We start from the raw sequence: 69757 nt of genomic DNA, 5'->3' as shown, positions 1-69757 counted from the left end.
AAAGGGGCTATTAGTTTCATTTCCTGCTTGTTTTTGCTATGACTAGACAGAAGATACCTCCCAGTAAACCACTTCAGGATTGTTAAGAGAACAGGGACCAGGCTATTAACTGGGAAGACCTACCTGCCTTGGCTCTATGTTAAGAGACTTCTCATGCCTAAGTTTAAGGACTAGAAGGACCCTAAAAAATTGGGATTTGCAAAGGTATTTAGCTACTTGACTTCCATTTGTTATTACCTAAATACCTTTTTGAATCCCACCCTTTGTCACTCTCTAGAAGGAGAAGTGGGGCGGGGAGTCAGTTTCAGGGAAATGGCTACCAAAGACACTTTACAGAGGGACTCTGAAGAAGTTGGTCTTATTTAGCTACCAATACAGGAATAGTAAGCTTGAGGTAGGTAATCAATTTAAAAACCCATCTTCAGATTGTATGGTCACTGTGTATGTACCACTGGTCACAGCTCCCATACCACAGAACTGCAGGAACTGAGTTTAAACTGGGTTTGCTGAACTAATCCTGGTTAGTAAACAGGGATCTGTAACACAGGTCCTGGTCTAGAAGTGGAGAATCACACAACTATAGCGAGAGAGAGGAGAAATTTTGAGGCTTGTCACCTGTTGGGGTGCACTGAGACCCAGAGAGAGACAGGGGTACATCTAACCCTGAAACTGTGACAAGTGTATATATTTCAATAAATAGATACAAACATGGAGATATTTTTTGAAGGCCTGCCTGAGGTTTTGTTTTGCTGTGGAGTTTATATATCATGACTATTAAACCCTCCCTTTGTTAGCTGTAGACTTCATAAAAATAGCCAATAGTCAATAGATTTGTTCAGTATCACTTTCTCTCTATTTTATTTACTTGAGACTTTCAATCTGTAGTCATGCCAAAAAGAATATATACAGCTTCTGTAGGGAAAAAAACAAACATTAAATCAATGGTTATACCTCAACCCCTAATTTGTTAAAATAAATCTTAAGAAAATAGCACACCACTTAATTAATTCTGATTCTTTTTTTCTCATTAAACTACTTTGGACTTTAAAAAACCATGAAGTAACAGCTTTAAAGATATGCAGGGGATGCACCTCCGGGGATGCATTCTTGGCTTCCTTTGTACAAGTATGGAATCCCTCAGAGCCTAGTTTTCTGTTCTAGTTTTTAAATGCTGCTCTGGTAACACATTTTTGTGCTGGACAAAATGGATACATTTTCCTGCATTTGAGTTCAATAAACTTGTGGAGTATGTTTGGGGCAGTAAGTTGTTTCATTGGAATTATTTCCCTATGTTTTCCCAAGGGACCATCAACCTAGTCAGCTCATGGTACTGTTTACACGCACAAGCTGCCTTATTCCCTTTTGTGCACTTGGTCTGAACTCTGTAGTACGATGTGGATATAACATTTATACTTTCTTAGTAATCTTCAGTGTGTTTTTAATTCTGGGATGATATATGCTCCTTCAACTAGTAAAATCAACCATGAAAAAATTCAATATGAATTTTATACAAACCACTAATATAAACAATGTTGGGGGCATTGTTTCAGGCCAGCAGTACTGCCCAGTGGCAATACTCCAGACTGCTGGCGAGAGTCTGTGGCCACTTTGCCTAGCTGCTAGAGCCAGTGATAATGTCATCCAATGGCAAGAGTTTTGGCTGCCGGGCTTAGCGGCTAGAGCCAATGGTGGTGTTGCCCAAGGGCGAAAGCCGATGTTTGGGGGTAGGGGAATGCGAGCACATCCTACTGCACCAGGTTCCAATCCAGGATCCTTCAAAACAATGGTCCAGTTATATGGCCTAAGGGTGGATGCCCTTATGCCTGCTCCCTGGGTCACTTCCTACCCATTTCTGTTCCTCCATCTGTGCCACAGGTCTGGGGGTTCCCCTCACTGTCTTTTCAGGTCATGCTCCAAAGCATCTTCCCTTATCTGCAGCAACTCATCACCCTTGGCCTCTACTGTTGAAAGGCTTGCAGAAACTTGACTGTGAGGCCTGGGCCTGGCTGCTTGGAGCCACAGTGGCTTCTCTGCTGGAGGCTGCAGCACCCAACTGCTCTTCTGTTCAGTCAGCCTAGACTCAGCTGCTCCCTTTTGAATCTTCCCTCCTTTGGGATCAGGCCCAGCGGGGGCAAAGGGGTGTGACTTCCTCTGGCCAGAGCAACGCCTTAACCCTCATCTCACCAGTATGAGGTTTGTGTCTCCTCATTACAGACAGACAGGCTCCCATTTAAAAAAAACACCCTCTTCCTTAGCCTGTAACACATCCTGTGGCACAGAGCATGGTACAGAAGTGAAGCAAAGAGCGGAAGAATCAATTTGGCTTCTTTTGGTCATTTAAACAAAAAAAGTGTCCCTTAAGCCTCTGCTGAAGAACAGAGATATTTGCCTCATCAAATAGGCAAAAGAGATTCACATCTAAGGGCACCACAACTGAAGCATGAACATCTGCAGCTCTGAAGGTTTGTTACTAGTCATTTTGGCCTGGTCTCTAAAGCACCTGACGATCAAGGAGATACCTGGTACCAAACTGGCATTGTTTTCCATTTAATAGACAGTGGCTGCAATATGAAGCTCTGCCATACAACTACTCCCCATAGCTATGTAGGGACTGCTTTGCAGCCCAAAATCCCCACAGTACTGAGTACTACAATCAATTCCCCTCTGCTTGGTTAGCGCCAGGACCAGGTCCTATATGTCTGACTAGCTCAGAAGTTTGTACCTCCCTCATTCTATTTGGAAACTACCAAATTTTATTGCCTTTCATCTGAATTCACCTTGTCAGGCCATGCAATACTGTGATGCATATTCATAGCTGCATCTGCAATAAAGTCTCTGTGGATTATCATCTTATTTTATCTCAATATCAAACACACAGGCTGCACATCAATGAACATGTAGTTTTCTAGATTTTGTATGTCATTTTTTATTGAAGTGCTGTTGCGAAATATAAACAAAAAAAATAATTCTGCAATGTTGGAAGACTATAGTAGGGGTTCTGAGTAGAAATACTATCCAGCATTAAATTAGTTGTATAACTATTCTTTCCTATCTCATGCCTTTTTGCCATAAAGGATGACACTACTTTAAAATTTGGTTCACTTCAAATCCTATTATATTTCCATTATAAATACACTGATAGTGACCAACTCTCTACTGGCCCCAGTTACACCTGTGCAACCCCACTGCCTTCAATGAGATTCCATAGATGTAAGTAAGGGAGTAAGATTGTGCATCACTCGGCATTCATTTGTACACTGACTGTGCATTATTCAGCACTATTCAAGAACTGGCACAGTGAAAGAACCAAATTACTATCTATTATCTTCAATTACAATAGTTCTTCTAGGGTAGGCCTCAATGTCCACAAATATGTAACGGTACTCATATCTTCTGCTTTCAGGATTCTGTAATAAGGAAAAACATGCAAGGGTTATTTTTTCCCCCTTTAGTAGTTTAAGCATCAGGTGATGCTGGTTATCTGTAACTAATTGAGACAATTTTACCTCTTTCACTTCCACATGGACTGTCCCTTGCTTTCCACGTTCTGAGCCCTCGATGTAGAACTTCAAGCGCATGTATTTCAATCCATCTTTTACATACTCAATGTGACTAGAAAAAGTAACAAGAAAACATGTTACACATTCTGTGTATTGCAGTTTGAGAAACCATGTACATTGCAGGCATGATTATGTGAAGTGAAACAGCTGTACTCACAGCAATTTTGTCTCAATATGTGATCTTACCTACATGTCAATGCCAAATTGTAATTGTATGGACAGAAGGTCTTAACGCTCACTTGTTAGATATAAGATAAAGGTTCCAGACTGCACTTTTTTAAAAACTATGTGGCTGCCTTGATATTTTAATGAATTGTATTTGAGTTAACACTCTCATCTAGAAAAGTTGCTTAGCTATGTTGGGAAGGAATGTAGTATGTAGTCCAGTGCTTTCAAGAGACACTGGCATGATCATTTAAGCAGAAAAGTTGTTTAACATAGGACCATTTTAGATATCTGAGCAACTACTGTTTCGGTCCCATTTTCAGATCAATTCTGTGGATTCTAGCCATACAGATGTGCACTCAATATCAGTCGTCCGTTGGGAGTTAAAATCAAGAGCAAGAATGCAGAGGTTGATACGTTACTCTACTATTAAATACTAGAAAACAAAAATTAATGCTTATGCATAATGGTGGTTGACTCCAGTTTTATTCAGCTTCAGGAAGTCGGTACATAGGGAAGAAGAAAAACAAACAACAACACAAAAGCCAGTGGTTTTATTGGCTCTGAAGTTTAACTTTGATAGACTTGGTGGCCGATTAAAGATTACTTGCTTGTAGATGTCAAATCTTAAAAGTTTCATTTTGCTGAACTCTTACTACTCAACAGCCAACCAGGAGTGTGGAATAAGCCAGGACTTTTTTGTCAGGCATGGTGGCACTATATAGCTAGTTCCTCCTGCTTGGAGCTATTTCTCTTGAGGTCACTAATTAGATCCCATTGGGAGATGCTAATTTCCTTTATGCTAATGAAGGACTTCCCCATTCTGGTAACTTTGGGTTCAGAAAGGCCAGAGATCCAAAACTATACCCAGTGAGCAGGCCCATAGGTATTCTGAGACTCATGAGATCATGGGTCAGGCCACAGACTTTATTGCAACCTTCCTCAAAAGTCTTGACTCAAAAATAACTTAAAAAAAATGCACAGCTAGCAAAAAGTTGGAACTGAAATCTTAGGAACCAAGATTACCTCTTCAGTCAGCTATGGCCTGAGAAGGACAGTTCCTGTTTTTACAGACAGATGCTTAAAACTTCCCTTTTACATTTTAGTATTCAGCAGCTCAACTGTGAACAGCATTTCTGACACACAATCTGGTAAAAAAAAAATTAATCTTTAAGTGGGAGAAGAATTCTTTTCCTTTAAAAAGAACAAAAACACCCTTCAATTTTGGGGTTCAGTTTTTCTACACAGGCCCATCAATCTGCCTCACACTAAATCCGTTTTGGTAAACTGAAGCCCAAAGGCCCGCATGAAGATTGAGATCTAAGCGCATTGGGCACCGTACTAAGCCATAAGAAGTCCATGCCCCCAAAGTGCTTATAATTTAATTTAAGAAGAGCTAGTGCAAGTGAATATGACAAATAAGAGAGAAGTGGGAATGTAATACATTCTCACACTTTCAGAGGACTACATCCATTTCAAAGGTGTTGTCGGAGATCAAAATGATTACTGTATAGTATGTGCGTAGTGTCAAATGTGAAGAACTATATGACTGAAAAGTGGTCAGTGTTGGACATAAACAGACATTCTGCTGTATCATATTAAAGCTTTTACACAGCATGTTAATTTTAGTATTCTACCACTAAGGTGTTTCTTTAGTTTTCTGCTAGTCTTACAAGAGAAGGAATTAGACCAATTGGAACAGAGGACCTTCGTGCATCTTTACAGTTAGGAGAAGGAAAATAAACCAGTCATTGACTGACTTAAAAAAAGAAGAAAAAAAGACCCTTTTCCAGCCTTCTCTCTTCCTTTAAAAATAAAATGCTTTTCTAGGTGGCAGTTCAGGACAGGGTCTAGCTACTCTTTAAACACAACGGACCGCACCATAATACTTTACAATTTATACAAATAATTCTGTGAGTTAAATGATCAGCACAACTATAAACAGAAGATGAAAAATATTGCGACTGTGTTTGTAACCCTAATAACTCAAATTCTGAGCCTTCAGAAAGATGAACTTGGAAAAAATCTTCCACCTAAAATTGTTCTCAAATGTTCTTTAACCCTAGAAAACACTTGCTATGTGCCATGTAAGTAGCCCTACAAAAAAGGTTGCTCAGTTCTTTTTATAAATGACAGAGCTCAAATATATCCTATGCAGCTAATTTAGTCTAGATGTAAATCTTGACCCAAAGCGTCTTTGCAGAAATAGGTGTTTGTACAGAACAAATGCAAACAGTACCTGACAAGCTGTCGTCTTCCTCGTCGCGTTGGCTCACCATAACCTTTAATGGGTTCACCAAAAACACCTATTACCTAAGAAAAAGAACAGAGATGAGGTATAGCATGTCTAAAGGGTCACATTCAAACACATACTCCAGTGTCATCCCACCTCTTCATCTGAAATCATTTTTGTTTCACCAAATGCTTCTCGTATACGATTGATTGTGACAACCCAAGAATTTAGGAAACAAACTAGAAGACAGCAGCAGATTCATATCAAATAGTATTTCTATATTTCAATGGATTTCTTTATCAACTAATTTCAGAGTAGCAGCCGTGTCAGTCTGTATTTGCAAAAGGAAAATACACCTTAGAGACTAACCAATTTATTTGAGCATAAGCTTTCGTGAGCTACAGCTCACTTCATCGGATGCATTCAGTGGAAAATACAGTGGGGAGATTTATATACATAGAGAACATGAAACAATAATTCAATTATCCTTAAAATCCTATAAAGATCTGCATTATGGGCATCTATCTTAGCTGACAGAATTCTAACTTTTACTTGTACTGTATGTATACTATTTACTTTAGTCTTCCCAGGTTTACACTATACAAAGAAAGAAAGAGCAAAAATGCACTCCCATCTCATCAGAGACATTGTCTCAGAGTATTTCAAAGTTTCAGTTTTAAATCTAATAATCTAAATAGCAATGATTCCTTTTATTAAAAACTACAAACAAAAGGTTTTGTCATTTCTATAAATCCGGTTCCAAAGCACAGCAAGAAATCAGCCAGGTGTTTAAACCTAGTTTAGTCAGATCAGAGAGGAAGCATGATTTTGTGGTATGCCACCGGAATGAGGTTATCATTTTTATAAGCCTAGTTCCAAAGTATATATCTCTATTTTTATCTTTCTAATATTTTTGCTATTTCTAGATGAATCCCACCGACACCCTAGTAATCTTGTCTGGAAGGCTATTACACACATTTATGGCTTTGTCTGAATATGTGATTTTTAAGGTCTAGCTTTGAGTTGATTTTTATTTATATCTAGCTATCCTACACAACTTCATAGTCTTATTACTGTTAACTTCATCCTTCCCTCCCTTCTATTTATTAAAATCCCTTTGTTTCAAATTACACTAAGTTTTTTGGGTGAGGGGGAAATGTCTTCCTGAATATCTATACAGCAACTAACTCAATGGTGTTCTGATCTTAATGTGACTCTTGTGCAGTACCACAGTATAAGAGTATATCATTTGGTGAAGAAAGCAGTCAGAAACTACATGATGTACTTTTGTGGGCCCCAATTCCCCACTATACTGAATTATGTGTGTGACTGAGTCAACTGGAATTTTCTTTGGAGCTTAATGGTTCAAATCTTCCATTCAAAGAGCATGGAAAACAGCAATTAATAAGAAATCCTTTTGTTCAACTGTGAAACTGTAATTTAGGTTTGAACAACAACCTCTGGGTGAGATCTGCATTTCTCCAAGGCATCGCCATAGATCTTACTGGGACTGGAGGAAGAGAATAGTTCCTTAAAAATCACATAGAACAAACCACCTGAAATAGAGGGAAACAAAAGCAAATAAAATGAGAACTAAACTAATTTGATGAACAATAATGAATACAAAATATTTATAGGGCATATGGGCTTTTTATATAACCTGTAACACCAATCCCAACGAGCACCACTATTAAGTAGGTGAAATCCCTTCCAGCTTCTTTCACTGTAATAGAGAGAAAAAATATAGTAGTTACAATGTCAGTTAATAAGATTAGCATAATTGTATCATATAAATAATTTTCTTCTCTTCTCTGTGCCAGTCTAAGATTCAATTAGCATTTTGGTAAGTAAGTCTCATACTGATAAGGGGGAAAAAAGTCAGCTTTTAGTCCATTCCTTCTGTTATGCCTCAGCAGTAAAATAAAGAGACCATGAAAAGTTTGTCAGTTCCAGAAGAATTTTTTTTAAACCTTTCAATGAGTTTAAACCCAGAACAACCTGTGCTATTGCTCTCACGTTGACATACAAAGCCATTTTCTTTGAAGTTTTAGTAATACATTTTCAGCTGCAAAGTATTCAAGCTGCAATCTAACATTCATTTATAGCAATTTTTTTTAACAAAAGTATGGGGGAAAGAGTCAACACTACTGACAAAGAGACTGTGAATGAGGACTTATCAAGTATGTGAACTATAAATGGCAAAGACGCCACAAAACCATATCCTTTATTTAGTCAATTGTAATTTATTTATAATATTTCATCGTGTACAAGAGTAAGAAGTCTTATTATGAGACCTCATTACAACCTCTGCTATAAAAGCTTGCTTGAGAAGTGGGAAGAGATCACCAATTTGTGTGGATTATAAGGTGTGCTTTTTAGCAAAGTTCAAATTAGTGAGGAAACTTTAATAACCTCTTTTCCTTCCACTTTCCACAGCTGCCTTATCACCTGAGAAGGTTTTGTCCAGAGAAAAAAGTCCTTTCACTTTCTGAAGCTGTGTAACAATCACTTCTTGCTCGAAGGAATGAATGGGAGGAACTAGGGATCATATGATGGAACGGCCATCATTCATTACATAATTACAACCATAATAAATAATAATAATGTTAGAAATAGATAACTGAATTACTATAATTCCAAGAAAAGCCCTCTCATCCTACTCTACCTCTAAGCAAAGTATTTCATTTTTATTTCACTAGTAGTGGAACTAAACAGAAAAAACTGCTAGAGCCTTTAGGGAACTAAATTGGCTTGCTGTAATAAAAACTACATGTTGTAACTGCTTGACGGATGCTCAAATCATTCAAGATCTTAAGACATTACATTCTGATACTCACTTATGTCCATCAATGAAAATGGAATCTCTTTGGCCTCAGAGAAATAAGATCACATGGTTTAGCATTGTATTTATTCTATTGACGATTTAAGCAAAGAATTATGAATGCCCAAGGCAGTTCCTGGGGATTAATACCTAGTTGAGACACCTCAAACTTGGGATCTCCAAACATGGACCACATCAAAGCCTCTTATGGCCATCTTCCTTCCCATTTGGAACAACATGGACTGCCTCCCCTTCCATTGGTGATCAAATGACAACGTTGATGGCAACTACAGTATCTTAATTATGTACATGGAAATGCACTATTAGGAAAGCATTCACTATTTTTAAGATGTACCAGTTGTAAAGTAGGAGGTAGTACCTGTGATCAGCCAACTCTGCTGGCAACCAGCAAATGGACCACTGTTTGGAAACCGTCTCTTAGGTCACTAAACCCAGCCATTCTTAATCTTCAGGACATAGAATTTATGCGGGCACTTATAGACAACAAATTCCAATTCAGTGAGAAGAGTTTGAGCCACCTCTACATTCCATTCAGTTTTTTTCCATTTGAACTGATGGATGATGATGTTCAACCTTAGACCATCATTATGGCCATGTGGAAGAAATCCACAAAAGTGAGTTACAGTTTCCATATTAAATAGGAATTGATGAAACTGATATAAAAAATCAATATATAGATGTGGAAATTATTAGCTACAAAGCCCTTTTTCTTCCCACCCAAACTAAAAGAAAAAATATTTTGTTATGTCAATAAGAAAATTTCATGTGTGCATTGGAAGAAGAAAATGATTTTAGAAGAGTTAATTAACAGTCTATTTGAATTTGTATCAGCCTTCAACCTATGTGTTACTGCAATTTTTTTCCAGGGTCTCTGAACCAGGTATCTTCCCTGTTTTCCCATCTATGATCCATCTTGGGTGGCACTTTGTAGAAGCAGAATGTGGACACTCTGCTTGGAAAATGTACTTTTACTTCACCTCCTGGCTTCCTGTTCCATGGGGATGTGGGGACAGCAGGGCTGGGGTGGAACCAAAAGCTGACTGCAGGCAGGCAAAAGGCAAGGGAATGGGAATGTAGTGGTAAACTTATGCAAGCGGGGGGGGGGGGGGGGTCCAGCCATAACTGGGGAGATAGATGGAGAGGCACTGTGTGTTACTTAAGAGGATCCTACAAAATATATTAGGCTTACTCCAATTAGTCTAAATATAAGAGGCCAGCCACTTAGCTGTTTAGTATGCATTAGAAAGTGTGTGATGGAATGCAAAATACAAGCCGAAATTTGCACAAGTGGAGCAGTACTGTCCTGTCTGTCAAACATACACAGGAAAGTTTTCCAAAAAAACAAAATCCCTATTGCTAACAACATCATTAAAGTTGAACTTGAATTAGCAACTCATGGACTTTATTTTTTCTCTAATGTAGACATGTATTCAGAGTCCTCCCCCCACCCTCAAACACCTGATGCATCAGATTCTTCCCTCATATGCACAGATACCACTCCCAATAAAGTCAAGAAGAGCTGTAAGGGGGAATCCAAGGGAAATTTTACCCTGTGTGTGGGTAATATACACATACAAGTAAAAAGTTAACGCCCTATGAAGTAGTCATGCAAAACAATGCAGTGTGTACACCAGAGAATGAGTTGCAGCTGTGGGAACCACAGTTTTTAATTCCTCAATTCTGGTTGCCTAAAATCTCAATTGTAAGGGTGCAGCTAGTTCCTGCAGGAACAATCTCTAGAAACAATGCAGGCTGCGACTAACTAATACTGGACATAGGCCCACTTACCTTTCTGAGCAGCCGACACGGGTGCTCCTCCTTTTTGACTTCTTTGCACCGATACTTGTTTACTTTTATTCCCAGCTCTCAGGGACCCCTCCTGGGTCCAGATATTTTGTTTAGCACCTTGGAAAAACATACGAGGGCGCAACACAGATTCTCTGTGAGCAACTTCCTGCCCCCACCTAAAACACCGCGAAGTCCTTAGAAACACCTTCCCATGGGGTGCAAGCAACCACTTTCCTGGAGAGCCTTGTAACTTCTCGCTGCATTGAATAACTCGCATAAACGAAGCAGAAAACATGATGAGGCAAAACAAGTCTTAATATGTTACCAACAACTAAGATCTATGCAGATTAGTTGAACTAAGGCGTCCCTTGACTGCTGCATAGATCTAGCCTACTGTAGTCTGCACCTACGCCACACATGCATAGTGTGTGCACGGAAGGTGCAGCCCTTATGATGAAACAGAATTAGAGCAATCTCTCACTTTGAGTTTTACTTTTACCTTGTTGATTTACTTTAATTGAGAAACCTACATTACCCTTTGCTCGCTGACATTTGCAACTTCCTCGCCATTGCGTTTGCAAAGTTCTCTGGAAAAAAAAAATACCACGAGGCCCTGGGAATTGTAGTTCACAGAAATTCTCTTCACGTCCACGGTTAATAGTGGCTTCAAAGAAAAATGACTACAACTACCATAATGCAAAGCGCCACCCCCTGCTGTTGAAATCAAATTACATGTGACACAAAACTATTGTACTTTCAATCCGCTGGTTCGGGTACAAATAGCACATAACGAAGTGGTAGGGGAGGCTGGACTTTTTATTACCTCCTTTAACTATAAGGGCTTGTGAATGAAAAATAGCGTGTTTTGGTAGTGTTTCTTCTCTTTTGATTTTTTTTTAATATTTCCAATGATCTTCTCCTTAGAAAAACATTATGACCTTGCAATAATGCAAACTGTTCAGGTTTTTTTCAAATAAAGTGGTAAAAATACAAATTTATATATAAAGTCTGCTGCAGTTTCCACGGTATGCATCCGATGAAGTGAGCTGTAGCTCACGAAAGCTCATGCTCAAATAAATTGGTTAGTCTCTAAGGTGCCACAAGTACTCCTTTTCTTTTTACAAAGATTTAAGTACACCTTTAGTCTCATTGTCTTTGCAGGATCTAAGGTTGTCATTTCTTTATGGAAACTGGTGGATGCAAAATCTATTTTAAAAGGCCCCGATCCAGCAACTGGGTCAGCATAGATGTAACTCTGCCCCTATGATTCAAATTCTATTCATTATTTTTCCTCATTTGAATAATTCCTTTGTGGTCAGCATGTACATAAAACTCATACACAATCATGTACATATTTATTAATTAAACTCAGTCAGTAAATAACTGTAGAAAGCCACCACTCAAAAACAGCTGTAAAGATTTTACTCAAACTTTCTAGGAAAATTCACACTCAACAGGAATTTGTTTAAAGAAGTTCTGAGCAATGAAAAAGCAGGAGTCATAATGACAGCTGGAATTCAGTCACAACTTTAGTCTCTGCTGCCTCTAGCATGGACGCTATAATGATGATAATAAAAACAATAACAGAATTTTACTTTAAAACATCTTTAAGAATCTATGCTATCCTGTTCGATAAACAGAGTTGCAATCCTTTATGTCCAAACGGACATATTGAGATGGTGTGTCCAAATGGACTATTGAGATGGTGGCTCATTGTTTATAAATTCTTTGTAATATTAGATGTATTTTAATATTTTCTTTAGGCCCTATCTACATAAAACTTTCATTGGAGTTTATATCCAGTGCTTAATAACCAATAATACCTACCATCTTTATAGTGCTTTACATTTTCAAAGCACTTTACAGCCTTGCTGTTAAACTCAGTTGGAAGTCCCATGTAGATGGGACTTTTGGTGCAAAATTTGAATCCAAACTTCTCCAAAATTTGGGGGTTGTGACAAAGTCAGTCTTGACAGACATAAAAGAGCAGTCCTGTTGGATTCTGGGAAGTGGGCTAAAGGACCTCTCGCCCCCTCCCAGGATGAGGTGAAGCAGGTACCCTGCCACAGGGTGTTCAGATGCCGAGTTTTGGTTTACTCCAATATAGCGATGAGGGGACATCTCTAAATTTGGATTCTGGGCTTTCAGTGAATCTATCTCCAGTTAGGTGTAGTGATAAGAACTACATTTCACCTTACGTAATAATATATTGGCTTTATACGTATGTCTCCTTCTACTGGGTGAGTGCAATGACTATACTAACCTATTATCCCTCACACTTCTACTTCTGCCAAATAACCTCACACTGAATTTACTCCCTGCTGGTGGCTGTAGTAGGTAGTGCCTGTCTGAATATTACCACGGTTACCCTGAGATCCCTATGTATTTATGTATACAGCTCCATAAGTTCCCTTCTCTGTTACAAATGTAATGGTTTTCTTTGGTCCAGTCTGTATCATGTACCTAGCACACTTTAGGTTGCTGTATAAATAAGTTAAGAAGATCACCAAAACCAATAATAATATACTAATAAAAATACTTTGGTGGTCACAAAACCACAACCCCCAGCATGGTTATTATGGAGGTACCAATTGCAGCTTGGTAGCTTAGGAGTTTTGCACTTAAAGCTGACATTCAACCCTTTTGTAATGTATAAAAATTATACATTACTCTTTTACTCAATTACTCTTTGAAAATAGGTTGCATTTCTGAGAATTTACAAGTAAATCCATTAATTAGTTTAGGAATTCAAATTAATAAAAAGTTGGGTCTTTTAAAAATTAACTATATGTCAAACTGATTTTTTTTTGGTCCCAGATTAGCTCAATAACAATACACAGATGCTTCAAACTCCCCACATAGTTTAAATTCACAGAAATCTTATGCGTAGGCCTCTTTTGGTGGGTTTTAAAGGACTGATAATAATTTTTTCCCAATTAGTCTTCACAACTGCAAGTTTCTCCTTCAGCAGAGGCTGAACAATAAAGTTCTGCTACAGAGAATTCCACCCAGAGCTGCCCTCTTTCAAAATGACTGCCATCTCCCATTGTTCTCAATGAGCCTGAAGTCACCGGTTGTCCTCAGGTGGCCATTCTTAATAGCACTGGGCTCTATGCCTCCTAAAGGGTGTGGGGAAAACAATCTTTCCTGGTTTTACTCTCATCAGAACAAATGGCCAGTTTGAAAGAGGGCACTTCTTTGGGGGTTTCTCTGAAGGAGAAGTTTGATGCAGCAGCCTTTGCAGACAAGCTTTCAGTGATGAAAATGGCAAAAATGAGTCGACCCTTATTAATCCTATATTCTTCTTTCCAAAAATCTATCCATTGCACCGAATCTGCTCCAAAGGGATGACAGGAAAGAGGGGGAAACTGGTGTGTGTGTAGGACAATGTGGGGTGTCGTAGGGAGAGGGAGTTGGGCTGTGCGTGTGTACCCAGCCGAATACGGGGTGCAGATGGGAAACCGGTGGTTGTGCATGCTGTGGAAAGTAGAGGATAGGAGGGAGGAGGAGTTGAGGAAGCATGAGCAGGGGAGAATAGAGATGCCCGAGGCAGTGGGCATTTGGGGGAAGCAATGGTGGGAGCACTGAACTGGGTTCTGGAGAAGAGTTCAATAAGCTTGGGGAATGCGCTTATCCTTTTGTTGCCCTCCCTGGGGGTGACTGAATCCAGGGATGTTTTAGGGTGCAGTTGTGGGTGGAGGCCCTCTGCACTGGACTGCAACCCTTACGGAGTGTGGCGCTCATGACCACATACAACCCGAGACTGGGGCCTTCTCTGGGCTGAAATTTGGGGTGTGTGTGTGTGTGTGTGTATGGGGGGGCATCTGAACGCCTGTAACCAGGCTGTGCGTGGGTGGAAGAGCCTGGGCTGCAACCAGCAACCTCAGGCTAGGGAGAGGCCGCAGCGGCCCGGTCGGCTGCAGCCACCTCCTGCCCAGCTGCGACTCCGCCCGCGCGTGGCGGCGGCACCGGGAAGGCCAGGCAGAGGCAACACCACGCGGGCGGGCTTATTGCCGGGCCGCTCGGAACGCTGGGCCGGGGCGTTCGGGTTCCGGTGTCACCATGGCGACCGGCCGCGGCTGGATCCTGCAGCAGCACAGCCTGGGGCTGGCGTGGGCAGCGGCTGCTCCCCAGCGCCTGGCGCCGCCCGCCCGCCCCAGCCGGAGCTTCCTGTCCTCCGCGGCTCCTCCTCCGGGCCCGGACCGCGGCAGCTTCGCCCTCAGGTAACCCCCGGCTGAGCGGCACTCGGGTTCCCTCAGCACCGAAGTGGGCGCAGAGCCGAGTCAGGCGAGTCCCTCTACCTCCAGACGCCGCGTCTAATTGTGCTGCGGTGCCCATGCAGTCAGGCCTGCTCTCGATCTTCCCCCCTGGCCGAGGTTGCTCATGGGAGCGTTGACTCGGAACCCTAACGATGGCGTCCCCACTATTGCACTCGTGCCCGAAGTGCAAGGGGAAGGAGAGCTGCAAAGTCTGCTGCGAGTGGCAGCTTGTAGATCTACTTCACCTATGGGCAGAGCTTGGGAAAGTGTGGCCACTTCTTATTTCTCCCCAGACGGGTCCGTGCCACCCACTGTGGAGTGTGACCTGATCCCAGCCCCTGTTCCCAGGGTTTGTCCGCTGCACTCACTTGCTGCCTAGTTTGGACCCATTACTGCAACTGCATAGAAAAGTTTTAGGGAAGTAAGTGCATGGGAGGGACTCCCATAGGATGGTCAAAAGGAGAACAATGCCCTTCTTATTTCTCCTCCCAGTCATTGTGACACTGACTGTACTGCTTCAGAATCCTAGTAGGTCATGCATTGGTCTTGCTGCCCATGTTGTGCCTTGGGCCATTTTGAAACCAAAGCTTCATCAGGGGCTAGGACACCACAGGTCAATGAGCGATAGGCAGCAGTGGTTAATCAATCTTTAGTGAAAAAGCTTTTTAGAAAGGAATAAAGGAGGAAGCTAGAGCTGGTATTTTTGGGTCTGGTAGTCTAAGGTTTGTAAAACTAGTGAAGCAGAATTGCTGGATCTTGTGGTTTCATCATGAATCTCTCAATATATGCTGTTTTCTTAAACTCATAGCTCCTGGAGTCATGCAATTATGTGAAAAATTCTAGTTTCCAGACATAACTGGTCTGTAGAAAAGCTTGAAAACATGAACTTTAAAGACTCAAAAACAGAAGCAAATAAATCTCTTCCATAGTCCCCATCCAAAAGTAATTTTAAAAAATTTGATGATTTGGAAAGGCCTGACTTGTGATTTTTTGATCCCTGGGGGCTAGCAATACAAGTGAAGAAAGTGTACTGGCTGCGGCTGCTTACTGTTGAGAATTATTGTCTTTTTTCATGTTAGTCAAAACTATCTTGGTTGGTACCGGTATCTGCAATAATTGAGGACCCAATCCTACAAACACTCACATGCATAAATGGTTGCGGGACTGAGCCTTAATATTGCAAGTCTCATTGACTCATAGACTTTAAGGTCAGAAGGGACCATCGAGATGGTCTAATGAATACCTCCTGCACAAGTCAAGCCTCTTTTCTCATGTGTTCAAATCTTTCTGGATTATTCTCTCTCAAGGTATTTTTCATGTTTGTTCATTGCACAAAGATATTTTGTTTGTTTTTGGTTTGAAAGCTTGAGCAAAATTCCGTGAACTGTTTTTGGGTTATGGAAAATGAAACTCTCTTTTCTATTAAAGAAAATTGCTAAAACCACTCTTATAAATGCCTGTAGCAAAAATGGCAGAAGTTTGAAACTAGGCATGGATTTTGTACTCAAAGAAGATGTGCTTTTGTCTGTTTTGATTTAACAAAATATGGCTATTTGAAAATTTCATGCTGAGATTATGACATATTTATTTAAAGTCTTTCCTGTGGCACTAATTACTGCAGCATCTGAGTACTTCACAAACTTATTATTATTTTTTCCTTTCTCAAGGGAATATTGCAAAGATGATATCATTATCTATTTTGCAGATGGGGAAACTGAATCATAGAGGACCATAAGGGTATGTGACACTTCAGTTGTGAAAGTGATCTTGAATAAAATGTAGGGGGAATAAAGTGTCTTGAACCTTGTGTAGTTATTTACATCTCTGTAAAGTAGTAGTAAAAAGCTAACAAATCAAAATTATCCACTCCTACTGTCGGAGGTGTTTAATTTAGAAGGGGTGTAAAGGACTAAACAAGGTGAAAGGCCAAGCAGATTGCAAAAAAGATGTATTCACTTCACACAGAGAATATATTGTTATTCCTGATTTAAATATGTATTTGATGTAATTCTCTCCTTCCTACTTCCCATAATTGCAGCTTTCCATTACAGGCAAATGTAGGTCCAAGAAAGTTGTCCACATGGAAAGCCAAGGCAGTGTAATCAAACCATTTCTGAAGCAGGTTCAGGATGACTGCTGCTGGTCACATAAGTGTTGCTAAGGAACACCTCAGCTTCTATATGGTTGGGGCGCTATCTTAGATGGGACATTGTAGTCAAGAGGGCCGCCAGAAGAGGCATGTATAGTTTCATATTAAATTGTTGAGTAAGAAAGGGAGTAAAGTACATTCTAAGGTTATATATAAATAATATGAAGTGGGGAAGAGGCTGTGAGGTTATGTCCAATTAGTTTAATTAATTTATATTGGAAAAACAGAAGAGGATCTGGGTCAGGTAAGGGCATGGGGTAGGACTTCAAATTCCTCTGGCCCTGAAAGACCTTATTCCGGGCCTGGGTGGTGAGAACTTTGGATGGAATACCTCTAAGGGAAAACCCAGGGTGTTGTAGGAAGTGATACTGGTGATTTAGTAGGTGATACTTGAGAGAGAGTTGCCTTTGAACAAAAGGCTTCAGAATGGGTTACTTCAGGGAACGGCAGTCTTTGGCATGTGGCCCGCCAGGGTAAGCCCCCTGGCGGGCTGGGCCGGTTTGTTTACCTGCCGCATCTGCAGATTCGGCCAATCGCGGCTCCCACTGGCCCCAGCGGTTTGCCTCTCCAGGCCAATGGGGGCTGCGGGATGTACTGGCCGCTGCTTCCCACAGCCCCCATTGGCCTGGAGCGGCGAACCATGGCCAGTGGGAGCTGTGATCGGCCGAACTGCGGACGTGGCAGGTAAACGAACCTGGCGGGCCGTGTGCCAAAGGTTGCCGATCCCCGGGTTACTTGGTTGCTAGAGGTGCCATTCTTGGATGTGATATAAAACTGCAGTGTCTCCAGGATGCCAAGCCAGTTTAAATGCATAAATCCAGGTTCCGTGCTGCAGATATAAAGATAGTATGATGTAACTGTTGTACTGATGTAACTGTTGTACTGCATGAGACAGGAGCCTCAGGCAAGGCCAGTTCAAACAAATTTGGGGGCCCCCGCAAAACAAATAAGCACCAAAAAACAAATTCACCACCACACCCTGAGGAACTTTCAAAAAAGTAACTTGATAAAGGCCTTTGTCTGCCAGGCTCGAGATTTGATGAGTGACTTTCTCCCTCCACCTGTCCAGACTCGCGTGCCACACAAATTGCATTGGTTTGAGTCCCAGGAGTTGAAAAAGAAGAGAATACGTACTGTGTTCAGAACTTGCGCATGTGTTTGTGAGAGCTGGGGATATAGCAGATGGAGGTTTCCTGTTAAACAGAAGGTGTGGAAAACACTGCAAGTTTGGTAGAATTATTTGAACCAGCCATCGTCTCTGGTATCCTGCTGTGGACTTTGCAATCTTTTTTTGCTCAGTGTCGCTCTATTTTGTTTATTTCTTCCCTCCTCCTAAGATAAAAAGGGTCACTGTTATGGTTTGATGGCTAGCCTAACATTTGACTTTTGTTGTTGTTGTTGTAGAAGAGTTCACAACATTGTCTTGGCCATACTTGTAAATAATATTTTATTTGTACTAAGAAAATAAGAACAGCCATAGTGGGTCAGACTAAAGATCCATCTAGCCCAGTATCTTACCTTCCAACAGTGGCCAATGCCAGGTACCCCAGAGGGAATGAACAGAACAGGTAATCATTAAGTGATCCATCCTGTCGCCCATTCCCAGCTTCTGGTAAACGGAGGTTAGGGGCTAATAGCCTTTGATGGACCTATCCTCCATGAATTTATCTAGTTCTTTTTTTAATCCTGTTATAGTCTTGGCCTTCACAACATCCTCTGACAAAGAGTTCCACAGGTTGACTGTGCGTTGTGTGGAAAAAATACTTCCTTTTGTTTGTTTTAAACCTGCTGCCTATTAATTTCATTTGGTGACCCCTAGTTCTTATGTTCTGAGGAGTAAATAACACGTCCTTATTTACTTTCTCCACACCAGTCATTATTTTATAGACCTCGTATCCCCCCTTAGTCGTCTCTTTTCCAAGCTGAAAAGTCCCAGTCTTATTCATTTCTCCTCATACGGGAGCCGTTCCATACCCCTAATAATTTTTGTTGCCCTTTTTTGAACCTTTTCCAATTCCAATATATCTTTTTTGAGATGGGGTGACCACATCTCCACGCAGTATTCAAGATGTGGGCATACCATGGATTTATATAGAGGCAACATAATATTTTCTGTCTTATTATCTATCCCTTTCTTAATGATTCCCAACATTCTGTTCCCTTTTTTGACTGCCGCTGCACATTGGGTGGTTGTTTTCAGAGAACTATCCACAATGACTCCAAGATCTCTTTCTTGAGTGGTAGGGAACAGCCAATTTAGACCCCATTGTTTTATATGTATAGTTGGGATTATGTTTTCCATTGTGCATTACTTTGCATTTATCAACATTGAATTTCATCTGCCATTTTGTTGCCCAGTCACCCGGTTTTGAGAGATCCTTTTGTAGCTCTTCGCAGTCTGCCTGGGACTTAACTACCTTGAGCAATTTTGTATCCTCTGCAAATTTTGCCACCTTACTGTTTACCCCTTTTTCCAGATCATTTATGAATATATTGAATAAGACTGGGACCAGTACAGACCTCTGGGGGAACACCATTATTTACTTCTCTCCATTCTGAAAATTGAACATTTATTCCTACCCTTTGTTTCCTATCTTTTAACCAGTTACCAATCCATCAGAGAACCTTCCCTCTTATCCCATGACAGCTTACTTTGCTTAAGAGTCTTTGGTGAGGGACCTTGTCAAAGGCTTTCTGAAAATCTAATTACACTATATTCACTGGATCCCCCTTGTCCACAGGCTTGACCCCCTCAAAGAATTCTAGTAGATTGGTGAGGCATGATTTCCCTTTACAAAAACGGTGTTGACTCTTCCCCAACAAATTATGTTCATCTATGTGTCTGACAATTTTGTTCTTTACTATAGTTTCACCCAGTTTGGCCGATACTGAAGTCAGGCTTACCGGCCTGTAATTGCTGAGATCACCTCTGGAGCCCTTTTAAAAAATTGGTGTCACATTTGCTATCCTCCAGTCATTTGGTACAGAAGCTGGTTTAAATGATAGGTTACAGACTACAGTTAATAGTTCTGCAATTTCACATTTTAGTTCCTTCAGAACTCTTGGGTCAATACCATCTGGTCCTAGTGACTTATTGCTGTTTAATTCATCAATTTGTTCCAAAACCTCCTCTAATGATACCTCAATCTGGGACAGTTCCTCAGATCTGTCACCTAAAAAGAATGGCTCAGGTTTGGGAATCTCCCTCGCATCCTCAGCCGTGAAGACCGATGCAAAGAATTCATTTAGTTTCTCTGCAATGGCCTTATCGTCCTTGAGTGCTCCTTTAGCATCTCGATCGTCCAGTGGCCCCACTGGTTGTTGAGCAGGCTTCCTGCTTCTGATATACTTACAATTTTTTTTTGCTATTACTTTTTGAGCCTTTGGCTAGCTGTTCTTGAAATTTGTTTTTGGTCTTTCTAAGGAGTTGAGTACTTAATGTTGTTACATTCCTAAATAGCTAAGAGGCATAGTGGAGGCAAAAAATCCAGAAGGGAGAATAGGGGAGACTACATATGCCAAAGCCCTGGAAGTAAATTCTAGTAGTCAGAAAAAGTGAGCTTCTCACTTCCTGCATCACTGCTTATGACATTTCAGCTGGTAAGAGTGAAAGAATGACAGCAGGGGCAAATGTGTGTGACAATTGTCAAGTATGCTTAATGTTAAACAAGACTTAAAGTCAATGGCACTTCTTAAAAAAAAACAAACTGCCAAAACTGCACTGAACTTGTTATGCAGCAGTAAAGTTGCGCAGTTAAAGTTACGAAGTTTGGACGTGTAAATCGTAACTGGATAAAATGCTATTAAATTATTTATTTCTTCGGTATTGTTTTTCTCAAAGTGCTGTTTGCTGTGATATTTGGGACAAGCTTTCTCCTTTCTGTTTGGCCTGATTCATTCAGCAATGACAGAGTCCAGTGTGTTTGACATCAGAGGCCATCTCCATGAAATTTTTCACAAACGATAGATTGTGGCATTACTGAATGAACTGTACAGGAAAAGAATGGGAAAGAGAAATCTGAGTGAACAGAAGCTTAACTGGTATTTACCAATGGAAGTATGGGAAACAAAGGAAAAGATATGTGAGTTAAACAAGATTTCCCATAATAATTGCTAACAGACATGCTGCGACCCATTCCTTCCCCATTTCCAATGAAGGTAAACTCCAAACATCGAATACTGGAATCTCCAAAATTAATATCTAGTCCCGTATCCAACATTCACATTCTGTGACATTTATAAAATTGAGGTTTGCCAAGTTCAACCAGGTGCATGATTGCTAAGATAAGGAAGGAGGGAATAGCTTAGGTGGGGACAGGAGAAAGGCGAAGCATGGGCCACCTGTGTTCTGTTTTATACCCTCAGTCCAATGTTCAGGCATGTCCGGGGTGGGCATTGCTGAGTCCCTAGGCAAGGTTGAGCAATTCCCCTGGTGTGGCCTTATGCAGGTGAGTCATTGAATTGTAGCTCCCTTGCAGGACAATGGCTGTTAATGGTTGTTTGACACCCACCCGGGTGTTGGTTACTTTCCTTGGCATTATCTCTGGAGAGCTCTGGGCACTTCCCAAACCCACAGCATATTTGTGGGCACGTCTACACTGGCAGAAAGAAAAGGAGTACTTGTGGCACCTTAGAGACTAACCAATTTATTTGAGCATGAGCTTTCGTGTAACACTGGCAGAGTTACAGCGCTGGCAGTTACAGCGCCGCTCAGAGAGCGCTGAAGGGGAACCGCTGTTGTGTGTTCACACTGTCAGCTGCCTGTGCAATAGCGTGTTCACACTCGTGGCACTTGCAGCAGTATTCAGAGCGCAGCTATCCCACAGAGCTCCTTTTTCTCTTCTGCCACTAAGACTTGTGGGAAGGCAGAGGGGGTTGCGGGGCATTCTGGGTCCTGTTCCAATGCCCCGTGAAACATTGCTTCGCTTCCCAGCAATCCCTGTGCTTCCATCCGCATTTGGTGCCATCTTTCAACGGTTTGTGTACTGTGCGCCGCGCCTCTCATGGATCCTGAACTGAATGGATCCTGAACTGCTAACCAGTATGCTCCTCGCTCTGACCAACACATCATGAGTGGCAGTGGAGTTATTCCTTAAACTACAAAGTCAAGAAGAGTGCAACATTGATCTCGCCACGCGTAGTAGCTATGACACGAGATTGCTTGTGGCATTCATGGAGGTGCTGACCAGAGTAGAACCCCGCTTTTGGGCTTGGGAAACAAGCACTGAGTGGTGGGATCACATCGTGATGCACGTCTGGGGTAACAAGCAGAGGCTGCAAAACTTTTGGATGAGGAAAGCCACATTCATGGGGCTGTGTGATGAGCTTGCTCCAGCCCTCCAGCGCAAGGACACGAGAATGAGAGCTTCCCTGTCGTTGGAGAAGTGCGTGGCGATTGCACTGTGGAAGCTGGCTACTCAAGACTGCTACCGATCGGTCGCTAACCAGTTCGGAATGGAAAAGTTGACCATTGGGCTTGTGTTGACGGAAGTGTGCAGGGCCATTAATCGCATTCTGCTCCGAAAGACCGTGACTCTGGGCAACGTGTGTGGCACTGTAGATGGCTTTGCACAAATGGGCTTCCCTAACTGCGGAGGGGCGATAGATAGCACGCGTATTCCAATTCTGGCATCAGACCACCTAGCCACCGCGTACATTAATCGCAAGGGGTATTTCTCAATGTTTCTCCAGGCGCTTGTGGATCACCGTGGTCGTTTCACAGACATTAACGTTGGCTGGTTCGAAAAGGTGCATGATGCATTTTTCGGAACACTTGCCTGTTCAGGAAGCTGCAAGCAGGGACTTTCTTCCCGGACCAGAAGATCACCATAGGGAAAGTCTAAATACCCATTGTGATCCTGGGAGACCCCGCCTACCCCTTAATGCTGTGGCTTATGAAGCCATACAAGGAGCAACTTGACAGCAACAAGGAGTGGTTCAACAACAGGCTGAGTAAGTGCAAAATGACTGCTAAGTGTGCTTTTGGCCATTTAAAAGCCCGTTGGTGCTGCCTCTATGGGAAGCTGGACCTGGCTGATGACAATATTCCTATGCTTACAGCTGCGTGATGTACGCTCCGTAATATTTGTGAAGGGAAGGGTGAAAGCTTCACTCAGGGCTGGATCGCAGAGGCTCAGCGCCTGGAGGCTGCATATGAACAGCCTGAGACCAGGGCTATTAGAGGAGCGCAGAGCGGGGCCATAAGGATCAGGGATGCTTTGAGGCAGGAATTTGAAGCTGAAAGCAAGTAATATTTGGGATTGCAGTGCTTGTAATGCTAGGAGGTGATTGGTGCACATGGTGCAATAAATGGTTTAACATAATTTTATGTTGCTTTGCAGTGCTCTTTTTGCTTTCAATTAATAGAATAAAGATTGCTTTCAAACAACCACAATTCTTTTATTAAAAGACAACAACCAGGGTAGAGTCAAACAAAAAAAACCCATCAGCAGTGAGGGGGATGAGGGAAGGGAAGGTCCCAGGCAGCTAAAGGTTTGTATATGTCCAGGGATCATATCCAGCCTTCTCCTTTGGAGTACAATATAGCGGGTGCTGTGCTTCAGCAGGACCAAACTGCAGAGGGACGCGTGTTGAGTGCAGTGGGTACTGCGAGTCCACAGGGCTGGACTGTGATGGGGCAGGAGTGGAATGCAGCGGGTACAGACTGGAGCCAGGAAGTTGATAAGGGTGTGTTGGCAGTGTCTGAGGAGCGCATGGGAAAGAGTTTTGTTACAGTGGCTGCAGGGGAGGGTGGGCGCAGAGCTGCTCGGTTTGAAGAGCTACTTGTGATGTTCCCCTCTGGTGTTGTCTGGACTAGTGATCTGCTAGGCCACTCCAATCCTTGTCTCTTGGAGCCAGCCTTACCCTGCTCTGCTGTGAGAACCCCCACTCCTGGGCTGTTCACGCACAGCCTCTGGTACGTAAGCTGCTCCCAGCTACTTGCAAGTGAATGACACTAGCCAATATCTCCGGTCCCAGAAACAACCCTAGGAACCTCCATCTTACAGTGTCCCATTATGCCCACTGGACGCTGCAAGCTTATATAAGTTCGTCAGTTTAACAAAGAAATTGATATGTACCAGGCTTGTTATCCCAAGGGGAGTCTCTGACACGCTTCAAACCAAACACACTGCTTCAGGTAGAATAAACAAACAGATTTATTAGCTATAAAGATAGATTTTAAGTGATTATAAGTCAAAGCATAACAAGTCAGATTTGATCAAATGAAATAAAAGCAAAACGCATTCTAAGCTGATCTTAACACTTTCAATGTCCTTACAAACAAATGCTTCTCACCACAGGCTGGCTGGTTACTTTTCAGTCAGGCGCTCTCTTTTGATCAGCGCTTCAATCGCTTGGTGGTGTCTGTAGATGTAGGTGGAAGAAGAGCGCATGGCAAAATGTCTCTCTCTTTTATCATGTCCTTTATTTCCTCTTGGCTTTTCCCCCCAACCCCCTTCAGAGTCAGGTGAGCATTACCTCATCGCAGTCCCAAACTGCCCAAAGGAAGGGGGTGACTCCCTTGAGGGTCTAACACAGGGGTTTCAAACTGGGGGTTGGGACCCCTCAGGGGGTCGTGAGATTATTACATGGGGAGGGTCATGAGCTGTAAACCTCCACCCCAAACCCTGCTTTACCTCCAGCATTTATAATGGTGTTAAATATATTAAAAATTGTTTTTAATTTATAAGGGGGGGTCGCACTCAGAGGCTTGTTATGTGAAAAGGGTCACCAGTACAAAAGTTTGAGAGCCACTGGTCTAACAGAAAAGGAGTACTTGTGGCACCTTAGAGACTAACCAATTTATTTGAGCATGAGCTTTCGTGAGCTACAGCTCACTTCATCAGATGAAGTGAGCTGTAGCGCACGAAAGCTCATGCTCAAATAAATTGGTTAGTCTCTAAGGTGCCACAAGTACTCCTTTTCTTTTTGCGAATACAGACTAACACGGCTGTTACTCTGAAAACTGGTCTAACAGATTCATTTGTTGCTGCCTAAGCCAGCGTCCACTGTTCCTGTGAGGCTGGGCTGGATTTGTCCCATCCATGCCTGACGAGGAGTGAACTGCCTCTCTGTTCTTGGAGAGTTTTTGCATGGGCTTTCTTTAAGCCCTGAGGATACATTTTCAGCCTCATAACTATATATGTGAAATTGTAACCTTACTATAACATTAAGAAAAGGAGTACTTGTGGCACCTTAGAGACTAACCAATTTATTTGAGCATAAGCTTTCGTGAGCTGCAGCTCACTTCATCGGATGCATGTAGCTCACGAAAGCTTATGCTCAAATAAATTGGTTAGTCTCTAAGGTGCCACAAGTACTCCTTTTCTTTTTGTGAATACAGACTAACACGGCTGTTACTCTGAAAACTATAACATTACTGTAACAATTATTATAACATCACTATAACAACAATGCTCAGTGTATTATGAGCCTTCCGAAGATACCCAACATGACAAACTTTGCATTGGATACCACACAATCATTTAATAATGATAACATGGGGGTGTAAGGGTTCCCCCGAGGTACAGAACGTCACACTAGTATTGCCTGGAGCATGTCTCCTTGGCGCTCCATAACCTTTAGCTGCTCTGTGGCTTAATTCTGGCGTGCCACTTTCTCCTTTCAGTCCCTCTTCTCGCTGTCCCAACACTCCTTCAGTTCCTGTTTCTTGGTGGCAGAGTGCATCATAACCTCACGCAGAAAATCCTCGTTAGTTCTTCTGGCCGCTTTCTAATTCTGTGCAGCCGTTCAGCTGCCGGTAACAAAGAGGGAGGCTGAGCTCCCAAGGTCATTTTTGTGAAGTTTAAATGCAACATTTTACAGAAGCAGCATTGTTTGCAACATAGACAACACTGATTCAGTGATTTAAAACACAGCCAGTATTCATACACCTGACACTAACTGGCTGACCCCAGGCAAGCACACATGAGCCACAAGACCCCCAAAATGGTGAGTAGCCGCAGGGGCAGGGTAAATCTCTCTTCCCGGATCCTGCTGTACACTGGGCACGTGGCTCTTTGGGAGAACCAGCATGGTAGGGGGGGCCTGATAATCATTCCTGTCCTCACACTTTCCACAGGATGTGATCATTATGGCAGCACTGTGGCGCGGAAAGTTACCATTAATGGGGCAAGAAACAAAGCAGCTGTGATGAAGAATCTGTGGCAGCGGATTGTCCAGTACCTCCACGAGAGTTTCCTTGAGATCTCTGAGGGAGATTCCTTTGAAGTGAGGTAGTCAATCAACAGCCTGTTCCAATGCTCAGACTAGGCATGCAGTGAGAGACAAGCCTGCTTTCTGCAACCCTCCTGCCCCCAACAACTCGCTTCAGCAGTTCGCAAAATCAGATCCACTTACCAGGGGCCTCCTCTCCCGTTTGCGCTTCACCAAACTCCGACAGCTGTGACTGGCTAACCTCTTCTGGCTGCATGCATCTCTGGCCTCCGAGTCATCCTCTGTCTCAGGGTCTCCCTCCCCCTCCTCGTCCAAGATTTCCTCCTCCTGGCTCAGTCCACTCTCAACTGGCATGTAAGCCACCGAACTATCCACAGTGGTCTTTGCAGTGGAGGTGGGGTCGCCGCCGAATATTGCATCCAGCTCTTTGTAGAACTGGCAGTTCGTGGGTGCAGCGCCGGAGCGGCTGTTTGCCTCCTGCACCTTGTGGTAGGCATTCCACAGCTCCTTCACTTTGACCGTGCACTGCAGTGTGTCCTGGTCATGGCCCCTTTCTGTCATGCATCATGAAATCTGTCTGTAGGTATCCTCTCCCCAAATGCTGATGAGGAGCAGCTCGGCATTGCTCCAAGCGGGGGATCACCTGGTTCATGGAGCAGGCATGGCCACCTGGAAAAACGCACTGAGACGACTGCATGCATCACCGAGCAAACAGGAAAGGGGGCCAGGGCTGGGCGTACATGTGAGACTCTGTCCCTCTTACTTGCTATCTTTGTGTACCTGGCGTGGAGGGGCAGAATCCCGGGATGTTTCTGGGGCAGGCCCAGCTCTTGCACTGTGTCAGGGTTGGGTGCAGCCTCACCACTGGGCAGGGGAAAGGGCAGGGAGGGACTACAGGGCAATCTCCCACCTCCGTGCAGCCAGTGGCCTGTGTTCCCTACTGCCATGCTGGAGCCTCCACATTTATTGATTGATTGATTTCTATATTTATTCCCTTCTGTGCCAGGTGTGGACAGGCAGGCTCAGCAAGGCAGGATCCAAGCTTGGGGGGATCCAGGTGTGGGTTGAGAGGATTCTGTGTGGGGCAGTCTGGGGGTGGGCAGCTCAGTGGGGGATCCGGGTGCAGGGGGGATCTGGATGCACAGGGGCTTGCTGAGGGGTTCTGCATGCAACAGTAATGGGACTCTGCAGAGGGGTCCAGGTGAAGGTGGTTGGGGCTCAGCATTGGGGGTATGGGTGTGGGGGATAGAGCTTGGCAGGGGTGTATGGGTGCGAGGGACTCAGTGGGGAGGTCCAGGTGCAGCTGGTTGGAACTTGGTGGGGTGTAGATCTGGCTGCGGGTAGCTTTTGGGGTGGTGCAGGGGGAGTGGGGCTCATTGGCGGGAGGGGTTATGAGTGCGGGAGGGTGAGGCTTGGTGGGAGGATCTGGGTATAAGGGGGTCTGGATGCAAGGGTTTGGGTGGATGGGGGAGAAGCTCGCTGTACAGGGTCCCTCCCCCTGCAGCTGAGGAGCGATGGGTACAGTAAGTGGGGAGAGAGGGGGAGGACAGAGGGGGAGTTTGCAGAACTTCCTTCAGCCAGGGGAGAAATCTGGGGGTGGGTCTGACCCGGCCCTGGATGCAGTGCAAGGGAAGAGGAAGTCCCATCCTCCCCAGCCCATCTGGGACAAGCAGCTGAGCCCGGTACAGGGTAGGAGCCACCAGCTGGGTCTTCCCCAGTCCCTCCTCCTGGCCCACAGTTTTACCTCTCTGCTGGCTGCCCTGGGCCCCCGAAACATACTGGGGAGGGTTGCATCACCGCTCTTGTGACTTCCTTTTGCTTCTCTGTGAGAGAGTCATTTTTCTGTGGGGAAGCAAAGAAATCTACAGGGAACATAAATTCTATGCATGTGCAGTGGTGCATAATTCCCCCATGTATAATTTATATACCTTCTGTGATTGCAGTGTGGGGGTTTGTCAGGTTTCATTTTTCTGGAGTGGGGTTCAGCTTCCAAAGGTTTGAGAAACGCTGACCTAGTAGTAAGGTCAGAAGACTTTTGTGTTGTGTTCTCAACCCTTCTGTTGTGTGACCTTTGGCAAGTTTCTTATCCATTCTTCACCTCAGTTTCTCCACCTGTAAAAGAGGGTTAGTAATACCCCCTCCCCTTGTAAAGCACTAGGACATTATCAGATGAAAGGAGAAATAGCCATTTAAATTATTATTGTCATTGTTTATGATTAGATATATTTTAAAATTTTGGAAACAGAATCAATATTGTCACAACTTTAATTACAACTTGCTATTTGCTTTGAAACAGACTAGATTACTTCTTCTCTAAGAAAAGGTTGTCTCCACTTTGCATATACTACAGGTTATTGTGGTGAAAATACAGCTACAAAACTGAGTGCCACAAATTGAATAGCTAATGAATCAACCATTGAGGCTGTTATGCGCCTTTGAGCTTGAGCCTCTTAATATAATGATAAATGACGCTTCTGAAAAAAGTGTGTGTGGGATCAACATCTGGCATTTAGATTTTAAGTGGCAGGCCAGCCTTATCTATTTTGTCATGAAAGTTTTTCTTGTATTTGGACTGATTTCTTATCGTCGTGCATACGGTGCATGTGAAAATGATTGAATTAGTTGATGAATTAGGGAACTGTGGACTTTTTGTTTTGAAAGATGAACAGTAATAAATGGAATACAAGGTTTTAAAAACAAAGGCTTTAGCAAGGTGTAGAAATAGAGTGGAAGATTTTCAAAAGCATCTTTGGGGTTTAGGAACACATCCCATTGGTTTTAAAGTGGACATATGTTCCTAAATCCCTTGAGCGCTTTTGAAAACCTCCCTCAGAACACAGAAATCTTAATGACATTGCTTCATCCAAGATGACGTAATTTCATCCCTTTTTCTAGACAGTGATATTGGTAACCTGTACACAACTAAAGATTGGTGTTTTCTTTAACTTGTTAAGGGTGAAGTTCTGTGTTCCAGTTGCTGAGCAGTTTTACTGAAAAATGCAAAGTGACATTTTTCCCTTTCACAATTAAAAATGTCAACTTTGATCCAAAATTACCTATTAACAGTAGGTAAGAGACATAGTCACACATACATCTGACCTTCAGGATCATATGTGACATACACTTCGACATGTTATTACTGATTGTGCTGGTCCATTAGAGCAGTGGTTCTCAACGAGGGGTACACACAGTGGTGAGCTGGAGCCGGTTCGCATCAGTTCGCGCGAACTGGTGGTTAAATTTAGAAGCCGGTTTAGAACCGGTTGTTAAAGGGGTGGGCAAACTCCCATCCGTGCCGTCTGAGATCTCAGCTGGGGAGGCTCCCCTGTGAATTTTTACTTGCTCGGTGGCACTCCAAGCCTTCAGCAGCGGGTCCTTCAGTGCCGCCGAAGACCCGGAGCTGCTGAAGGAACCGGTTCTTCAGCTTCTGGCAGCTCATCACTGGGTCCACGTAACCCTGGTGATACACAGAGGTCTTCCAGAGAGTACGTCAACTCATCTAGATACAGTATTTGTCTAGTTTTATAGTAGTTTACAGGAATAGACTCAATATGGAGAAAAACTTAATTGTTGCTGTTGCTTCACTGCCTCCCAGAATGACAAGGCTCACTAGTGAAAAGCAGGCTCAAGGATCACACAGAAATTCAAGTACAATATTTATATTCCAATCAATTTATTTTATAATTATATGGTAAAAAGGAGAAAGTAAGCAATATTTCAGTAACAGTGTGCTGTGACATGTTTGTATTTTTATGTCTGATTTTGTAAGCAAGTAGTTTTGAAGTGAGGTGAGGCTTAGGGTACGCAAGACAAATCAGACCCTTGAAATGTGTACAGTAGTCTGGAAAGGTTGAGAATCGCTGCGTTAGAGGATTGGCTTTTGAAGTGTGCAGTTTATTACTTTTAGATCAGAAGGAAATATGCCCAATGGGATCTTAGGGATTTCTACTATGAAGGGATAGTAATTTGTGAAGGTAGCATAGTATGTAATGAGGTCAAAGTTAATTTTGTTCCTTATCTAAGTTTTATTTCTGCTCCATGACCATAAAATGTTCTTTATTTATTACCTATGTGTATTAAATGTTGTGCTGATCCATGTCCATCCAAATTAGATTTCTTTTTAAGCATCCCCAGCATCAGTTGGTTGCCTAGGTATAGAGAGTTGGATTGACGAGATATTTGAATGCCAGCTGGCAATCCAAACTCTGGAGGATTAACAAAGAGAGAATATACGAAGCTCTACTCAATGGCATTACAGAAACAGTGGGTGCTTGGTTGTCAGAGTCTGTTTAGGTTTCTGAGGCTCCATCTACATATTCTATTATTTCTTCCAGAGTTTTTGTGGTGTTTGATGATAATTAAGAATATTATGAATATATAGATACTGTTTTGGAAACTTAGGTATAAAATGTGTGGCAGGTTAAGGTATGTGGCTTTTTTTGCCCTTGGCACAAGCATGTTATTTTTTTGTTTTGTGGGAAGAAATGGCAATTTGTCTCACATTTCCAGCACATGTTAAAAACTAAATGCATAAAAACAGCAGCAAAACCCACCTGTCTAGTGATTTAGTACTCCTATTACTGCAAAATATATACTGTTACACAAAAGCAGATCTGAGGTGGTAATATACTTGCACATTTTAGATATGATCCAGATTTATAGCTTTGTGAAATTTTTCTTGGGCTCTGACAAATTCAAAGCCCAAGTTACACTGATTGTTATTTTTATTAACATACCAGAGTTAGGTGGGTCAATAAAAATGTCCTATGCCTTGGTGTTAAACCTCTGTTTACAGTCTGAGCAGCTTGAGTCCTTAGCAGAGTCTCTTCTGTAGCATGATTATGCTGGCCATGATGCTCTTTGTAACAAGGTGACTGGATTGCCTTCATTGGTAAAACTGGCTATTGTCATGGTACCATTCATCTGAGTGGTCATAGCAGAGCCCTATGTTTCAGCCCCATTTCCTCCCATCAGCTCAATAATTTCACATTACTGAAGTGCTGATTATGAAGTGAAACATTGGCCATATAACATGTCCATGCACTTAGGACGGAAGAACCCAATGCACAGCTACAGACTAGGGACCGAATGGCTAGGCAGCAGTTCTGCGGAAAAGGACCTAGGGGTGACAGTGGACGAGAAGCTGGATATGAGTCAGCAGTGTGCCCTTGTTGCCAAGAAGGCCAATGGCATTTTGGGATGTATAAGTAGGGGCATAGCGAGCAGATCGAGGGACGTGATCGTTCCCCTCTATTCGACATTGGTGAGGCCTCATCTGGAGTACTGTGTCCAGTTTTGGGCCCCACACTACAAGAAGGATGTGGATAAATTGGAGAGAGTCCGGCGAAGGGCAACAAAAATGATTAGGGGTCTGGAACACATGACTTATGAGGAGAGGCTGAGGGAGCTGGGATTGTTTAGCCTGCAGCAGAGAAGAATGAGGGGGGATTTGATAGCTGCTTTCAACTACCTGAAAGGGGGTTCCAAAGAGGATGGCTCTAGACTGTTCTCAATGGTAGCAGATGACAGAACGAGGAGTAATGGTCTCAAGTTGCAGTGGGGGAGGTTTAGATTGGATATTAGGAAAAACTTTTTCACTAAGAGGGTGGTGAAACACTGGAATGCGTTACCTAGGGAGGTGGTAGAATCTCCTTCCTTAGAGGTTTTTAAGGTCAGGCTTGACAAAGCCCTGGCTGGGATGATTTAACTGGGAATTGGTCCTGCTTCGAGCAGGGGGTTGGACTAGATGACCTTCTGGGGTCCCTTCCAACCCTGATATTCTATGATTCTATGATTCTGAATTTTGTTTTTGTTGTGAGGCATAGTGCATATTGCTACATACTTTTTTTCCCCAGTTAATGATCATGTGACTATTAACAGCCTTATCTTTGTCTGTAGTAAGAGGTCAGGAATCTTCACTGCCATGTCTGCGAAACTATCTGAAACCCAAAATATTTGCATTCAAAGGCATTATCAGACGACTTTTGTGAAATCAAAATCTTGCCCATGCATTGAGAGGTGAGTATGTCTGTGGCTTCAATGTGATAATCAAATTTTAAAGAGGCTGTTCTACTCTGAAATATAATCATGTTTAAAAATAGCCTAGTGGAGTTCCATGTTTGTATCTCAGTGACTTCCATATAAAATATTCTTAGTATAAAAGTGGATCGAGTGGTTTATACCAGCCTACCTTGAAGCTTCAAATTGGGCCCTGAGTAATAAACTGGGTCTTTTCTTGTGCATTTTCACCCTTTAATGAAGGTTCTGCAGGCCATGTTAGTCCCTCAGTTACCTGTGTGCAACCCTATGGTCTTGATGAATGAACGACAGGTATATCACTTCTTAAAATCAAAGTTGTTACAGTGTTAGTTTAATAAATGGCAGTTTGTAATTAAACTTTTAAATACTTTTCATGGTGAGAAGTATATTTAGCACAGGGAATTTTAGAGTGATGGGGTATGTAAAATGGGTGGCCTCTTCCTTCAGAACAGGTCTTGAAGATGGAACTGTACTGCTGTGCCTGGTAATGTTACAGGGACACCGTCGACAGAAAAATCACATTTCTCTCTGAAAAATCTTGTACCTACTGTCGTACAAGTAACGTCTGAGATTATTATAACTGGAAGATTAGAGAAACTTCTTTGAGTTTGCTTACTTTGTGCATTTGATAGCACGTTGTGTGCAGCCATTTTCCGCATTTCCCTATGTAGCTAATTATTTAATCACTTTTCCCCGTTGTCTTTCACACAGCAACAGGGAAAAGCATTTTCTTAAAAAAAAAAAAAGGATAATGTTGTTATAAAATCCAAAACTGGTGGATGGGACTCTAGAGCAAGGGAACTACTTGATACTATTTTTAACTCTTTTTGCATCTTACTAGGTATGAAGCTGTATTGGGACCCCAGGTAATTAGTGGGGTGGCTAGCCCACGTTGAAGCCCATGCTGCCACGGCTTCACTGCTTCGGTATCTGAGCTAGCAGGATTAAAGTTTCAATCAGATTCCGTGGTTGCAAGTGACCACAGCCTTAGATGTTGAAATTTTAACATATTTCCCGTAGTATTTAGTGGTATTGATCAACCTGTGTTTGGAAGATCACAAACTGCTGGAGTAAACAGTAGTCTTAAACATGCAGCTTCTTCACAAGAACCACAGCTGACCTGCTCTGACCCATAATTGATTTGCTTGGTCACTTGCAAATGGACATAGACATCAGGAAAGACCTTAAGGTTGCTGATTCCCACAGTAGCTCCTTTGTTCAGTGGTAACTCTGACACCAGGGTACTGCAATGCTCAGAAAAATGAGGACAATAGAAAAAGTTTATTTCAGACTTTTGTACCATACGCACATGTTAATCTAGTGGCCTGTGGCTTCCAACCCCTAGAGTCTAGACAAAGGATTCATGCCCCAGGCTGTGGTTTGCACATTCCAGCAGGTGATTGCAAAGCAACAGCAGCAATGGGATTTCAGGGAAGGCACCTGCACTTCATTGAACAGCCTGAAGCCTTCATTGAACAGTGGAAGACAAATTTTGCATTTGGAAGTGCTCTGAGGATGCCTGCAAGTCCTATTGAAGTTAGCGGTAGTCTTTCCATTGACTTTAATGGCAGTTAGATTAGACCTTTTATGAGTACACATGGAGCTGAGGAGAGGTATAGCATCCCACCAAAGTTTGGTTTGGAGTCGGCACTGTTGATAAAGTATCTTGGGACTTGACACCACATTTGAAAAGTGATAGTGAACACACAAGATTCTGGGATACATTTGAGAGGTATTAGTGATGAGTGACTGAACGTGGAGCCATGATATGAAAAAAGACTGTGAACCTCAGGGGAGGGGTGAACAGAATAATTTCACATAATTTGAATGAATTCTGTTACTTTTCAAAACTAAATTGGCTTAAAGCTCAAAAAAAAGTAACATGAATGCATGAGGAACTAAGCGTGCAGTTAACATCTTGTGCCACTTCAATAGGCTGTTGTGAAGTGCAGTAAGCAAAGGCTTTAGATCAAAGCAAGAAATCAAAACTGATAGGGCTGCAGGTTAACACTCTATGTGAGAACACAACATTTTACAAAGACAGGTTTGACATGTGGATTTATGAAGTGGTGGCTTCTCTCTTTCCTGATCACTTTCTTGTGCTGAGGGGTTAAAGGTTTTAGCCACCTGTCAGCTCTGTTTTGCACATAAGTCCAGTAATATTTTCCCTTTTTATTTGTTTTTAGTATGCCATCAGAGATACTCCTGAAGATATTTTCTTATTTGGATGCTGTATCCCTGTTGTGTATCGGTTGTGTGAATAAACGCTTCTATCATCTGGCCAGTGACAAGTAAGAAGGGGGGAAACATAGTAATCTCAATCTCACAGCAGTCAAGTTAACCTGGGTTATATAAGACTTTTTAATTTAGTTTCATTGATGCCAGGGAATTGATGTAAGTACCCAGCAGCTATTTTTCTGTTGTATTGCAATCTGTATGGTAAATTTTCAATATATTGCATGCAGTTTTAGCTGTGTGAGTTCCATTAAAGTTAATGGGACTTACGTGGCTAAAACCAAGCACGCTGCTTTGAAAACTTACCCATTTGCATTTATTGCTTCATAAGATCCATTTATACTTTTTTTTTCTGATTTAGATAAACCAGCACAGGATGCCGGGCTCCCTCCTCACAGGCAGGGATTTTCACACCTTCCTTTCAGGTTCCTTCTTTTTCATTCCAGTTTTTTCCTGCTTTGTTGCAGGGGGTTTAAGTAGCCAGGCAGTTCTGGTGGTGGTTTCAGCTGCTTCCATTTGTCACAGTGCAATGAATTTATTTTTGATCAAAACAGGAGGAAAAAGCAAATAGAAGAAGGTTTATCGCAGGGGTATCAGTTGAAAGGGCTAAATTCCATGTTTAATTATGGTCCATGGGTCAGAGTATAAATTTAAGACTCAATTCATAGTGATCTCCCACTGATGTCACTGGGAGCTTTGAAGATGGATCAAATGGAGAAGCCAACCTGTATGTAGTAATTAAAATGTTTAGGTATCATTTTTTCAGTACCTTGTTGTTGTATTTAGTGTCACTTAGGGAGAAAATATGCTTCCCTGTAGACCCACCCCTATTTCTCCAATTTCTCCCACTCCATTTCCTACCCCATCTGCTAAAATGATATGCACTGAAATTGTTACTGTTGTCACTGAAGTGTCATCGCTGGGCTTTGGAGCAGATACTCCAGTAAGATTAAGGAGTCAGGGAACTCCGCACCTCTGAGTTACGGTCCAAAATGACTGCTTTCATCTGCTGACATTCACTGCATTGATTGCATTTGGTTCACATATGGTAGATTTACTTTGCAACCATGAGGGCTAGAAATAAATAACCTCGGATTTCATTTCATTTTAAAATGTGATTATATCACACAGGCCACATAAATGCAAGGGGGCACCCCTGGTTTAGGGAGCTTGTGGCTTGTAATAATTCCTTTGCCTTTTCCCAGCTACTTTCTTCTGCTCACACCATGAATGACTGCAACTACTGTCAGTGGGAGAGATTGCAATAGCTTAGTTTGGGGCATGCCTTCCTCCTAGTTGGTAAATGCTGTACTAGACACCTCAGGGATGTTTTGGACCTTTCTGAGAACAAGGTCTCCTTTCCTATCTCAGCCTCCAGTGCTAAACATTTTCAGCTCTCTGTCCTGCTTCTGGGATTTTTTCTGAAATCTAACTTCTCCATCCTGAATTCCTTTTTCAAATCAGAATCTAGGAGTGGGAGGAAAGAGGAGGAGATCTTGAAAGCTTGGGCTGTTGGTGGTATGATCTTTGCAACCTCTTACAGGGGGCCTCTCTGCAGCTCCCCAGTTGTGCCTCCCAGGCTGTATGCTTTACACAGCCTCAGCTCAAAGAGTTAAAGAGAGGAAGCTTCACATAAATCTTACATGAATTAGACTATCAGACTAATGTTGATTTCCCAGAGAATCCCGTACAAAAGGAATGATGTACTCATAAGACGAGAGAGCTTGGTGGTAGTGATGTGTAGTGACTTACATTAACCACTGAGGGCACGGGAAACAGGCCGATATGAGAGAGACTGACTGTTCTCTTGGACAGAGGTCAGCCTGGGAGCCATCTAAGCCCTGAATATTTTATGGCAAAAGACCCAGAGAAACATACTAGAGCAGGTTAACATAGTTTTCATCTGGGAAAAAGCAGGGACTGGTAAGGAAGACTTGGCTGGCCAGTGGATGTGAAAATCCTGTGGTGAGGCTAATTTCTAAGTGTGAAATAAAACACCATAATGTGTCTCTGGTATAATTACTGTAACCCTTCTGCCCGTCAGAGTTGGCAGCAACAAGGGCCGGGTTCAATATCTAGGGGTTCCATTCCAATAACACAATGCAAACCGGCTCGAGCCCCCACCCAGTGACCTGGGACAAATATATACCACCCCCGCTGGGCACCTCGAAGAGGCAATACTTCCCCTCTCGCAAGCACATAGTCTGAGTGTAGCAAACGTCTTTTAATAACAGAGAGAAACAATGTGGCATTATGTTGAGGAAACACCACCAACCGGATTCATAACACAACCCATGAGCAAAAACAACCCCACCCCAGGCAAATTGGGGCATGCCCTTTTCCCTTTGGTTCTTGAGTCCAGCAACCCCAAAAGTCCAATGCCCCAAAAGTCTCTGTCCCTGGTCAGGGCAGCCCCAGAGTTCGAAAGTTTATCGGCGGAGCTTTACCTCCCAACCTGGGTGGAAATGGGACGGGGGTAAGAGGCACCTTACGTGATCTGAAGCTGACCGCTCCATAGCGGCGCTCCGCTCCGCCAGCCGCCCCACAAAACTCCTTCGCGCAGCTGCACTCCGCTCCACCAGCCGCCCCACGAACTCCTTCGCTCAGCTGCGCTCCGCTCCGCCAGCCGCCCCACGAACTCCTTCGCTCAGCTGCGCTCCGCTGCGCCAGCCGCCCCACGAACTCCTTCACTCAGCTCCACGGCCCACAAGCAGCTCCTGCCATCCACACACTGCTCCGTGTTGAACTGCTTCACCAGCCGTCCCGCAAACTGCTCCACAATATATCTTCAGGCTCCCCCACTACTTAACACAACACTCAGTGATTTCAGCTCTTAGGTGAATTCAGCTTATAGTAGGGGAGCCCCAGTGCTGGTGCACTGTCAGCCCAAAGTGAGCTCAGCAGCCTATAACTAGACTTCTAATGAAATCAAAATTAGCTCTGATATTCCACAGTGGAGAGAGAAGGAAGTGCAATCAGCATGTAAGGCCCTCACCAAGGGGCCCATGCCACCAAGTATTAATACTTGTCCCCAGCCTCTCTCCATTCACACAGTTTTGGAACCCATGACCCTTGCCTAGCGAGTGCTACTTAGATGATGGTGAATCCCTCCATCGTAACAAAAGGCCACGTACAGTTCCAAGCACAGTTCCCATAATCAGGGTAATAACAATTTATTCTTCCTGCCCCAATAACAGAGACACTGGGGATCCCACAGCAGCCAAAGTGACCATTTGGGCAGCTATGGTCTCATTCTAGGCGTGGTGGGTGTGCCTATGCAAATGAGATCTGCCCCTGAAGTTCTTTTCCACAACTTGCCACACCTCACCACCAGATGTCAGGGTGGAGCTCATCCTGACACTGCTTACATCCTCCCCCCAGCCGAGACTTTGTCGTCCCGACAAATCACACTCCCTTTATACCAACTCATTGGTTTCCTCCAAAGGGCCTCAGGAAGCCCACTTTAGCTTCCACAAGCCTGTGTGCTAAATGTATTGGCTCCTCACTAGTCACCCCAGGTGCATCATAAGTTAACCGTTTCACTGGTCTTATCACCCTGTCTCGTCTATTGAGAATCTCTGTTGCCGAAGTAAGGGGAACATCCTCTTGAGTGACGGATGGAGAGGCTTCCCTGGAGGGTCCCTCGGCTACTGGCGTAGGCCCCTGCACTCCTAGTTCTAACGCTGGAGGGTCCAAGGTGCCCAGGACATCCTCTACCTGTCTGTCCCCATTGTCCAATAACCTGTGTGTGTCATCACAGGGGGGTCTCATCAGCAGCACCGGGGTATCAGAAAGGGGCCTAAATAGTTCCGCCATTGGGTTTAGGGCGGAAGAGGGAAAACTCTCGTTTGGTTCAGCTGATCGAGACTGAAATCTTGTCTCCATCCCAGGATACACCAGGGTTGTGTCTTCCTCCTCAGACTCACTCTCAGATGTGCAGAATAGGGGTAAGTTAGCTGCAGGGGGCCCACTGTCTGTGTTGGATGGCGGCTTTGGTCTAGCACCTCTGTTCTGCCCGGCGGCCCTGCCGTGGCCCATCTCACAAGGGGTGCTTACCAATTCCCCCACAGGGAGCAAAAGGTTTCTATGCACCGTCTTTATTTGCCCTGGACCGTCTTCAGGTTTGATCTTGTAGACCGGCAGATCTCCCAGCTTTTCCATCACCAGGTAAGGTATTGCCTTCCATCTGTCAGCTATCTTGTGTTTGCCAGCAATACCCAAATTTCGCAGCAGGACTCTGTCCCCCGGCTGGAGCTCCTGCGAACGCACTCTAGCATCATATCGATGTTTGTTGCGGTCTGCGTTCTTCCGAGCCGCAGCGGTAGCTAAGCGATAAGCATCCCGCAGCTTTTCTCTTAGTCGGGATACATATTGCTGATGAGTTTCATAGCTATCTCCATCCTCTGATACACCAAAGCACAAGTCTATGGGTAATCTTGGTTCTCGCCCAAACATCAAGAGATATGGGGTGACTCCCGTAGCATCGTTCTTTGTGGCATTGTAGGCATGCACCAGAAATGCGACATGCTGGCTCCAGGTTGCCTTCTGCTCTGGTCGCAAAGTTCCCAACATATCTAATAGGGTTCGATTGAACCTCTCTGGCTGAGGATCACCTTGGGGGTGATAAGGCGTTGTCCTAGACTTTTTAATTCCTGCTATCTTCAGCACCTCCTTCAGAAGGTGACTCTCAAAATCCCGCCCCTGATCAGAGTGTATCCGAGCCGGGAATCCATAGACTGAGAAATATTTGTCCCACAATACTCGAGCAACGGTGGTGGCCCTCTGATCACGTGTGGGATATGCTTGTGCATACCGTGTAAAATGGTCAGTCACTACTAGAATGTTTCCAACATTCCTCTTGTCTACCTCTACAGACAAGAAATCAATGCATACCAACTCCAAAGGTTTGTTGCTGGTGATGTTCTTGAGATATGCAGCCCTCGTGGGCAGAGTTTTCCTTTGAACACATCGAGCGCAAGTCTCACATTTCCTGCGAACATCTTCAGCCATTCGGGGCCAATAGAACCTACTACGAATAAGTTCCAGGGTCCTCTCCATCCCTAAATGCCCAAAGTCATCATGCAGGGCCCTCATGGCCAGGGCTCTGTACTTTTTTGGCAGTACTAGTTGTGCTCGTTGTTTTTGTACAGGGTCAGTGGTCATTCGGTGTAGCACTCCCTGAATCAGTTTTAGTTTGGTCCATTCTCTCAATAGTAGTTTACCCTCCGGGTTAGGTGGGACAACCGCAGTTGGGCTTCGCCCCTCCCTTTTGGCAAGTAGTGTATCACGAATGTCAATATCTTGCCGCTGGGCTTTTTGCCAGTCAGCCGCATTGAGCATGGGCAAAGGAGATTGGTCTAATGCAATATAGTTCACCGAAGCAGAAGGCATGCATTCAGGGGGCAGGCCCAAAGCTTCTGCAACACATCCCTGAAAGTCTTCACGGGCCTCTGGCTCTCGGCGACTCACACTGCAAATAGCTCTCACTCCATCTGTGGGTATCACAGCAACTTCTGGAGCCTGCGGACGCCTGGACAATGCATCTGCATCTACATTGCTTCTCCCTGATCGGTACTGAATGCTGAACTCATAGCTAGCCAAGGCGGCCACCCATCTCTGCCCTGTAGCATCCAGCTTAGCACTTGTTAACACATAAGTCAGTGGATTGTTGTCTGTCCACACCTGGAACTGAGCACCATACAAGTAGTCTCGAAATTTCTCAGTGATGGCCCATTTCAAGGCCAAAAACTCCAGCTTGTGGGTGGGATAGCGAGTTTCACTATCAGACAATCCTCGGCTGGCAAAGGCTACAGGTTTACATTTGCCTTCCACTTCCTGGTACAGGACTGCTCCCAGACCCTCCAAACTGGCATCAGTATGCAGGATAAATGGTTTGCTTGGGTCAGCAAAAACTAGGACTGGAGCATGAGTTAGGCAAGTAATGATTTCTTGAAAAGCCCTTTCACATCTCTCATCCCACCGTGGCCCAAATGGTGCAAAGGGGCCATTGTGTCTCTGCACAGGAGGCTTTGGGGACCTCCCCTTATTCTTGGACTTAGATTTGTTCTTGCTGGACTGATGTCCCCTGGTAAGATCATTCAGAGGCTTTACAATCGTAGCATAGTTTTTCACAAATCTGCGGTAGTAGCCACTAAATCCAAGGAAGGTCTTGAGTTCTCTGTAGTTACTTGGACGTGGCCATGTAGTGAGTGCTTCTATTTTATCAGGATCAGTACTCACACCTTCTTGGGACACAATGTGACCCACATACTTCACTGAGGTTCTGCAGAACTGGCATTTGTCAATTGAAAGCTTCAGACCATAATCCTCCAACCTATCAAGCACTTTAAGAAGTCTTTCTTCATGCTCCTCTAAGGTTCTTCCAAACACAATCAGGTCATCCAAATAAACTAACACTTGCAGTAAATTCATGTCTCCCACAACTTTCTCCATGAGACGTTGAAAGGTGGCAGGTGCTCCAGAAATCCCTTGGGGCATGCGTTCGAACTGATAAAACCCTAATGGGCAGATGAAGGCTGTCTTCTCCTTATCTTCTTCTCCCAGAGGGATCTGGTAGTATCCACTTCGAAGATCCAACACAGAGAACCACTGGCTTCCCAGCAAACAGTCTAAGGCGTCTTGCACTCGAGGCATAGTGTACTGGTCGACCACCGTACGGCTGTTTAGGGTGCGGTAGTCAATACACATCCGGATTTTCCCATTCTTTTTGCGGACTACCACAATGGGTGAGGCGTATGGGCTGCGGGACTCTGTAATGATGCCATTCGCAGCCAGCTCCTGAAGATGATGTCGCACATCTTCCATCTCAGAGAGAGCAATCTTCCTAGATCTCTCCCTGAAAGGTCGAGAGTCATGTAGTCTGATATTGTGCTCTACTCCTTTTGCACATCCCACATCCCACTCATGCAGTGAGAACACCTTGGATCTTTCACAAAGTTTCTTCCTCAGGCGACCTTTCCAGTCCTCGGACACTGGTGAATCTCCAAAGTCAAACTTTGCTGGGTCTATTGCCGGAACTGGAGTTTCATACTGGGGTTTTACAATCGACTCAGGCTCAAAGAGGTCTGCTATCTTTTGTCCTTGCTTCACAAAAATATCACGACTCGTTTCATTAGCAATCAGTATAGTCACCCTTTCCTGGGCTTCAGCAGGTAGGGTTATGACTCCACTGGGGACCAGCACTCCTTCAGGGAGCTCTCCTCCCATCGGCTGCTCTATCATTGCTAACGTCCCTTTACTGCCTTTCAGACAGGTACTCATGACAAGCACTTCTTGCTCCGTCCTTGCAGGCACTACTAAGGGGGTTGTGCCCGCGTACTTCAGTGCCCCAAGCGGTAGCTCATATGTGTCCCTTTTAGCGCTCTCAATTTTCCTATAGGCTTCAGCACAAAGCGTATGGATCATCAGGGTATTCAGGTACTGGTCCCCAGCCCGCCTTCTGCAGTAATCCGCGAGTACCTTGAAGAGACTGGAGTTGGTCCCTATCAGCACAGACACATCAGAAGTCCCTTTAGGGTCAGGGCATATTAAGGCAGCTGTGTCTACCTCTTCTCTTACCCCAGCAACCTCCTCTGGGAATTCCAGGTGCACTATGACATACCCTTGATAGGGGTATTCATCCATGCTGAGGCCACATAGGCCAAGGCCAGTCAGTGGCTGTATAGGCAGGTGCCTAAGCATCTGTTGGTAGAATGACTGAAATATAATAGTCACTTGAGATCCAGTGTCAAGCACTGCTTTACACTCCACCCCTTCGATCCTCACCATGACCTCTGCTCGAGGCCCTATCAGTCCTGCAGGGATCCCAGCTGGAAAGTCTTTTCTGGGGGAATCTTCAAATCCTGCAGACCTGGGGGGTCCCCGTCCCCAGACCCTCTGGCAGCTACCGGATCTCTCCCAACTGATCCTCAGCTTTCCATACACTAAGGAGGGGTTTTCTTCATTACGGCACTTGGCAGCACTGTGTCCATCCTGACCACATCGGTAGCAGAAGAATTGACCTTTCCCCCTTCGCCTGGGGGGGATGGTGGCTCTAAGTGAGGGCTTCTCAATCGCCACAGTTTGAGGCTTCTTATTCCTAGAAGTCTTAACTCGGTCAACGGTACTTTGCAGCTCAGCTATCCGTTCCGTCAGGACCTGCATTTGTTGGGCAAGTTCCTCTCTGGTGCTCACCATCAGTACACTGGCCATTTGCAGTGGTGTTGTGCTGGCTGGCTCCGATGTTTGGGCTTCCCAAAACTCACTGGCAGCCTGCCTTTCTTCCTCCTCTCGGACCTCTTTTATCAGCTGGGAGTAACTTGGGGGATGTTCCCGTCGTTCTCTTAGCCGGAGATGAAGTAGAATCGGGTTCTGATACTGAGTTCCTCTTACAATTTGAGCCAGTCTGGTCTGATCCATCTGCTCAGCAGTCACTGCTCCCCTCATGACAGCTCTCTGAAGCAGTCTCTCCAGTCTCTGTATGTAGGCTGAAGCCTTCTCGCCCTTTTGTTGTCGGGAATTAAGGAACTTACAGTAGCTGTCTTCAGGGCCCTCTACGCTCCCAAAGTTGTGTTCAAGGGCCTCTAGGCAGTCCTTCACACTGACCCCAGGGTCAATGAGCTTCAGGGTGCGAATCACATCTAATGCTGGGCCGCCAAGGCTCTCTATAAGGCATCTTCGCTTTTCTGCATCTGGTACGGCCCACTCTTGCAGCATTTCAGTGGTATGCTCTAACCAGGGTTCAAACTCCTCCTCCCCAGCAAATAATCTTAACTTACGACAAGAGTCTGACTCAGCATGGGGCAGCACAACCTTTTCCAATATTTGCCCCAGAGCTTTTGTCCAATCATCAGCCGAGGCTGCAGCCTCCGAGCTAGAAGCTGCTGAGCCAGGGCCCAACAAACCTGACATATTAGCCATTATACAAACAGTAATTTCCTCAAAATATAAGCACAAACAAAAAAAAAATATAAATTGTTTCCCAATGTAGTGGATCACTCAACAGGTGCTTGCGAGGGGTACTGACCCAGGCGATCCCGGACGAGCCCCCAAAAATGTAACCCTTCTGCCCGTCAGAGTTGGCAGCAACAAGGGCCGGGTTCAATATCTAGGGGTTCCATTCCAATAACACAATGCAAACCGGCTCGAGCCCCCACCCAGTGACCTGGGACAAATATATACCACCCCCGCTGGGCACCTCCAAGAGGCAATACTTCCCCTCTCGCAAGCACATAGTCTGAGTGTAGCAAAAGTCTTTTAATAACAGAGAGAAACAATGTGGCATTATGTTGGGGAAACACCACCAACCGGATTCATAACACAACCCATGAGCAAAAACAACCCCACCCCAGGCAAATTGGGGCATGCCCTTTTCCCTTTGGTTCTTGAGTCCAGCAACCCCAAAAGTCCAATGCCCCAAAAGTCTCTGTCCCTGGTCAGGGCAGCCCCAGAGTTCGAAAGTTTATCGGCGGAGCTTTACCTCCCAACCTGGGTGGAAATGGGACGGGGGTAAGAGGCACCTTACGTGATCTGAAGCTGACCGCCCCATAGCTCCATAGTGGCGCTCCGCTCCGCTCCGCCAGCCGCCCCACAAAACTCCTTCGCGCAGCTGCACTCCGCTCCACCAGCCGCCCCACGAACTCCTTCGCTCAGCTGCGCTCCGCTCCGCCAGCCGCCCCACGAACTCCTTCACTCAGCTCCACGGCCCACAAGCAGCTCCTGCCATCCACACACTGCTCCGTGTTGAACTGCTTCACCAGCCGTCCCGCAAACTGCTCCACAATATATCTTCAGGCTCCCCCACTACTTAACACAACACTCAGTGATTTCAGCTCTTAGGTGAATTCAGCTTATAGTAGGGGAGCCCCAGTGCTGGTGCACTGTCAGCCCAAAGTGAGCTCAGCAGCCTATAACTAGACTTCTAATGAAATCAAAATTAGCTCTGATATTCCACAGTGGAGAGAGAAGGAAGTGCAATCAGCATGTAAGGCCCTCACCAAGGGGCCCATGCCACCAAGTATTAATACTTGTCCCCAGCCTCTCTCCATTCACACAGTTTTGGAACCCATGACCCTTGCCTAGCGAGTGCTACTTAGATGATGGTGAATCCCTCCATCGTAACAAAAGGCCACGTACAGTTCCAAGCACAGTTCCCATAATCAGGGTAATAACAATTTATTCTTCCTGCCCCAATAACAGAGACACTGGGGATCCCACAGCAGCCAAAGTGACCATTTGGGCAGCTATGGTCTCATTCTAGGCGTGGTGGGTGTGCCTATGCAAATGAGATCTGCCCCTGAAGTTCTTTTCCACAACTTGCCACACCTCACCACCAGATGTCAGGGTGGAGCTCATCCTGACACTGCTTACATTACTATGGACTGTGTGGTTGATATTTTGGTAGCACATCCTGTTCATCATTTGTAAAATTGTATTCAGAGGATAAATGGTAACATATTTATTGCATACAGTCCCCCTTTCCCTTTCCCTCCCCGCATCTCTAATTTGTATGATTTTAACATATTTTAATGAGGAAAGGACAGCCCCAGAGGGAAAGAATTAGAACATGAGGAAAGAAGGATGCTTTTTAAATGTATACAAAAATGCATGAGAAAGAGAGAGAGATGTTGTCTAGTGCTGCATCACAAGACTAGGGATTGGGAAGTCCTGAGTTCTTATTCTGGCCCTGAAACAGACTCTTTTAGGCATTGGGCAATCCTTTAACCTTGCTGTCTCATTTTTCCCATACATAAGTGATACTTATCTACCTTCCTGGGGTATAGTGGGGATTAACTAGATAACATTTATAAAACACTCTAGATGTGGAAAAGTGGCAACTCTTGGGTGGCTTGGAGCCACTGTAGCAGCTTTGCTGGTACCCTCTTCTGGCCATGGTGCAAGGGATGTGCTTGGGACAAAAAGGGATGTTCAGTACATCCCTGGTATGACCTAGCTGCTGAATTAGGCCTTGGGGACATTAACAGCCAGCACAATTTAAAGCAGCCTTCTAATTTGTACCAGGTGGCTGCCCTGACATTGAGTTGGCTGAGGACAGGTGGGGGAATGCAGCACAAATGGCACTTTTGCATCTTCCTGTTGGTTATTATTATGATGTCCTTCCTCAGTTTTTGTTCAGACAGTCCCACAGATCTTAGTGATAATTGATTGAGAAGGTAATGAGTAATAAGTAGGATGTATCTGATGTAGTATGATGTCAGGTAAAACTTTTTATATCCAACAAAAATATCAAGATGTGTATAAATGCCCTTTGGTTCTCATTTTGTGACTTGTCGTTCCCCCAGCAATCTAAATTTTAGCATATCTGCACTAATACAGAATATGGGGTTTAACAACAAACTAAAAGAAGGGGAAATTATGAAGGACAACAGCCATTGAGGCAAAACCTAGATGTTGGGACTTTCTAGAAATGATTTGTATTCCCTTTATCCACCTAAATCAAACAAACCCAACTTGTTCTTAAAGTTGGTTAATATATTTTTTTTCTTAATAAGATTCTCAATAATGCCTGAGATGCACATGCAACTGTATATTTTAATTCTGATGCTTGTGGGTCTGTTCTTTACTGGTCTGTGCCCTCACTGGTAATAACTCTTTATGGGATTCACTTTGTCTCTTGAATGTTTTTTCCAGTGTGATCTGGTTCAAAATTTACTCCAGTTTATTTCCACCTAAAAGAACAAATTGGAAAACTAACTCTGTTGAAAAAACAGCTGTCTTACTAAGCCATGCTATGATTCAGGACAGAGAATTGGGATATTGGAAGAACGAATATATCATGAAACAAATAGCAGCTGGCAAAACTAGAATAATTCAGCTTCTGAAACCTATAAACCCTTACACTGGCCTTCCACTTAAAACCAAAGAGGCTATCAAGTAAGTAATGTCTTGTCATAAAGTGTGTTTACTCCCAGGCTACATTCAGAATGTTGGCATAGTGGTTTTATATGGTATCTGTATATGGGGAAATAGAGATGCTAATTGAGATCATGATGGGGAGATGCTATCACTATCTGATTAATGTGGTTTAGTCACAAGATAAAACTTAATGAAAATAGAAGTGAAATAAGACATTTATTTAAGTTTTGCTTGCAGGGAAAAAGACACTTCAAGAGAAATCACCTTGGTTATTTCCATTGAAAGTAATAGGAAGGATACATGCTCTTCTTCAAGGAATCCCCAGGGACATTGCTGACTGAATTTCTAAAGTTCCATACGTTGTTCTTATCACCTCTGGGAGGTTGTTTTAAAAACTTTTTTTATTGTTTTTACTTCCTCGATAACAGAACATGTGATTTGAATTGGGTGATTGTACTGAAGGACAGAAATGGAAAGGAACATGTAATGGAGCAGGTGGACATCTCTTTTAATGACACATCTGTTACTGTATTTTGGTATGGTACAAACTGGCCATGTTTAGACACCTTGTCAACTCTGGAATTATGTGGAGTGACACCATTGCTTCTTGACCAATGTAAAGTTCCCCCCAAGAATGGGTGAGTTTAAATTAAAGTATTTTCATACAATTAAATATTGTTGGAATAGTCTGTGTGGAAATTGCCTGACCTAAAACTGACCCAACCAGTGAATTATTTTGAGTCCTTCTACGGCCTATCCTAGGAAATCTATTTCTTGTTCTTCATGTCTCCAGAGAGAATAGAGAATTTAACAAAATTATATATTATTTATTTATTATTACATTATTTTATGAACTGAGTAGGTGTGATATAGTGACTGGCCATGTACAATACAGAAAAATAAAGACACTTCCTGTCTTGGAAAACTGACAGTCTAAGCATAGGTATAAATAAGATAGAATGGTAAATCCAGACTCATGGAAAACTTGTAATTAAAAATCTGTGAGAACAATTCTTTGCCTCTATTTAATCATATATATTAATCTAAGATGTTTGTTACACAAATAAGAAAATGTTGTTAAAATATATTTTAACCTGAATTTTTTTTGTTTAAAACAAATGTGTGTATGTTTGGAAAACCTAAATGAATAAAAGGGAGATTTTAATAAATTCTTTAAAACATCCATGATAGGATTTCTTTGGTGTAAGTGGAAGGGTTTCAGAGTGTTAGGCAGTAATTTAAACGTTTGTGTGAGATGTGAAATTGCACACAACAGTATGGTAGTGCATAAGACCAGGAACACAAACGTGTTGATCTAGTGTCATTGTCCAGGAAGAGTGAGTGACGTATGTGGAGAAGAGAAAATTATATATATATATATATTTAAATTCTTTGATGTTGTTGGTAACATGCCCATTGACTTTCTTTACCCTCAACAACCTCATGTATTTTTTAAAATTGCTGATCTAACTCTTTGTGATCTGTTAACTGAAATAGTTTACAAAGTAAATGTTCTTATGTCTGGAAAGAAGACTTTTTGAGCCTGTCCTACACAATCTGGTTTATTAGGGAAGGCGGTATGTTTGTACCTCTGGGAACTTCCACTTTTAGTTGATTAGCCATAGCCATTGAGAGGTGTTTGGCTATGATTAAAAGAAGAATTTATGCATATAAAAAGTAAAGTGTTTTTCTTCTTATTGGAAAATGTTGGCTTATTTTGGTTTCCCTGGGTAACTTACCAATCCTTGGCTGGAACTATATTAACAAGTATTCCAGTAACAAATCACAACGAATTAGACTTCTGATTTTTAAGAAAAAGTACATGTGATTGTGAAATTTGTTGTTTTTTCACAGGACAGTCCGTACCATCAAGTTCCCTAGGATTTTTTTAAAAATGGCTCCAGAGGCAATCCTGGCAATTACAGGCCAATAACCCTAACTTTAGTACTAAGCAAATTGTTTGAAACTGTAGTAAAGAACAGAATTACCGTACACACAGATGAATATGATATGCTGGGGAAGAATCAGTGTGACCTTAGTAAAGGGAAATCATGCCTCATAAATCTATTAGAATTCTTTGAGGGGGTCAACAAGCATATGGACAAGGGTGATCCCGTGGATATAATGTACTTGGATTTTCAGAAAGCCTTTGACAAGTTCCCTTACCAAAGGCTCTTAAGCAAAGTAAGCAGTCAAGGGACAATAGGGAAGGTTTCCTCTTGGATCAGCGACTGGTTAAAAGATAGGAAACAAAAGGTAGGAATAAATGGTAAGTTTTTATAGTGGAGAGAGGTAAACAGTGGTATATCCCAAAGATCTGTGCTAGGACCTGTGCTGTTCAACATATTTATAAATGATCTGAAAAAAGGGGAAAACAGTAAGGTGGCCAACTTTGCAGACAATACAAAATTGCTCAAGATAGTTAAATCCCAGCAGTCTGTGAAGAGTTACAAAAGGATCTCACAAAATAGGGCAACAAAATGGAGGATGAAATTCAGTGTTGATAAATCGAAAGTAATGTACACTAGAAAACATAATCTCAACTTTACGTACAAAATGATGGGGTCTAAATTAGCTGTTAGCCCTCAAGAAAGACACCTTGCAGTCATGGATAGTTCTCTGAAAAAATCTGCTCAATGCTCAGCTGCAGTCAAAAAATCTAACAGAATATTAGGAATCATAAGGAAGGGGAGAAAAAATAAGGCAGAATATACCATATTGCCACTTTATAAATCCATGGTACATCCACACTTCGAATACTGCATTGCAGTTCTGGTCGACCCATGTCAAGAAAGATATATTAGAATTTGAAAAAAGTACAGAGAAAGGCAACAAAAATGATTAGTTACTACATGAGGAGAGACTAAAAAGACTCTGACTTCATCTTAGAAAAGAGACAGCTAAGAGGGGATATGATAGAGGTCTATAAAATCATGAATGTTGTGGAGAAAGTGAGTAAGGAAGTGTTATTTACCTCTTTCTGCTGTTTTGAACCTTTCTCTTTTTCTTTTTTTCCTTTCTTGCCATTTTAAAACGTTCTCTACTTTTCCTTTCCTGCAGTTTTAAAACTTTCTTTTTCCCTTTTTCTCACTATGCAATAATCCACTTTCTTTTGTAAATTACTGGAAAAGGGACTAATCTGTATTTACTAAACTTTATTTAAAATGCGTAAAAACCTGTTTTCTTCTGAAAATCATCTAATGTTAACATGTGTGAAAAAACACATAGAAGCAGTCCTAATGCACCCCATAAAAGAAAAACTAAAACATTATTTCAAAATGGCTGCCTGGGAAGTATTTTTTTCTTCCCTAGCTTCCTGGACATCACAGGAAGCTGTAAGTGGACCATGGCAGTAGGCAAGCTGGAAGTTGCAAAGGTGTGAGTAAGTTCACCTTTCTTCACCTACTGCTGTATTGGTAGATGAAGAAAGGTAATACTGCTACTATCAGGAAATCCAGGAACCATTTTGGATCTAATTAGGATTCTGAAGCTGTGAACTATTTTAGCAGAAGCTAGTTCTCCTCAATCGATAATACAGTCTCTTTGTTCCTACTACGTGTTCCTCCTAAATGTCTCATTTGCCAACAAGCATCCCTTCTTCCTTATTTGGATGAGTTGCTGCTTGTTCATTTTCATCCAGATCCTTGTTCTTGGTCACACTGGGAGAGTTATTGCGCCTAAAGAATCTGAATTTCAGTAAAAGGACATGTAGTCTTATATCCTAAAAATTACACTTCTGAAGTTCTAGGAATGAAGAACTGAGTATTACAAGCATATTGATATGGTTGGGATGTGTTTGCAGCTGCAATTGCTTGCTGATAGCATCCTGCTTTTTTTTTTTAAAACAAACACACACACACACAAAAACATAGAAGCATGGGAAGAGTGACACTATGGATCTTTACAAGGGTCTTTGTGGAGAGTGAGCAATTGCCAAACAATATCTTGTGAAACTGATGGGAAGGATTGAACACACTATAGAGCCACTACTTACATTCCTGCAAACAGCCAACAATAGGCAATAGTCAGTGGTATTAAATATACATTCTACACCAATTTTTCATCCCAGATTGGTAAAAAAACCTGAAAAATACAACTGTATCGTAAATGACCTTTTGGTTCAAATTTCACTTGTTCTGAGAAAGCTTTACCTTCCTAAATTGCCTGCTTAATGTTGATGAATATTTCATGATTCCCTTTGCTATGGAAACATTTTCTTTATAATGACACATTTGTTAATAAAAGAACTCTCTGGGCATTTAAGAAATTTAGTGAGCATATCAGTTCCTCTTGTTGAACTGTACAGTGGATATGTAATACCAGCCTGTGATAGATTTTGGTAGACATCCTTATTGGAGATTCTCTTCCCACTAGGCTTTGCAGTCCTGCCGGTAAGCTGCTAGTTAGACTTTTTACTGCTTCTCATACTGCACAGTTTCAGAACAATTTGTTTTAGTGCCCAGGGAGAAAATGAAAAGTGGCTGAACTTTCATATTAATACTGGCACTCTTGTGTCTTTCTTTACTCTGCTATGTCTCTTCAAAGACCACGGCGACGTTCCTTAATTGCTGAGTTCAACCTTACTAACCTCACTAAAGTGACAACAATGATTGGTTCTGACATGCTTGTGCAACTTTTCCATCTGAACCCAGGACTCCTGGTGGGTCTCTGGAAGGTAAGACTACATTCAGCTACAGTATATTATTCATTATGGTAGCCTGGAAGGCACAGTTTCCTCCATCTTTCCTTTTTTTTCTTTTGTAAAGTTCAGACATATATATGCAGATAAAGAAGATGCATGCAAATTACTTCCATAGCCTAATAGGAATCCACAGTCAAGGCCCCCTGTACTATTTTGGAACACCTTCATTTATGCTTTAAAAATATAGATTTCTAATTATTTCAGTGTAACATTCATATGTGCATTGTACGGTTTATTTTCCTCTTCCAGTTTTTGATGTGCCAGGGATTTTTTTAATTGACATAGTATCACAGTTCAAGGGCAAGCTGCACCTGTGATCTTTCCCTAGACTTTCTGTGGGCACTCTTTCCAAGAGACAGGCCCTGATCTGCATTCTCCCAGAGTGCTACTCTGTGGTTCCCCCGACTTTAGACTGGATCACCAGGCTACATACAACACCACCTATTCTCACTGTACTGTCACAGTTACAGGGCATGAGCTGCCTTAGACTCCTTTACAGTCCTTTATGAGTGCTCTCCTCAGGTGACAGTGCTAATTATAAGGTAGAAAAATAAGATTAATGAATTGTTGCTGATACTGCAGAGAATCTTCCTGTATGGGTAGCTATCCAGTGGTGCTTCATGTGTTCTTGTGCTGGGACAATGTTTATGGTAGCATTCTATGTGACTAGTGGCCCACGTATAACTATTATTAAAATTGTACTAATGCGTTGTGGTAATCTTGCAGCAGCAAAAGAAGAAGCATTTATTTGTGGGCTTTAATGCACAATACTTCCAGGTGAGAAAGGTATTCATTGTAATTAACTTTTCAGAAAGGAAATGGAATTGCTTTTGTTACGGCAAGTCTTCATCATCATCAACTTATTGAGAGAAGCACTTTGGGCTCTGCCACTATGTAAGTACTGGTTTCTCTTTGCCTGTGGATGCTAGGGATGATCTTTTAAATAAAGCATTGAGTTTGAAAATTAAAATTGATTGGTGATCAAGAAAGTTCAGTAACAATTGTAGTTCCCCCTAACCAAGAATAAGAACTCTGTTGTGCACTGGAGTTGCAATAACTGGTTTACAAAATGGCGTGGAATAGGCCTGTGTTTTCCATGCTAAAATGTACTGTGGTGAAGTAATATATTAAAGAGACCCTGTAAACTTAATTACACATGTGTCTGAAACCTTTCACTGTAGCTGAAAGAAATTAGAAATTTTTCTGTATTTTTTTTCTTTTGTTTATTTTCGTCACTTTCTCCTGATGTGTGACAGACCCACAGGGAAGAGGGACATTTTAAAAAATAGGAAAATGTCATTGTAAATCCACAAAAAGTGGCAGGGTGATTTAATTTAGAACCTGAATCTACTTTTAAATCTTATTGAAAAAGTTATTATATTTCTAGTAGACAGTGTCCTTTAAATAGGTGTATATATAACACTGTATATTAATGCAATATATTCATGTGTGAGTTTTTCCTCACACATGTCAAAATAATGGTTACAATGATTACTATGTCAACTAGCCTTCCTGAGCAGCTCTTTTTTCTTCTTCTTCATACCCTTTCCTCCCAGGCTGAAGGAGCATTTTATCTGGTGTAGATAGGATGTCTTTCTCTCCCCCCCTCCCAGCCCCCTTCATTAGGATTCATTTCACACACACAATATCTAATAACTTTCACTCCACTGGGACAGTCATTTATATGGGAAAAAATTTCCAATATGTTTAAGTGACTTAGTTTGTTAAGTGTAAGTGACTTAAGAGCCTGTCTCATTGACCTTCATTGGGACCTATGTCACTTAGGTGCTTCTGAAAATGTTACCCCACACCAGTGATTCAATACTCTGCTCCTTCCACTAGGGTTCAGGCACAGGGAGACTATTTCCCTGCCTGCTGTTAGAACAGCGGTTCTCAACCCGCGGAATGTGGGCCAATTAGAACACAGCTGCGGCCCAGATCAGCTGTGTGCTTGTCAAGGTTCCTTCCCCACTCTGAACTCTAGGGTATAGATGTGAGGACCTGCATGAAAACCCCCTAAGCTTATTTTTACCAGCTTAGGTTAAAACTTCCCCAAGGTACAAACTATTTTACCTTTTGCCCTTGTACTTTATCCCTGCCACCACCAAGCGTCTAACAGAGATATAACTGAGAAAGAGCCCGCTTGGAAATATCTTTCCCCCCAAAATCCTCCCCAAACCCTACACCCCCTTTCCTGGGGAAGGCTTGATAAAAATCCTCACCAATTTGCATAGGTGAACACAGACCCAAACCCTTGGATCTCAAGAACAATGAAAAAAGCAATCAGGTTCTTAAAAGAAGAATTTTAATAGAAGAAACAGTAAAAAGAATCACCTCTGTAAAATCAGGATGGTAAATACCTTACAGGGTAATCAGATTCAAAACATAGAGAATCCCTCTAGGCGAAACCTTAAGTTACAAAAAGACACAAAAACAGGAATCTACATTCCATTCAGCACAGCTTATTTTCTCAGCCATTTAAAGAAAACAGAATCTAACACATATCTAGCTAGATTACTTACTAAGTTCTAAGACTCCATTCCTGTTCTGACCCCGGCAAAAGCATCACACACACAGACAGAGAGAACCTTTGTTTCTCCCCTCTCCAGCTTTTGAAAGTATCTTGTCTCCTCATTGGTCATTTTGGTCAGGTGCCAGCGAGGTTATCCTAGCTTCTTAACCCTTTACAGGTGAAAGGGTTTTTCCTCTGGCCAGGAGGGATTTTAAAGGTTTTTACCCTTCCCTTTATATATATGACAGTGCTAAAGACTGCAGATGTGCCCCAGGTTCCCTGCTGCCTGGGGAGAGGGGTCCAGGCTGCCCCACTACCTAGTGTGTGGGGGTTGGTCTCCCAGACGGGGTCCAGGGCTCCCTGCTGGCCCCAGAGGGTCATGAACTCTGGGGTCCGGGGCAGCTTACTGGCCCCACTAGTTCCAGGATCCAGGGTAGCTGGCTTGCCCCGCAGGGTCCGGGGTCTGGGGCAGCTGCCTGGTCCTGCGAGCTCTGGGGGCTGGGGCAGCCACGTGGCAGGGGACTGGGGGGGTGGGCAGCTGGGGCAGCCACGTGGCTGCGGGTGGGGGGATGGGGCAGCCAGCTGGCCCCCGAGGTCCAGTGGTGGCGGCCCACTCATATGTGCCCACAATATGTAATATGTTGAGAACCACTGTGTTAGAGAAAAGCAGGTGGCCAGATGGATGTTAGATTCAGAGTTAATTTGCCCTTTTATACAATGCAGACAAGTCCATCTATTGAAATTTCACATGTACACACTTTAGGTGTATTTAGTGGTAAATTTAGTTAACTGCCTTTGACTAGTCTTTACAGCACATTAATAAACCTTGTAATGAATATGGTAAACTGTAGTGAAACTTAGAGATTCAGAAATTTTAGTAGGAAAGTAGAACACCTTGACTGCTAATTGTGTTTGCCCTTTTTGAATCTTTTTAAAATGCTTCCTCTGCTGAAACCACTCAGCATTTCTTGCCATGCTAAATTGTTTTTTCCCCACCCGATTTCTCTTGATTTTATTTAAGACAATATATCCTGCCCCCTCATAAACCTCTACTGGATGATGTTGACCCAGAATATGGACTGCATGGCTACCAACTACATATTGATATGCACAGCGGAGGACATACTTACATGTGTGGTACATTTCGCAATCTATTCTGCAGAAAAGGTAGAGTTAATGGAATTTAGATGTTCCTTTAAAAATGGTTTCTGGGTTCATTTCCCCCCATTTGTATTCAACTTCTTTCTGTTAAGGGAGAAAATAGAATAGGCTTTTAGGACAAACTAGTTTTTTTTTTCTTGCATTTTTGTTGTGGAATTATTTTGATGGCTACTGCTGGCAAATTGACAGTCTAGATATTATAATGTCGCTTTTTTTTAAAATGCAGGCTTCTGGATTAAAAATAAAACTGTTCTTTACGTTTCAAGGCTGAAATTAGGATAAAGCATCTTGGTAACAAACAAAGCATTTCCAAAAACAGAATTAATTTTATAACATATTAAACAAATGTAATAACCAAGACTTGACTTCAATGTGTTTTTTTTTTTTAATTGATTGCTCTTCTTCAATTACTTAAGTTTGCTTTGACTAGATGTGATTTTTAACAAAGCTTTATTGTTCAGATACAATGCAACTTAATAAGCATACTGTGATTCAGACAAAGTATAATTGTTTGGTTTGCTTCTCTAGATTGAGATACATATTGTTATGGCAATCAATACAAAGTTGTGAGAAATTGCATAAGTGTTTGTAAGTAATTTACAATAACATTTATTTACTTTATTTAGGCTTAGGTTTAGGCTTAACAATAAAGCATGCCCTTGCAAAAGCTCTGAGAGTTCTAATAATAATTAAACTTACAGTAATAACCACTCAGCAGCATTAAATAATAACATACAAGTAAATGCGGCCAGCTGGCAGCATTAAATAATTAAACTCAGATAACAATTTCCCCAGTCAACAAATAAAACCAGAAAATCCTTTTTTCTCCCCCATCCTTCCCTCCCCCTTCCCCCGCAAGCCCCTCTCAAATTACATGATGAAAAATATGCATTCCTTTTTATGTTGGATGTAGGAAGTAAGGAAACTTTTTTTAAATTTTAAAAATCATATATATGATTTTTAAAATCTATACCCTATGAACAAAATCTATACCCTATGAACAGTTGTTTTTTAAAAACTGAGGTAAGCAATTATTACTGTTTCATATTATTTTTCCAATAAATGGCTAATGCTGATGCTTTGTTACCAAATTTGCCCATTACTTTGGGGTACACTCATTTATTAGGGTTATTCTTCTGGGGGCTGGGGTTCTGTAATTCTGTCAATGTACTGCTTGTATCGCTTGTGTTCTCAGATGGAGCTCTACTTTCTGCAAGTTCCCTCCCGATGGAACTATTCTGCATGACCTAGGTTCCCCAGGGCTGGGTTCCTCTAGCCCCAGAATTGGACAGACGGACACACACACATATATTAACAGAGCGCGTTTGAGAGGAAGGGGTTAATCAGCACGCCCAAGCTGACCCTGTATAGGTCACTGGACTCAGCAGGCTGGGTCCAGCAGCACTTCCAAGCTGCCACCCTCATAGGCCCCTGGTCTCTGCACGTCCCTATCCCCACTTTCACATTACAATTGTTCTGGTAGTAACCCACTTGATGAGCAAACCCCCCAGGATTTTTGGGTGCTGCAGGGATCTTTAGCTTAGGTACAAGGAGCGTTGCTGCAGAGCAAATGGGGAAGCCAAAAAACACCACGGGGGATGGGGGGGAGAGAAGAGGGAAAGAAGCAACCAGCTTAACCATGCAAGTTATTTATTGCCAGGTAATAATCATACACGGGGAGCCAAACAAACAAAACAGTTATAATATTAAATCTAACTTAAATTTGATTATAAAAGTCAGGTTTAGAAAACTGATCACACAAGTCAGGGTCAGAAGGCTATATCTAGAGAGAGAGAGAGAGATGGGTTCTCACCATTCCGTGAAGCCCGAATCTCAACTGCCTGGCCCAGATGTTGTGCAGATATCCGTCAGCTGCTATGGTTGTTGTGTCTCCTGCTTTCCTTATCTGGAAGGCAAAAAATCTTACACTTGTCTACATAGTATCTCTGCTTGTCCTGAGCTTCTGGGCAGTAAGAATTTTTCTAGTCTACCTATATACTGAGGCTTGAAAAACCCACTCATCACCTAGAGCAGATGGAAATATTGCTTGCACAAGTGTGGGTGGGGTTGGGTAGCCTTTATTTCCTTCTGTTGGGAGGAGGAGGGAGGTACAGGACAAAGCAGCAGAAGTACCACTGATTCTTCTGAGGAGTGGAGGTGGTATGGGCAACAAAGTGAGGGGGAGCCACTGTATTCCTCCTTGGAGGGGAATGAGGAGCAGATCATGAATTCTGTGAACTACAGGAGGGATGAGGAAGCAGTAAGTGGGGTGGCCCAAGGGTTTTCTGCACACTCAGGAGGAGACGGGGAAGTAGCCATGAAAAGGGTGGGGAGGAGATTGCATAATTGTTTAGATTTGGACACATGGAATCTATTTTAAGGGGAGAGAGAGAATTTTGATGTATTGGGAATGGGAATATGTCTGGATTTGGAGATGTGCCTTTTGTGGTCAATGACCGCAGCATCAGCACAGGGATTTCTAGCCAGGCTGTACACATCTAAAATGCTAACAGTTCTATAAATCTGTGCGTGTGTCTTGGGGTCTCCATAATGAAGGAAGAAGTGCAAAAGATAGATCTGAATGATTTATGAATTGATTTATTCATGAATGATGAGTTCATTTTTTAAAAGCATAAATTCTCAGTGGCTGTTATTTGCATTGGATGATTCAACTGGTGTTAGTGAAAAGGTCAGAGAAATGTTCAGAGCTCTACAGAGTCCTGTAAATTAAAAGAGAGCTCCTGAGTCCTTGGAATTTAAGTGCATTGTTTATAGCCAGAACTGCCCTCCCTCAGGAGGCGAGGGTAAAAGTATTTTGGGTAAGATCCAAACTCATGCTGACTTGGTAATGTGGCTGACCCTTTGGGGTCAGAAGAACATTTTGTATATGTGAGCAGAGTTTTTTAAATATCTTCTCACTGTACTGGACCTAGGTGCTGACTGGGGTCTAGAGAACTGGAATGAAATAAAGGCGGCTGTGTGATTTCTTTTTGTTTGCTTCTTGATAACCAGTGTGGGGGATCAGAAGCGCAGTTTGTGACTGGTTGGGGAGTTTAACTTCAGTGTTACTCACCAGTCCTGGGAGTATCTGCCTCCCTTTTGCAGCCTGCCCTAACCTTGGCATTTCCAGTGACGACTGCCCCAGGCATCCCGGGTCACATATATATTTTGGGAATCCTTGCTATGATGTGTTATATAATGAAAAAATTTTCATTTAGGTTAAAAATTTTGCTGCTTTTTAAAAACATCATACATTAAGCCAGGCTGAAGGTAACTTATCTAAGGATTTTACTTCGTTTCTCTAAATCTGAAAGGTCAAATTCCAAACCTAGGTAATATAAATCCAATACAACAGAGTTTAGGTTAGGATAAATACCTACCATTAGCATAGAGAGAACATTAAGAATTTCCGTTTGAAGCTAAGCTTTTGCAAATGGGACTTTAAAAAACAAAACTGGTTAATAAGCGTTTTCCCCAAAGAAATGATATTCACTTATCCACAAGTCATAAATTTTATCTGCCGTCTCTCTCAATGGGTCATTTATATAGCTGATGGTCCTTAATGGGCCATCAAGCAGGCTAGGCAGTGCTGATGCCAAACTGTCTGGGGGTGTCACCCAAAAGCATAGCACAAGTTTGAAATATAGACATACATACGTGCATGGGGCACGGGTCACTTGCTGGAGGATTCTCTGCTCCTTGAGGTCTTCAAACTACAATTTGAGGACTTCAATAGCACAGATATAGGTGTGAGGTCTTTTTTAGGAGTGGTGGGTGAAATTCTGTGGCCTGCATTGTGCAGGAGGTCAGACTAGATGATCATAATGGTCCCTTCTGACCTAAATATCTATGAATCTATGAATCTATAACTGATAATACAAAAAGAAAAGGAGTACTTGTGGCACCTTAGAGACTAACCAATTTATTTGAGCATGAGCTTTCGTGAGCTACAGCTCACTTCATCAGATGTATATGATCATCAGATGATGAAGTGAGCTGTAGCTCACGAAAGCTCATGCTCAAATAAATTGGTTAGTCTCTAAGGTGCCACAAGTACTCCTTTTCTTTTTGCGAATACAGACTAAAACGGCTGTTACTCTGAAACCTGATAATACAAAGGGGATACAAACAGAAAAAATAGATTATCCTGTCTGGCAAATTATAACATTTTTTGCAGATACCTCACATGGCATATCTGGCATAACTCATTACAGTTTTACAATATTAATATTCATAATATTCTCAAGTGTCCCTCAGATTCCATGCAGCGTCACAGTATAGACCAAAAATTTCAGGTGGTTTCTAAAGGTAAGCAGCTAATTTTGTATTATTGCACCTAGCTTTCGGCACCAAAGTTTAAAATTTTTGGCCATTGTACATAAGGAACTGGTATTTTATTTTGTTCTATAGTAGAACTAGAGTATAGTTTGTTAAAATAGTATGTAATAATACTTTGTCACTTTAATTTAAATTGTTTTCAATGAAGGCTCTCAAAGCACTTTACAAACATTTGTAAATGGAGGGAGAGAACTTCCCCTCTCTGTCTCTCACTGCTCTATTTCTGCATACCATATGCGTCTCACTGAGGATTTTGTTGGCATAAAGTTTTAGATGTGAGCTAATACAAATATGCATTTTGGTAGCTTGCCAGACAGTCATGCAGTACATCAAATCAGTTTGTTTTCAACTTTGTTGCAATGTGGGGGAAAGAGAGAGCAGCATTGTTTTAAAAAAAAACCCAGAATTTAAAATTTTATTAAAGCTAACATTAAAAAATTATATAATACATAGGCTGAGAAATGTGTCTGTACCTCTGGATATAGTGCTTAGATTATCCACAGATACAAAGTTTGGTTTTAAAAGTTGTATGATACACATAGTACATAGGTTTCAGAGTAGCAGCTGTGTTAGTCTGTATCAGCAAAAAGAACCACCTTTTGTGTCAGCGTGGGTGACTCCAACCCTGTATTCGTAAGCGATTGAGATCATCTATGGGAGGCTAGACCTGGTGTTTCCTTTTCCTTCATCAGTATGGTAAAAAACTCCAATGACACTCCCTCCTCCCTTCTTGCTCATGGTGATTTATCAGTCTTAGTATCTCTGCTTCAAGGAGACCTAGTTACTTATGAAGAAGTTCACTTATCTTATGAAGTGATAGTTTGTCCTTGTCAGATATCTATGGATTATTAAGATGAACACCAAAATATAATCAGGCCTCAGAATATTCCATGTCCATTAGAAAGAAACTCTTCATATTTGGGGAGAAAAAACCAACAGGAATTCTTTCCCTCTTGGTTAGCAAAAAGTTGTACCAGATCCAATATAAAGGCTATATTTAATTGTACATAATTAAAACAATATATTTTAATGGTTGTACTAACCAATGAAAATGAATCTTTCTTTGGAAAAATAACAGGACAAGCAAGAAACATAAATCATTTATTTAAATCAAAGTTTTCCACTTGCTGATATAAATAAATGCACCCTGGAATCGATATTGGTTCAGCATGATAGCTTGCACCAAACAAAGTGGACAAAAGAGTGATAATGAAGCACCGCTTCTCTTCTCCTTCTCTGATGTTAAGCCTGATGTTTTTGTAGGGATTGTAACATTTAATTTGGGACTCTTTTTTTTTGCATTCTTTTTAACTTTACTGGGTTGGCGTCAGATTTCAGTATTTGAATAAAATGAAAATCCTAACCCCTCCCCATCACCTCAGAAAATAAACTAATCCTTTGCATCTTTGAGACATGCTGGCTTGAATTTTTCAGCTGGTTGGGTATGAAGAATTATTGGCTCTTGAGGAAAGTATCCCATTAATGTGCAGGTTGTGAATAGAGGGTTTAAAGAAAGGAAATGTAGAGGTAAGAACATTCCCTGAGTGGCTGACCTAGTTAGATTTGTTGTGCTCTAACTATGCATGTATTGTTAATCTTTTTAGATTACATTCAAAATGGATACTTGAGGCTCACAGTTATAAGTTTAAAAAATAATTCACAACATTTACCTCTTGCTGGGAAAGTTGGCTTCTTCTGGAGAACTGATGTGTTTAAAGGCAGCGTACAGGTAAATCACTAACGTTTTGTTTCTGGAAATAGTTATTTAAAAAAAGGAGTGATATATGCTTGCTAAATATGTTACAAAGTTATTTTGGGTAGTTTAACTTGTAAAAAAATCTCATAAAATCTAGATGTTATGGAGGTTGTGAAGCTAATGCTGTTCTTGAGAAATGCCTGCCTAGGACTCTGTTGTACTAAATTCCTAAAAGAGGACTGTCCATAAACTACAAACATGCATATTTTTAAGAAGGAGATTGAAGTAATTTACTGCAGTACTGCAACAGTGTTTAAAAATACATTTTTAACATATTTAACTTTTGTAGATTGGAAACCTTTAAATGAGCACATATCTGAAGTAATCTCTACACAAATCTTTCAAACAGTCCTAAAAATGAATATATACTAAAGAGTTTATGCTTGAATTTGACATTTTATAATATTATTTTGACATAAACAAATATTATTAATAGGAGTTGCCATTTTGCAGTTAGGCAGGATGAGCAGAAAGAAGTACTGTATGATGAGTGAGTTAATATTTGGTTCATACATGTTAAACTGCCTGCATTATGCTTTACAGTGTTCATAGGTTGTCCTGTGCAACAGTGAGTGTAAAATTCAGCTTAATTTTTAACAATTTACTACTGCTGCTGTTGGCAATATCCACTGCAGTTAAGATTGAATTCAAACTTCCATTTAGTCCTCACTCTTCAATTGTTTATAACATCCTCAAATTCCTTTTTGACTGAAATTTCTTATGCTTGGTCTTTGCCCAGAGGTAGGGTTGCCAACTTTCTAATTGCACAAAACCAAACACCCTTGTCTCACCCCCTTCCCTGTCCCATCCCTGAGGCTGCGCCGCTTCTCTGAGGCCCCCCTCCCACCACCACCACTCACTCCAGCCCCCCTCCTCTGTTGCTCGCTCTCACTCACTTTCACTTGTCTGGGGCAAGGGGTTGGGGTGCAGGGTCCGGGGTGGGGACAAAAATGCGGGGTTCAGGGTGTGGGAGGGGCTCTAGGCTCCAGGCTCTGGGATGGGGCTGGGGATGAGGGGTTTGGAGTGTGGGAGTGGGCTCAGGCCTTGTGCAGGGGGCTAGGGTGCAGGAGGGGGTTTGGCTCTGGGAGGGAGTTTGGGTGTGCGAGGGGGTTCTGACCTGGGGCAGGGGATTGGTGTGCAGGCTCCAGACGGGTGGTACTTGCATCAGGTGGCTTCCTGTTGGCAGCGCAGTAGGGCTATCGTAGGCTCCCTGCATGCCCTGGTTCCATGCTGCTCCTGGAAGCAGCTGGCATATCTGGCTCCTAGCTGGAGAGGCCAGAGGGCTCTGCATGGTGTGCGCTGCCCGTGCCCACAGGTGCCGCCCCCGCAGCTCCCGTTGGCCATGGTTCCCAGCCAATGCGAGCTTCAGGACCAGTGCTCGAGGTGAGGGCAGCACATGGAGCTTCTTTGGCTGCAGGGACATGCCGCCTGCTTTTGGGATCTGCTCGGAGCCAGGGCAGGCAGAGAGCCTGCCTTAGGCCCGCTGCTCCGCCGACTGAACTTTTAACAGCTCAGTCAGCAGCGCTGACCAGAGCCGTCAGGGTCCCTTTTTGACCGGATGTTCCAGTTATTTTGCCTTTTATATTGAGCACCTGCTGGTATGGTGACACATCACACACGACTGGGCAACAGAATTTGGTTTCCAGGCAGCCATGGTAAGCCAAAGGGTACGCGGGGTTGGCTTCTTCCGCCTTCATAACATATGGGAATGGTTTCAAACTGCAGTGCCCTCCTTTCCCATAGCAAGCAATGCTGGTTGGGTTTGCCATTTAAAAGGAGGGGCTGTGGTTTTGGGGTGGATGTGCAGCACATCCCTCACTCCCCCCCACGTGGCTATTCTCCGGGATGATCCCTTTTAGCCAAGCGTAAACAGCCCAGCATGAACGGGATCCTTTTACTGTTCCCTTACAAAAATTCCCCTATTTCAACCAGGTGATCATGAATGATATCACTCTCCTGAGGCTGACACAGAAAGATAAAGACTAGATTTTGCATGAATGTAACCAAAACCCGGGACCATTCACTGCCATGCTTTGTGCTGCAATGATTCCAGACTACTGGTTTGGCATGGTAATGTGTCCTACTGTGGAGGACAAAATAAGGCAGCCCTCCCCAGAAACCTTCTGCAAAGTCTTTCAGAGTACCTCCAGGAGAGCTTCATGGAGTTGTCCCTGGAGGATTCCTGCTCCATCCCCAGACACGTGAACAGACTTTTCCAGTAGCTGTACTGGCCGCAAATGCATCCCAATTCTTCAGGACAAATCAAACATTAAACACAATTGCTTTTAACCCCTGTACTGTAGTTACAAATGTGCACTCACCAGAGGTGCCTTCTCCGCCTTCGGGGTCCGGGAACAATATGCCTTGGGAGGGTATTGGCTCCAGGGTGAGGAAAAGCTCCTGGCTACTGGGGAGAACGGATTCTCCCCTTGCCTGCTGCACATTCTCCTCCTCCTCCTCTTCCTCATTCACAAAATCCTCCTCCGTGTTGCATGAGACACCCCCCTTGCAGATGTCCATGGACAGTGCTGGGGTCCCCCCCCAGAATGCAGCTGATCATAGAAGTGTATGTATGGGGTTCTGACCCGGAGCGACCGTTTCCCTCCTTTGTCTTTTAGTAGGCTTGCCTGAGCTCTTTAACTTTCACGTGGCACTGCTGTGTGTGGAGGACAAAATAAGGCAGCCCTCCCCAGGAAGGATGATTTTAGCGCTACTCCCCTCCTCGGGGAGGAGTACAGCAGTCAATTTTAAGAGCCTTTTAGGTCGGCAGAACGGGGTTGGTTGTGTAGCTGCATTGCTTATAAAATCGATCTAACGCGGCTAAATTTGACCTAACCTCGTAGTGTAGACCAGACCTAAGAAGGGTTAGAAATCAAGAGCATGAGAAAAGAAAATTTGCTGAGACTTCCCTCATGACATCTTGTATGTGAAACGTTGCACTGACTTGATTATCCTATGAAAAAACAAGTGTGAATCAGATATTTCTCTTATGTTTTGAAAAATTGCTTTGTTTTTTTACTTTGTACATTTGGCTGAGAAACATCAGATAGTTTGTCTACATAACATAATTAATACGGTGTGACCCATAAAAATGAAAATGCATGTCCTCGTTCAGTGTACAGGAGTAGTTTTACCAATTCTGAACTCATTGCCAATGGGCAGTGACATATAACCTGATGTATATGTCTGTCCAGTATTTGTATACCTGAAGAATGCTAATGTACAAGCCTGGAAATACTTCTTGCATCAAAACAAGCAATAATTCTATATGTTGACTCATGTACACCTTGATATTTTATAGTCTTGGATAATATTTTTATACATTTTTCAAAGAATTGTTTTAAAGTATTTTATTTTATTTTAGTATATAATTTAAAAGGAAGATTAAAATATTGTATTTGCCACTCTGGGAATCAAAGACCTCTCTCTACAGCCTCTGCCCATTCCTAGAAGGTTAAGCAGGGGGATGTCTTGCAGTATTTTTAGTTTAAAGGCTGATCTCTGTTTTGTGAACCTCTGTATTTTTCTACAGTCATGGAACTCTTTGCACCTGTTTTGGGATCTGCCTGGTCCATGGAAGTTTAAACTCCATATGTTTGCTCGTAATGGAGGGCATCTTGCTATTTTAACTAATAGCACACTAACTGTGATTATTTATAGATATAGTTTTAAATATTTTTTAAAAAATGTTTAAAACGTTGCTTATGGTATTGCTGGTATCACCATGTGATTGCGGGAGGCTACCAATGGCATGCTTAGGCTACAATCCTATTGGTTGGAAACCTTTCCAGTTAAATAGATTGTAGTCCTTTTACAGTGGCCGTTGAAATGCAGTGAATTTTACTTTGACTGTCTACCTATGTGCCAAATCTTGCAGTCTGTACAGCCCTAAGTCAGGGAGAATTTCCCCTAACATCAGTTGTAGTTCTGCCTAACAGTGCAAGGACCATGAGATGTAGCCCTGTGGTAATTATGATATATGCTGCACATAGAAAAATAATGTTTTTTGCTTATGTTTTTAGAACTGTTACATGATGGATGTGACCCTCTTGGATGAAACAGAAAAACCCTTCTGGTGTTTCAGTGCCCCAGTCTACATGAAACTTTCTTCCAAGGCATCCTGCCTTTATGACTATATGGGCCAAAACTATGACTTAAACTATGTGGATTCAGAGGGGAAAGTCCACATTGAGCTGGTTTGGGTAGAAGAAACCAAGGAATACTATATAGTCAGTCTGGTTCTTTATCTAAGCACTGAAAAAGTTAACCGCTGGTTTGGAACAAAATACTGATTCTAATAATTTGAGCAGTTACTTTCCCTGCTGGTAATTAGTTGATTTTTTGTGGGAAGGGGGTGGGGATTAAGGTTGAAATGAACCCCACAATCCAGGTGCTACAAGTTGTTTTGTGCTTTATTTACTGAAAACTAGGAAGTGTAGTCACTTCTTTATTTTTATTATTGTTTTCACTTTTGTTATTGGGGAGGGAAGTTTAAACATAAAAAGTAATGGCTTTCCTGTGAAGCACTGTGATGTGTGCTACTCTCTGTTGCAAGTACTGGGCATGATCAGGGTAAAAAGATCAGCGTCACTCGATACAGTATTATCTGGCACAGTCAGATATGTAATGCTGCTTCTGAAACAGATACTGTAAATATGACTGTGTTCTCTCTCCATATTTGTATGTTCTACACTGTTTCTAAGATCTTAAAAACCACCTTGAAAAACTCAACTCCATGAAGTCTGAAGTAACAAAACAATGCCAGAGTGTTGTTGAGTGAGCCTCTGTGCTACTCTCCTTTAGATAATTATGAGAAACTATTGCTAAATGACCAAATTTATGCAGAGGAGGTATTTTTAATCATAATTTATCATTTAAAATTCACTGTGGTAGGGGCTTTAAGGATTTAGATTGAAAGACACAGGGATGACCAATGTGGGGAAGAAGGCTTTTGCCAAGGGAAAGACTTCTATAGACCCTTTTCTTAAAAGTTGACTGCTAAACTACTGTTGGGTCAGAGGAAAAAATGCAGTTGTTTTAATTTGGTTGCATGTATTGTGTTCCATGTCTGAAAGCACTGAAGCCCTTAGGTAGGAAGTGAAAGTGATTTATGTTGGCCCCTAAATAAGGGGTCCGATCTTGTTTTCCCCAGAGGAGCTGAGCGTCATCAGTTCCTAGTGACATAGTTAAGATTCAGTTGCTTAAATAGTTGATGGGTACCTAAAATATTGCTTTTAGTATCTATCTGTAGGCACTTGTTTGAAAATTTTGTTTTGTATGTTTAATGTTTCAAGCTACTTGGTTGTACCTTGTGGAGTCCAATCCTGTACGCCTTACTTGAAATCCATTGGGAGTTTTGCCTGAGGGAGATATGTGGCGTTGGCACAATTGTGTCTTTTTAGTAATGTGGATAATGTTCCTGTATAGTTTGTTACAAATAGATACGTTTTGTTTCCAAGTACTTCCTATTACAGATGAGGTTGTCCGACCATAATTACTTATTTGTTGTCTTCTGTGACTTGTTTTTAACTGTGGCAAAAGTGATTTGCTTTAATATGTGTTTATTTGCCTCCTGTCTCTATAGTCACTTGCATATATGAGCCAGATATTTAAACAATTGCTGAGTTTAAGTATTTGTCCTTTGCATTACCGATATAGTGATTCTTTTTGTTACTTTGATTTTTAAATTTGTTTACTGTTTTCTTTGAATTCAAAGATATTAAGTAAAGAAAATAGAAAAGGTGGGTTGGTTCAGCAATATGTTTACAGTTTAACGTCTGCGTAACCTCGCCTCATCAAGAAACAAAATGTCTGTGCATTTTTAATGGCCAATCAACATTACTTCTGCTTCTCTGCCTCAGACCAGCCATATTCTTATTCTCCTTCCCCCTCCCCATCCCACTCCCCTGCCGTTGCCTTTCCTGGCTATTTTATAATGATGGGCGGGGCATGCGCAACGGTGTGCAAGCAGGAACATGGGACTCCCCAGTAATCATCTCTGCCACTGTCTGCAGCTTCTGCCCTGACCCCGCCCTGGGATTCCCTCCCACAAGCTCCTCCTCCCCCATTTCTGCCGGGGGTGGGAGTCGGGCTGAGCTCGGCTGAAGAGATGTGCCTGGGAAAGGCACTCCAGCAAGCGCTCCTGCTGAGCCCTACTCAATAGCACCCAGAGCAGGGAAGCTGGACTGGCAGCAGAGTTCTGTGAGAGGGGGCCTTGGAAGCCTGCTGAGCCCCGTCCCTTCCTCGCCTGCAGCCTCCAGTAAGTATTTGAAGCCTGGGACAATGGCGTGAGGGAGGCAGCGGGGCACAGGGGAATAGGTGGAGAACCTGGGGAAGCAGCAGGGCCTGGAGGCATTGGGTGGGGGGCTAATGTTTAAAGTGCCCCCCCCAAGTAGTCACATATAAATTCCTGCGCATGCCCTTGAAAACAGGGAACTCCTAGGGTTGCCAACTTTCTAATCACACACAACCGAACATGCTTGCCCTGCCCCTTCTCCAAGGCCCGACCTGCTCACCTCCTCCCCCCATCACTCCTTCCCCCTCACTCATTTGCACCGGGCTGGGGAGGGTCCTGTAACCCTATTAACTTAGCATGTTCAAGAAGATCACTGATAACTGGAGCTGAATGGAGGACAACAATTCCATTCTATGGCAACTCTTGAGATTTTGACCTTTGTTTTTGTTCTGCATTGGAATAACAAAAGCTTTCAAATGTTTTCTCAAAAACAGAATTATGTCCAAGTGTCTGTCTGTGGTTTTTTTATCAAAGCCTGAGCTTTTTGATTGGGGAAGGTAGAGAGGAGGTGTGTGTATGTAGGTATGTATGTATTACAGGTGTAGCCATAACCTGGTGGTTAGGGGGCTGGGTCTAGGAGGCTGAGGCACAAGTCCCTGCTCTTCCTGATTCACAGCAGAATTTTCAATCCCAGATCACTTTATAATCAGGCAGATCAGAGACTTGGACCTGTGTCTCCCATATTCCAGGACAGCGCCGTGATCACCAAGCTATAGAGCAAGACAGAGAGCATTGGACTCTCTTTCCGCCCCCCCCCCCGCCACCCGATAAATATTGTATGTTGAAATGGGTACATCTTCATAAAACATTTCAGCTTTGATGAAACTTCATTTCCTTGAAAAATATTCCAATCTAACACCAACGGGTTGTCTGTCTGAGGCTAAACAGTCATTTACTTCTTCAACACAAAGAGAAGTTTCTTTAAGGTACTGTATTAAATTGCACTGAGATATAAAAATGAAATTAGATTGAAAGACATGTTTACTTCTCTGTTTTAGTTTAAAAACAAAGCATTTGGTTTTATAGCATGAGGCATCTTGGAGGAGTGGGACTTGTCAGACTATTATGTACCACAAAATGGATCTTATCACACAGTGGGCACCTGACCATAAGAAATCACAAATCTGAGGGTCCAGCCAGGAATCTTGGTCGTATTCTGAATGCATTTTCTGCAACACAGACTGCATGATTTGGATTAGGAAAGGAAGTTATCCTGATTAATCCAACTCTTTGCTGCTGAAAAACATGCTTTGCAGAAACTATCTGAAGCCTGAATCCCAAGTAAGGGGAAAAATTCATAGGGAGGAGTTGCAGACCAAGCTGGATGAGCAAGCATCTTAAACTGGTGATTAAGAGAAAGCAGAAAGCATTCCAGGAATGGAAGATGGGATGGATCAGCAAAGAAAGCTACTACTTGGAGGTCAGAAAGTGTAGGGATAAAGCGAGAGCTGCCAAAAGCCAAGCAGAGTTGGATCTTGCAAAGGAAATTAAAACAAATAGCAAAAGATTTTATAGCCATATAAATAAAAAGAAAACAAGGAAATTAAAACAAATAGCAAAAGATTTTATAGCCATATAAATAAAAAGAAAACAAGGAAAGATTAAGCACTGAGGATGGGGTGGAGATTAAAGATAATCTAGGCATAGCCCAATGCCTAAACAAATATTTTGCCTCAGTTTTTAATAAGAGTGGCCGGGTGGCTAATGGGAACAACGATAAGAAAGTAGAAATTACCACATCTGAGGCGGAAGTCAAAATCAAACATCTTAATGGGATTATATTGGAGGGTCTGGATAATCTCCATCTGAGAATATTAAAGGGACTGGCACATGAGATTGCAAAACCAATAGCAAGGATTTTTAATGAATCTGTAATTAAACTCGGGGATCATACCTATGACTGGAAAATTGATAATATAGTTCCTATTTTTAAGAAAGGGGGAAAAAGTGATCCGGGAAATTATAGGCCTGTTAGTTTGACCTCAATTATATGGAAGGTCTTGGAACAAATTTGGAAAGAGAACTAGTTAAAGACACAGAGGTGAATGGTAGCTGGGATAAAATACAACATGGTTTTGCAAAAGGTAGATCATGCCAGATCAACCTGATCTTCTCTGAGAAGATAACTGATTTTTTAGACAAAGAAATCTACCTGGATTTCAGTAAGGCATTTGATACAGTTCCATATGGGAAATTATTAGTTAAATTGGAGAAGATGGGGATTAATATGAGAATTGAAAGGTGGATAAGGAACTGGTTAAAGGGGAGACTACAACAGGTCATGCTGAAAGTTGAACTGTCAGGCTGGAGGGAGGTTACTAGTGCAGTTCCTCAGGGATAGGTCTTGGGACCAATCTTATTTAACATTTTTATCACTGACATTGGCACAAAAAGTGAGAGTGTGCTAATAACATTTGCAGTTAACACAAAGTTGGGAGGTATTGCGAATACGGAGGAGGACCAGAATATCATACAAGAAGAACTGGATGATCTTGAAAACTGGAGTAATAGAAATAGGATGAAATTTAATAGTGCAAAGTGTAACGTTATGCACCCAAGGACTAACAGCAAGAATTTTTGCTATAAGCTGGGGACTTATCAGTTGGAAGTGACAGAAGAGGATAAATACATGGGTGTATTGGTTGATCACAGGATGACTATGAACCACCAAT

The 69757-nt window shown here is 42.6% G+C and overlaps 2 protein-coding genes across 7 annotated transcripts; one reads left to right on the top strand and one right to left on the bottom strand.

Moving 5' to 3' along the window:
- Positions 1-833: 833 nt before the first annotated feature.
- On the bottom strand, positions 834-11183 carry TIMM21 (translocase of inner mitochondrial membrane 21). 2 transcript variants are annotated; one of them, XM_084619085.1, is made up of 7 exons: positions 10589-11183; positions 7619-7681; positions 7417-7514; positions 5965-6038; positions 3507-3612; positions 3336-3407; positions 834-912 (listed from the first exon to the last, which is right to left on the bottom strand). In XM_084619085.1, exons 1-7 carry the CDS (start codon positions 10881-10883, stop codon positions 886-888), a joined length of 735 nt encoding a protein of 244 aa, XP_084475211.1. In that variant the 5' UTR covers positions 10884-11183; the 3' UTR covers positions 834-885. The 2 variants fall into 2 exon arrangements, with proteins under 2 accessions (XP_084475211.1, XP_084475212.1); XM_084619086.1 differs by lacking the exon at positions 834-912 and having other exon boundaries at positions 2906-3407.
- Positions 11184-14414: 3231 nt separating this feature from the next.
- On the top strand, positions 14415-66462 carry FBXO15 (F-box protein 15). Of its 5 annotated transcripts, XM_084621931.1 has the most exons (11): positions 14779-14811; positions 16515-16584; positions 32072-32191; positions 34399-34503; positions 46097-46339; positions 46750-46959; positions 50867-50996; positions 51835-51917; positions 54557-54702; positions 60639-60763; positions 64813-66462. In XM_084621931.1, the coding sequence occupies exons 3-11, from the start codon at positions 32097-32099 to the stop codon at positions 65080-65082; spliced, it is 1407 nt and encodes a 468-aa protein (XP_084478057.1). In that variant the 5' UTR covers positions 14779-14811; positions 16515-16584; positions 32072-32096; the 3' UTR covers positions 65083-66462. The 5 variants fall into 5 exon arrangements, with proteins under 5 accessions (XP_084478055.1, XP_084478054.1, XP_084478058.1 ...); XM_084621928.1 differs by lacking the exon at positions 16515-16584 and having other exon boundaries at positions 14416-14811; XM_084621930.1 differs by lacking the exons at positions 14779-14811; positions 16515-16584 and adding an exon at positions 25409-26662.
- Positions 66463-69757: the final 3295 nt, after the last annotated feature.

This window comes from Lepidochelys olivacea, assembly GCF_965140295.1.
Source record: "Lepidochelys olivacea isolate rLepOli2 genome assembly, chromosome: 2".
In the NCBI taxonomy this organism is placed as follows: domain Eukaryota; kingdom Metazoa; phylum Chordata; order Testudines; family Cheloniidae; genus Lepidochelys; species Lepidochelys olivacea.
This window is presented reverse-complemented; position numbering and strand designations above follow the sequence as displayed.

Coding starts and splice junctions, on each gene's coding strand:
- TIMM21 (XM_084619085.1), bottom strand. CDS start 10,883: ATGTTTTCTGCTTCGTTTATGCGAGTTATTCAATGCAGCGAGAAGTTA. Junction 7,515..7,618: donor CGTTGGGATTGGTGTTACAG/GTTATATAAAAA, acceptor CCTCTATTTCAG/GTGGTTTGTTCTATGTGATT. Junction 3,408..3,506: donor TCCATGTGGAAGTGAAAGAG/GTAAAATTGTCT, acceptor TCCTTATTACAG/AATCCTGAAAGCAGAAGATA.
- FBXO15 (XM_084621928.1), top strand. CDS start 14,651: ATGGCGACCGGCCGCGGCTGGATCCTGCAGCAGCACAGCCTGGGGCTG. Junction 46,340..46,749: donor AAAACCAAAGAGGCTATCAA/GTAAGTAATGTC, acceptor CCTCGATAACAG/AACATGTGATTTGAATTGGG. Junction 50,997..51,834: donor TCCTGGTGGGTCTCTGGAAG/GTAAGACTACAT, acceptor TTAACTTTTCAG/AAAGGAAATGGAATTGCTTT.